The sequence below is a fragment of the Melanostigma gelatinosum genome, assembly GCF_949748355.1.
Source record: "Melanostigma gelatinosum genome assembly, chromosome: 4".
Lineage (NCBI taxonomy): Eukaryota > Metazoa > Chordata > Actinopteri > Perciformes > Zoarcidae > Melanostigma > Melanostigma gelatinosum.
Window position 1 is genome coordinate 13,347,000 of NC_136637.1, and position 68,128 is coordinate 13,415,127.

Below are 68,128 nucleotides of genomic sequence, written 5' to 3' on the forward strand. Positions count from 1 at the left end.
GGGGATAGGTTATCGGGTCCACACTCCAATATAGTAGGTGGCGGTAATGCACCTTTCACTGGATGCCATCCGCCATAAAACAAAAAAAAAGAAGAAGAAGAAGATGAAGAAGAAGAAGAAGATGAAGAAGGCAAGCCGACGGACTCCACAGCTTTACCCCTCCACACCTGCAGGGGGCGATGTAGCATTAAAGGGACGAGTCTCCGGATATGTAACAAGCTGATGAAAACAGCATGTTGCAGGGACCTCGATGTTCTGCAGTGTCATTTTATAGAAATGTCACGATTTGATCATCTCCTGAGATAATCTGCTCGGAACAACCTGACAGTAGTTGTCGGTCTCAAGGTGAGTCTTCTGCACGTGTTGCGTCGTTATGTGCTAACTGAGGAAGCTAAGTTCAGCGAGCTAAACTGCTAACGTGAAACTGTCCATCTGGGCAGGATTTAGTGATATGTAACGCTAACTGTTACCTGTCACTGTTGTGGGCACTTTAGACATCTGTCTGTGGCATCTACATCTACAACCAATCCTCTGCATTTAAGGACTAACGTTAAACGGATAGCTGCATGGAAATGTAGTCTTGACGACCTTGACTTCACCTGTTTACCTTTAATGCAGCAGCGACTATCATTTAGATCACGTGTGTTTGTGTTAGTGGTGGAAGAAGTACTATGATATTTAACTTAAGTAATAGTAGCAATACCACAGGGTAGACATACTTCGTTACTTGTAAATGTCCTGCATTTAAAAAGTTACTGAAGTCAGTTATCATTATGCAGAATGGCCCATTTCAGAAACATATTTGATTCAATCTGAACCTGCAAAATAACTCTGTCAGACAAATGTAGTGGAGTAAAAAGTACAATATTTGCCCCCAAAATGTATTGAAGTAATCGTATAAAGTTCCATAAAATGTAAATACAGTAGTGCAAGTACTCTAAAACTCCTTAAGTACAGTACTTCAGTTTATTTAATTAGTTACTTTCCACCCCTTAAAATTAAATTAAGACCTAGATTATGTACAACATTTAAGTTTAATTTGTAGTTTTAAATATGGTATAAGTAAAGCAAACACATTAAAAATACTACTATAATAGTATTATTAGCTAAATGTACTTCAGTATAAAAGATAAAGGTGTTGATGCTTGTCCACGTTGCATAAAACAGAATATTTCCCTCTGAACTGTAAAGTAGAATAATATGGATCAAGTAGATGTACCTCAGATTTGTATTTAAACACTTGAGTAAGTTTGTTCATGTATTTTCCATTAATATTTTTCATTATTGAATATTTGTCAATTGTTTTCTTGATCGATCTGTTAATTGTATATTTTATAAAATTCCAGAAAATAGAGAAAATGCTCATTACAATTTATCTGAGCTCAAAATGATCAAAGTGTCTTGTTTTGTAGGATTGTTTTGGGCTTTCGTTGACCAAGTCACTTCTGAAAAGCTGGAACCAGAGAATATTTGGCATTTTCACTTAAGGATTTGTAACGTCTCGTAGGTCTGGATCTACCATGGAGCCGATAATGAATCGCATTTGGCCGAGAGTCTTCCAGCGGCTCTACAGAACCGCAGTACTTCCCAGGAGGAACCATTCAGGATGTGCTGAGCAGGCCACTGTTCCTGCCTCCACCAACTCCAAACATATCAAACCCATACTCCTGGTGTCCCGCCTCTACCAGCCCTCAAACCTGCGTGATGTGGGGCAGGACAGCCGGCTGCAAGGAGAGGTGACTTGTAAGAGTCAACGGCTGATGCAGCAGGCCGGCCTCATCCATCCGTCCAATCCCGGTTGTTACTACTACCTTCCTGCCCTCGTCCGCTCCATGGAGAAGCTGGTGAGACTAGTTTGTGTTGTACAATCAAACACATATTAAACAATTATGATTATGGCCGCCAAGTAGTCCTGTTGAATCTGGTTGTGTCATGTCCACAAACGTTGATTTTTCTGACATGAATCTGTGACCCATACAAGTGTATATTGTAGTTGATGTTTCATTTTTAGAATTTGCTGTCTTCCTCTTTTCATCAATACTTTTTTATATTTATTTAAATATTATTTGAGAGGCCTGAACAGATAGAAGTATTTATTATTCATAACAAAAAAGAAAATATCAGAGCATGTAATAACTGCAGTCTCAAATCCACAGGTGAGAGTAATTGACCAAGAGATGCACGGGATCGGTGGGCAGAAGCTGGACATGCCCAGTTTGTGCTCTGCTGATCTCTGGAAGACCAGTGAGCGCTGGGACTTGATGGGAAAGGAGCTGTTCCGTCTGAAAGACCGCCACGGAGCCGACTACTGCTTGGGTCCCACGCATGAGGAGGCCGTGACGACTCTGGTCGCTCACCAGACGACTCTCTCCTACAGACAGCTCCCTCTGCTTCTCTATCAGGTAGCCTTTAATCCTCTTGCCACTAGTGTATTTATTATAATAAGCTGCCATTTTTGTAATCATGATTTATTATAAAAACCAACAGATCACCCGCAAATTCCGAGATGAACCAAAGCCGAAGTATGGTCTGCTTCGAGGGAGGGAGTTCTACATGAAGGACATGTACTCGTTTGATGCGAGTGAAGAAGCGGCTTACCAGACCTATGAATCTGTGTGCCAGGCATACACCGGGCTCTTTGCCCGGCTGGGTCTGCACTGCGTTCAGGTGCAGGCGGACACGGGCAACATCGGCGGTAAACTCTCCCATGAGTTCCAGCTGCCAGCAGACATAGGTGAGGATCGGCTTCTGGTCTGTGAAAACTGCTCCTTCTCTGCTAATGTAGAGACCATGTCATCAGACAGAACTGACTGCCCGCAGTGCAGGACTGGCACACTGGTGGAGTCAAAGGGTATCGAGGTCGGCCACACCTTTTACCTGGGTAAAAAGTACTCCCATATATTCAACGCCACCTTCAGCAATGCACAGAACAAGTCTAGTGTTGCAGAGATGGGCTGCTATGGTCTTGGGGTAACTCGTATTCTCGCGGCAGCCATTGAGGTTTTGTCAACAGAAGAGGGGATTCGCTGGCCCGGCCTTCTCGCTCCTTACCAGGTGTGTGTTTTACCCCCAAAGAAGGGCAGTAAGGTGGATGACGCAGCAGTTTTAGCTGAGGAATTGGTTCACACTTTGGGAGAGACCGGGCCTCATTTGAGAGGTGAAGTTGTTCTTGACGACCGTACACAGATGACCATTGGAAAGAGGCTGAAGGATGCCAACAGACTGGGCTACCCGTATGTTGTTGTAGTAGGACAGGGAGCGCTGGAGGAAACACCCAGGTTTGAGGTGATTTGTCAGGAGACGGGTGAGACAATGTTTCTCAGTAAAGACGAACTGTTAGATCTTCTGGGAAGAGTGAAAACTGTGTGAATAACAACTGAATGTGGAAATACATGTTTTATTTCATGTTTCTGTGTATGATGCAATTAGTGAGGTGGTGGGGGAGGAACAGAAAAGCCTTATATGTTTTTGTCTAAGAGGAGTTTATTTATAAAAACTTAAAATGTACCTGCTGATCGACACTACTGTCACAATAATAGCTTGATAATGAACATTTGGTGATATTAAATTGCATTTGGTTGATGTTGTAATACACAAGAATGATTCAATTTCCTTTTTTACAGTCTTTTATGTTTCCATGTAAATAAAAACATACGAGGTGAGGAGAAATAATCACAATTTACTGTTGGGTTTTGCATCTATAACATACAACTGACCTCTTAGTACAACTCAATGCTGGCATTTTCTAGTGGTGAAATAAGTACTCTGTGGTATTTTGCTAATGTAAAGAACAGTCTATAGATATTGTAAATACTTTACAGGTGAAAATACAGAAAAGTACTATTGTCTTAACATGTACTTACTGACTTTCCACCACTTTCTCATCATGCCCCAATATGACATTACTACATTACATGTACGAGTCCTGCTTTCAAAACGCGGTGTGTAGAAAACGTACAACCAAGTTAAATTATCTCAAAATGCAGATTTGACAAGTTTAAGAGATATATTCAACGGTCAAAGTTATTTTGAACCAACTTCAAATTGTATTGGATGGTGTAGTCTATAATTACAATTTATTATGAATTGTAATTATTCATAATAGGCTATTATATATAATTTCGTGTTTTATGGCAAAAATACTACCTGAAAGTAATTAGTAAATTTAGCTGTTATGTTAATTGGGTGACGTGCAAATTATTTCCTTATACATTCCATCGCAAAGACCAACTACCTTTAATTTGTAGTTACGTTTACTCAAGTGTTGTAGAAAATGTATCACTTTACCATCTCCGACGGTTTAATAATTGATTATTCATCATTTGTTGGTCAGGCGGCGGCGGACCTAATGTATCGGTAGGTACTGTGTTTCCGCACGGATCTTTATTCACGTAGTACCGCCCAAGCACATGTGTAAACAAGAAGTTGGGTAACGTCTAGAAAGGTTAACGTTAACATAGCCGATGTGCTGCTGCTGCTGGTAATCCAATGTCACCGTTTATATAAGATTTATAAACAACAAAATAGCGCTTCAGACATATATTTTGATCCAAAATGGCGTCATCGGAGGCGCAACATGACAGCGATGATGGCATGGACGAGCTCATGGACAAATTCAAGACTCATAATTATAAAAATGCCTTCAGTAAAGAGAACTGGGAGGAGGTAACGTTAACATGTAGAAGCTATCGGTTAGTAACATTTGAAGAAGAGAGATATCGCTACGTAAATGGGCTGTGTCGTTTTGTTGTCGTAAGCCAGTAAGCTAACGTTAAACGCTAACTTCATAGAGATAACGTTGCATTTCCGGTCCATCTATAGAGATTTCTCTGTTTTTGTCTCATTCAGGAGTTTGATAGAATACCTATGTTCATGAAAAAAGCCCCTGAAGAGATAGACCCACTAAAATACCCGGAACTAGCTTGTCTGCAGGCCATTGTACACGATGAAGATGCACCCCCAGAAGGTAGGTGGGTCCCTCAAGCTTCAGTCAAAACTGATTTTGTAGACTTGACTACATGTTAACGATTCGGTTCATATTCTCTTATTCGTTCCCAGAGCAAGCAGCGAGCCTGAAAGATGAGGGGAATGCGTTTTTCAAGGAGAAGAACTACGAGAAGGCCATACTGTCCTACACGGCAGGTCTGAAGAAGAAATGTGGAGACCAGGAGCTCGACACAGTCCTGCTCACCAACCGGGCTGCAGCACACTTTCACCTGGGCAAGGATCTCTTATTCACATGTTGTACAGATACATACGGATATGGGTTGTTGCGCATGAGCCCAATAAGATGGTTTACAAAACATACGTTCAAGCTCTTTATTGTCATATGCACAGCAATTACAGTTCCTCCAACAGTGCTCATGGATTATGTATTCAAAATAAGTCACGTAAGTAAAATACAGGTGACGAGCAGTCATTTCACAGAATACTTTTCCATGTAAAAACATCTGCATGTGTGTCTTTTTTCTTTCTTTTTAAATTCATCCTCATTTCTTTCTGGTTTATATCACTCAGGTAACATGCGCTCTGCGTTGAACGATGCTGGAGCTGCAAAGAAGATTAAACCAGACCACCTCAAAGCCTTGATCAGAGGTATGTAATATTAGCCTGTCTACTCCTAGAATATCTCCATGAATATGGTTACAAATTCTATGATAATGTAACAGCTTAACAGTATATATAGTAATCATAACAAAGCGAAACACTGCATCGAATAATAACCAAAACTCTCCCGTGCGTCTTCCATGTGTTTCTGCAGGTGCTCAGAGTTCTATAGAGCTGCGTAACTTTGCAGAGGCTGTCCAGTGGTGTGACGAGGGGCTCAAGGTTCATCCTGCTGACAAGACGCTGCAGGAGCTGAGAGCAGCAGCAGATAAACACAAGGTATAATACATTCAACATAAATGAGTTCAAGGGATTTTGTGGGGAGGTTTTAAAGGAAGACTGGATTGCATTTGTGACATTTTGTCTGTATTGTCTGTTTGTCTGAAAGTAATTTGAGTTAAACACAAACGTTTTTTTTCGTGCCAGAGAGCAACAGAGAGAGATGCCAGGAAGGCCAAGATCAAAGATAAAAAGCTGCATGCTGAGAAAGAAGCTCTTCTGGCTGCTATAAAGGTAAGCATGCTGTTTAAAACTGAAAATAAACTACCAACGTGCTCTTAGCTAAGCATCAAACCTGTGGGAATGAAATTAAGAATATTTTTCATAATATTGTCAAGCAATCAAATCACTAATTCTATATTCAATAAAAGCCTGTTTTAAAAATGATTATCAGACATATTTTTGTGTGATTTACGCAGGCTCGAGGCATCAAGCTCCTCCATTCTGTGAAGCCTCGTCGGAGCGGTTCAGACAGCGAGGATGAGGATGAAGGCTCCCCGGCAGCGATGTCACAGCTGAACCTGGATTGCCTCAGCTCTCAGGAGGCCACGGGGGCTCAGGTGTTCCTGGACGAGCAGCGCTCTCTGCACTGGCCCGTTCTCTTCCTCTACCCTGAACACCAGCAGACTGATTTCATCTCGGCATTCTCCGAGAAACACCGGTACGCTCCTCTTGTCCTTTTTTGTCTAGTCCTTAATATATGTTGATGTGGTGTATTTCTGTGGGATTCTCCATATGTCAACCTTTCTCCATCTCATTCGACTAAATTAAGTTCAACATTTTAAGTGATTTTAGTTAGAAACACAGCTGCAATTTGTCTGGTTCAGTTTTATAGATCACCTGGCAGTTATGTTTGGAGAAGAACTTCCACCGTGGGACGTGGACAGAAAATACCACCCAAAAGATTTGCAGGTTTGTGTGTTTTGGCTAAATGTTATTGGTAATTTATGACGCATACAGTAGATCTGTGCTTCTGTTCTGCAGCCTTAAACTTATGAAATCGTATTTTTCTTACAAACTGAAGCAGGGCTACATTCACCGATGTATGTTACATAGGGTTGGGCGATAATTCAATATGATCATGTATCCTCTGTCAATGGAATCTTATTGTGATGACATCATACATCGAGATATGTACTGTATATAGATGATAAACAATTAACTTGTCTAAATTGATAATAACAAGCACATACTAACATACATGTTTCATAAGGTCCTAATGGGATTACGCTGTGTTTGTGTGCATGCATGTAAACATAGTCGGTGTATAGCTTTTTTATTTGTACTCTATAATGTCACTTAAAACTGTCATGTTAAAAGTTCTTAAATAAATGATCATTTGTCAAGTGTTTAATTCACACAGTTATTTAATAAATTGAATAGATGGAAGATTTTGGCTATATTGTTACAGTAATATTTTATATTAGGTATTTAAGAATACCTGTCTTCTGATCAGCAATCCAGAGTACAACTGTCAAACAAGAGTTACATTTAATTACCCAAAAAAAGGCTGGTTATATCGACAGATGAAATGACAATCATCAATTGTTAATCCTGATTACCTTTGATCCCTCTTCACTTTCTAGCTGTACTTTGAAGATGAGGAGAAGGAGACACTCTACCAAGTAAACCCAGATACGTCACTTTTAAAAGTGTTGCAGCATAAACGGTACGTCCATTGAGATTAAGTGTTTTTCAAGTGTGATTTCATTTTGATTTACACCACCAAGAATTTTCCATTTTGATTAACTGGCAGGTGTTTATGACTTTCTTGTAATTGATATTTCAACCTGTACCTCCCTTTTGTCTTGATAGGCCTAACGTAGTTCAGTTTTGTGTTGGCTAATGTTTGCGCTTATATGCCCACATAAGTTTGCATATAGTCATTGTAGTTATTGTAATTATTGCTGAGCCTGAAATGGCTCCTCAGTGTTTAATGACATTTGACTATGTGCAACCAATTTTCAATTGGTGTTTCCTCCCTAAGCAAAGGATCTCATGTGAGTCATTATTACACGAGTCACACGGGATCCTTTGCTTCTGTAATCCAGTACGGACGAATGTTCATCTTGGACGATATTATCTGTTGAGGAATGTATTTGTACCATAGATTCTTTATAGTAACTTCCTTGACATGAACTGTTGGCACTCATTTCTTCTATGTTCTCTTAACAGGTGTTTTGTCAAGTCCGGCAGTCCCAGCTTCATCGTTCTGGTTCGGAGTTCGTCATTTTGGAAGCAGTTTTTAACAGGAAAGAAAATACGAGGATTGTAAAAACATTGGCCTTCAAATCTTGAAGCTATTCAACTCCGGTGGACAAAGTTTGCCCTTGCAACAGACACAATGGAAGATATGCATGTGTCTTGTGGTCAAGAGTAGGACACATTGTTTGACATCAAATATCAGTAATAAAAGATTATAAAACAAATGAAATCTCCAAAACTAATCCATGTGGATTCTTTGTGCTTCTGTCTGTAAAATGATAAACTGCAGATTGACCGCCAAAATCAATCAATTCAAGATTAATTAGATAAATGAAACACAAGTATCAAATAATTGATCAGAACACTGATTTGTTTTGTGATATTGGACAATACAAATATATTGAACTAAATTGAACAAGTAATGTAAATGCTTGTAAGTAAACATGAAGAAATGTTGCAACATGTCTCAGTGAGTCAACAAAAGCAATATAATCTCAAATTCTATTTTTATTATCCACCAAGGAAATTAATTTGGGCGTCATTAGAAAACGTTCTCATTCTTCAAAGAAGGATATAAAGTCTCAGTGAGAAGTGGAAGCAAAGGACGTGAAGAAGTTTGACATTTTGCCAATGCAGCCGTCTGTGTGAATGAACCAGCTTTTCTTCATTTATCAAGCTTCTCTGCTACAGTGTGTTCCAGACAACTCTGGGTGAGTGACAGTCACATCCTCTTGACCCTCATATTTGACTGCATTGCTTTATAAAGATGGTTTGTAGCATCTAACAGCATGTCCCAGTCCATCCACTCTGTCACGCAGACAGTATCCTTAAATTGTAATTTTTGGTGCGTATCACAAGTTTGTGAATAAAACTTTGGGGCTTTCGTTCTATCTGAAAAAGATTTGCGGCGTTGGAGCTTCAAACACAGCAAAAACAGGTTCACCTGGTGGCATGCAAAACTTATAGCAGCCCTTCAAGACAGACCAAAGCACTACAATTAATGTAGATGATATTGTGCAATATGTTATGTATGTCATTGAGATACCAAAGGGAGACAATTCAAAATGATCTTTAATCTTCACTGGTAAATCAATTTAGGATTTTGGTTTAACGAAACAAACGGCAGCATGATGTGAGCTGAATGATGTGTCCTTCACAAGACACAACAGACCAATGAGAGGCCACAAAGCTCACTATTACATAGGGATCACTCCTGGATAGTTCACAAAAGCAGGCTGGGCTGGGTATACAGGAGCCATCATTACTGGAGCAGGCTGCATTTGGATTATGGTTTGGTTCTGCACAATGACGACGGCGGGAGTCTTTTGGCGATGTTTTAACTCTCGATGCATCTGACACCAGGAGCACCACTCGCAGAAACAGGAAACGGCAATGTCGTCACAGATGTTCCCCTGCAGAGAACCAAGAAAAAATATGTGAAGTTGTAAATCAACATTGCTTCACTTCTGTTAAACTTGTTGTGTGAAATCCCATGCACATCAACTTTACATGCATCATACCTTGATACCATATCGGTTTCGCATGGCAGCCCTTAGAGCCACGGCTGCAGGAGGCACAAACAGAGGTATGCCACAGGCTGCAAATATGACCGTGCTGAATATGTCACATAATGGGAGACAACTATTCTCTCCAAATCTTCCTGAAACCGTGCAGGCAAGGCATGAGCAGCACCAGAAACCATAGCAACCTAAAAAAACACAAGATACACCAAGTGGTAGAAACTCTAAAGTGACTTGTTAAAGAAGCGCCAACACATGAGACATCAGGCCTTCAATACAAATTTGTCAAAGTTGGGGTATTGAGTCTTACAAGTATTTGCGTCCTCAAAGCAATCAAAGAGCCCACTTTTCCAGGGTACCAAGGGTTGTGCTGCCATTTGTTGTTGGGAAACTTCAGTGACAGGCAGTCAACAATGAACCTGTTAACGCACAGAAATAAGAGGTCAGCAAAAAAATTAACCCCAAACATTACAAATCGCTGACACCTTATATTGTGTATGTTAATGTTTAACCACTAATTGTAATTGGAGCACATATCTGAAAATGTCATCCTTGTGTAACAGACTCGGAATGGCATTGAAGGAGACGACTCAGAGGGTAGTTTTCCAGCATTTATTCGCTGCAGAAGACAACATAAACCACATTAGTTTCTTCCTGGTCTCACTCTCTTTATACATCCGCTCCCTCATCAGTACGAAACACCGTGTGGGGAAGTCGGGACTAACAGCGACATCAAGTGGACAAAACAAACTACATGAGGTGGAATGATTAACAGAAACCGCGAAAATTATAACATTAAACAAAGGAAAATACATACCTGCAGAAGACAACATAAACCACATTAGTTTCTTCCTGTTCTCATTATCTTTATACATCCGCTCCTAAACATGCAAGACAACAGAATTCACACAAAGGAATGCCAAAGTTCTGCGTCGTTACGTTGTGACATAAAAGTAAATGACACCAAAAAGGCTAACTGAAACAGCCAATAAACTTATATTTTCCAGTCAAAACGGCACGTAACAGCTTCATAAGGTCGTCGCCTTAGCAGTTACTAAAGTACGTAACGTAAACAGTTACATTCCCGAAGAAAACAACAAAACAGTGCAACGATATTATTCCACACAACTTACCTTCATCAATACGAAACACGTGGGGAGGTCGGGACTACGTGGTCTTTGGAGGTACAAAAGAGGCGAGACGCCGCTTCCGCAGGAAGCATTAACAAAATAAAATACTAAATAAAAATAGCTCATAAAGATAGAATTCACACATACTCAACAGAATAATAAAGTACATTTTTAACTCTGTCACATCCACCCCCACTGAATTTTAGCGAATATGAGCACTGACTACACAGTACGCACTAAAGAAAACACGACAAAATCGACAAATTACAAAAGGGTCATCATCAAGAAAACCAACATCTAATGCAGTGGTTCTCAAACTGTGCGCGCCCCTCTAGTGGGGCGTGGTGGTATTACAGGTGGGGCGCAGCAGGAAATGCAGAATCTTTTGTTTTTCTTCTTTTTTTAAGCAATTAATAAATACATGGCGAAATGTATGGAAGCCCGTTTCCGCCACTGTGAGGAAAAAATACAGATCCTGTATCATTATAATGAGATACTATCTCAAAATACTGACTTAGCAACTCATAATTATGACTTACTATCTCATAATATTGAGATACGTATCTCATAATAATGAGATACTATCTCATAATTATGACTTACTATCTCATAATATTGGGATACGTATCTCATAATAATGACTTACTATCTCATTATTATGACTTAGTGACTGAGGGCGGGGCATAGCAGAGCAGGGTTACGGTTTAAGAAGGGACCCTGTTAACTGGTGACCTTCAGCCAAACTCAAATGAACTCAACTTGAAACATCTGTGTTCTTGGCTGGTTGAATTCTTAATTTTATGGCTTTGCTTTTCTTGTTGCCTCTGATCAGGCACGTGCACAGACATTTTGGGGGGCAGGTGCTCAAGCAAAAAAAAGGGCACCCATCGCCAAAATTATACATGAAATTAAAATAATGATAAATAAATAAATAACACAGTCGGATATTTTCAACGTATATATTTATTTTTGTTAACGCAACCAATACTAACTCAAATTATCAAATTGAATAAATAAATGAATAATAGGCAAAAACAAGGCCAGACAAAAACAAAGACAAAACAAAGACGGGCTGATGGCTACAATTTCGCTGGTACTTGTGACTTGGTAAAGGTTCATTCATTCAAGGCCATATTGTATAACCAAATAATATGTTAAATAATAAAAAATATTCTAACTTAAAACTCTGCTCTGAATAAATTAAAGGATCTTCACAGGAGCATCCTCCTTGGTGCCATCTCTTGGAAGATTTTTATTACTTCACTGTGATTTATTTCAATGTCTTGCTCAATGGCAAGCAGGAGAAGGTCGGAGAGTCTTTCTTCCCCACAGAGACTCCTGAGCCTGGTCTTTATTATCTTCAGTTTTGAAAAGGATCTTTCCACTGAAGCTGTTGTCACTGGCAGTGTTGCATAGATCCTTACCATCTTCACAAATGTTGGAAAGATGAGCTGGCCAGTGTTCTCTTCAACAATGGCAAGGATTTCTTGCAGGTTCTTCGAGGGAAAGATGGAGTGGAACACCTTTAGCTCTGTCTTCAGCTGGTCCTCATTTTCCTCATAGAAGTCACAAAGAACATGGACAGCTTCCTCTGCCTCTGGGTTTGGGGTGCTTGTCCAGTTGGCACACACTGTTAGAGAGTGGAAGGACCGTATGATTGTACCAGTTGGACTTCCAGTGATGCTCCAATGGAATCTCCTGTTGAGCTCTGCAGTCAGGGTATCAATAAATGTGTAGTACACATTCGACCTGTAGTATGACTCCACAGAGTCAATCTCATCACTCACTTGCGATGCAGTTGTGCTGTGTTGGAAACGCACTGGCACTTTCCGTTTCCTCTCCTGACCAGGCACACCCGTAGGTAAAGGAATGTTGAGAGCCTCTGCCTTCTCTGATGCACCTTGAAATATCTCGGCAAACTTCTCCTCAGACCTCAATGCTTGTATTGTGTGAATTACACCATCAATTAGGTTGTAGGCTGTGGAGTGGTCCAGGCTTTCTTCTTGCAGAGCATTTGATGCAAGAGCAGTGACTTCAAATGCTGGGGTGGTGATTTCCATGCAGAGAATGAATGCGAAGTTAATCGCATTTTTGTACATTTTTGCATCCCCTAGGGCCAGGTCAGGTGGATGTCTTTCGCAGATCTCATTGAGGAGCATCATTATAGCTTCCAGATTTCTCTGAAGGGCCTTCAGTGCTTGTTCCCTGCAAGCCCAACGGGTATCTGACAGCCTCTTCAGCTCCACAATGTGTCCCTCTGGATGCAGTGATTGCTGCAATCTAACTAAAGCAGCATGGCGTTTTGAGGAGCCACTGCAAAAGGCATACAGCTTCTCCACGAGGCTGAAGAAGGTCACAAAGTGCTTATTAGATTTGGAGGCTTCAACCAGGACCAAGTTTAGGCAGTGTGCTTTGCAGTGCACATAGAGGGCCTTCTCATTGAGTGTGCGTATTCTGGCTTGAAGGCCTTTGTACATGCCACTCATGTTGGCTGCTCCATCGTAGCCCTGGCCATACATATTTTTGAGCTCCAGACCATTCCTCTGTAGAAGGGAGACTACAGTATTCTCCAACTCCTGGCCTGTTGTTCTATCAACGTTGCAAACTTCAAGAAACCTTTCCTTTATTTGCTTATGTACATATCGCACTACAAATGACACCTGTTCTTTGTGGGAAACATCAGTGGTCTCATCCACGAGAATCGAGTACATTTCAGCCTCTTGGATTTCTCTTTGGATCTCCCTCCTGACGTAGGTACCCAGTGCTGTGATCAGGTCATTTTGGCTTCTGTTTGACAGCATTGATACCTGGGGCCTTTTCTTGGTGACTTTCACTATTTCAAGATTTTCTGTATGCACCTTCAGCACACTGTCATAGCGGGAAAAAAGATGAACGAGTTCCAGAAAGTTACCACGGAGGGGCGCGTGGGAGGCTTGTGGGCGCCGCGGGCGCCGCGGTTCATGTCGGGGCGAAATTCTCACAAGTACTCAAATAAATGCCCCGTCAGATATCGAAACACATTTGGGGGGAATTGATGACAGAAAAAGTAATTTTTATTTTATTATATTTATAAAAAAATTGGGCACCAGCAGAAAGGGCACTTTTCTCATCCAGGGCAAAAGGGCAGGTGCTTGAGCACCATTAGGGGTCTATCTGTGCACGTGCCTGCCGCCACCGCTGCGAGGGCGAGACAGGAAGCACGGCAAAATATCACAGACAAGTTAAATGCATAAGTGTTGGGGAAATGTATCAGCTAATTTTAATGCCTCATCACCCCAACCAATCAGATGATATGTCTTTAATGTGCTGCTGGCAGTAGACTTCATGAATGCATCATCGAATGAGATCTTATAGAGACAATAATGATCTCAACTCTTTCAGAATAAGTAATAAAAACAAGCCCAAAGAGGATCTAATTGATACGAATTAATATGAGGATATATGTACTGTATGCCCTTATGTATCATGTAGCCTCCTATATATGTGTATATACATGTATGTGTAGATTACCAAATATAACTAGTTTGAATATGTGTGTGTGAGAATCTGTTTATGGGTGGATCAGTATGCATGTGTGTATTATTCATAATCAGACATTCAATCAATTGAAGCAGTGAAAAGAAATAGTGTGTGATTCTCTCTATTCTTATCATGAGTCCACCTTAATCATGTTCTACAATAATGATGTGCTGATGTGCAACACACTTCAGGCTGAGTCGCACAAAGCGCAGAGGCCTGTATTCAGCACTGCTGCGAGACGTCACCAAAGAGGCGTTCAGGAGTCCTTGTCAACACTTTTAAATATGGGGCTGTGTATTCATCTCTTGTACAAAACTGAAACTACACGGCTTTTTTTCATACATTTATCTCGGTTTTTTTTGGACCATTTCTTTTGTCCTCTGCAGTATGAACGCATCTTCTTCCTCGCCCTCGGAGTATTACTGGTCTGAGTGTGACCCTTATAATGATGGATCAGGAGGACCTTCGGCAGGCTTACTTATCCTCTTCATCACGTTCTCCTTTGAATTCACCGTCGGCGTCCCGTCAAACCTCTGGCTCACCTGTCACATCCTCAGGCAAAGGTAAATATGTCCTTCACATTCTGGTGTAATGTTATGTCATCTCTTTTTTGGTCTTCATCCACTTTTACAACATTTTTATTGTCATTTACTGAATCTAAAGGTCAAAGGTTGCCGGCTTCCTTCCTGCAGACTTCTTCCCCCTCCACCTGGCCCTCACCCAGCTGTCCTTCTACCTGGCCGTGCCTCTGTTCTTCGCCAGTCACTTTCTGTGGCAGAGTAACGACGTGATGAACGGGGTGAGTTCCCTGAACTCGATGGTGATCGTCATGAAGCGCTGCTCCTCTGTCTGGTGTGTGTGGAGCGGTACATGGCTGTGGTGCGACCCCTCGACTATCCACGGTAAAACCACACACAAGGTTGAACATACAACCTTTTTTTTTTATTTAGTGTTGTTTTGGGGATGATTGGCGGTTGATAATGTCACTGTAACAACTTGTTGTAATAGCCGTGAACACACAGGATGATATTCCTGAAGACTGGCGGCTTTTATTTCATAACAGCCCACAATTTAGTACATCATTACCCACAACTTTTGTGTCATCAGACCTGGAAATCCCTTTTCCCAGTGACATTATAGTAAGACTATATAGTCTGTCTCGGCCTCTGAAAGTAGTTTAAATGTCCTCTGTGTCTATAAAGGAACTTTGCCTTGCATTCTAACATGTTATATCACGATGACAACCTGAGGATGTGGAGCATCATGTGTGACTCTCTTTTCTCTATTCCCTCCTCCTTCCCTTTCCTCTAGGTTCAAGGCGCCTCAGTATAGATGGGGATGTTTGGGTGTCGTATGGTGCATTTACATCATCGTGAGTTACTTTACTATTGTTGAGCGCTCTGTCGTCATACTGTTCCTGCTGTTCCTCCCCGTTCTCGTCGTAGACACCTTCTGCAGCCTGTCTATTCTCAACGCATTGAAAAGGCCTCCGCCGGGGGACAGAGGGGTAATGGGGAGGAAGAAGGAAGGGGAGGAGGAGGGAGAGACTGGCCAAAAGGGGTCGAGTGGAGTAGGGAAGATGGAGGATGGGAAAAAAGAGCAGAGCCGAATGAAAGAAGGAGGGAGCAAGGAAGAGGGGAAGAAAGTTGGAAGGAACGAGCCGAGTGGAACAGGGCTGATGAATTCCATGAAGAAGAAAGCCTTCGTCACCATTGCCGTCATCCAGGCTGTCCTCGCACTCAACTACCTCCCCTTCATCCTCACCTGGCTCATGAGTGGACGAGTTCCAGCCCGTACCCTGACGTGTCAGTACGTGACCTTGTCTTTAGCCGCTGCATACAGCTGCAGCTACCTGCAGCCTCTGCTCTACCTGCACAGACTGGGCCGGCTGCCGTGCATGATGTCACAAAACCCCTAGTTCAATATCACAAATGGGGTTAGGTGGATTTTTTGGTAGTGGTTTAATTACCATCTTTGCTTTATAGAAGGAGGAACAACTACGCTTATAATGAAAATGTCTGACTTCACCTATTAAATTTGACTTTGTCTTTGTTTGGGGTGATGGTGGAGCTAGGTAGGAGAAACATTGCTGCTATATGTGAATTATAATTATAACATGGATTATTATTCGTAGAAGTAGTATGTATTTCATTAATTCATTCATCTTCTTCCTGTTTTTTCTGTCATATTGTTTTCTTTTCTGTTTACGATGTTTGATCTCTTTTGAAAAGCAATAAAAGTGAATTATCAAAATAATCTATTTACAACTTGCTTTGTGTACAGCTGAGTCTACATGCTATAAACAGTCTACGGAAAAATCAAAGCACAAACACAGTAAGCTACCTGATCCTTTCCGTCAGCTCTAGATGCAGGGACACATTATAAACGCCACCGATACGTAAACGCACCAATAATTTCACACGATATGTTGAATTAAAAGTTACGATCTCAACCGCGTTCTGTTTTGTGTCCGTCACAGTATGCAAAGTCCCAGACTGCATGCTCACTATGGGATGCAAATGAGTGGTGACATGAAAATGATGCCACATGAACTCTATCAACTTTATTTTGACAACTTTCCATACAGCAAGGCAGGTTCCCCTCAGAGAGTTTGCCTAATATGCTGTAACTCGCTAAACATTTGAATGGATATGATGACCAAGCAGGTGGAGTCATTTATCTCCAAGTGCAGATTATTAATGAAGAAGACATTAGAAAATAGAAAATAAATACACTGTGTAGACTAGACACGACGTCTTCGTTCGCAAGGTCAAGATGCTGAAGAATATATATGTATATATGTATTTATATATATATATATATATATATATATATATATATATATATATATATATATATATATATATATATATATATATATACAGTATACTGCCTTTCCCTGAAACCTTGAACTAAGTTTTTCTATAATGCAAATAGGTAAATGTGAGGTTTGCAGATAAGATCTGTTCTAATGGGATTGTTCATATCTTCAGGAGACATTCAGTCTCTGAAAACCAAATCTTACAACAAGAGCCAAATGGATGAAACAGGCACAAACCTAATTGGCTCATACATCAGTTTGTGTGTGTGTGTGTGTGTGTGTGTGTGTGTGTGTGTGTGTGTGTGTGTGTGTGTGTGTGTGTGTGTGTGTGTGTGTGTGTGTGTGTGTGTGTGTGTGTGTGTGTGTGTGTAACAGCAGACTGAACGATGTCCCCCCACAGTGTCCACCTGAGAGACAAGAGCCAGAGGGACACTCTGTTTGCAGTGTGAGCTGACCATCATGTGTCCATGTTACATTGACTCACTGAGAGAGAGTAATGGTTTCAAATTGTTGACATAAAATGCTATAAAGCCAGCAAAGGTGGACTAACAGACTGCAGTACAGTATTATGTCAACAAAAGGCAAAGATTGTTCAGTGTGTTCAATAAAAACTCGTCAATTTTACCAAACCACTGTTTGATTTTCACAAAATGAACTCTTTACAATTAGGCACTTTTCTTCTTTAAAGCAAACAATAAAGTCAGAGGCAAGTAAATATTGTATTATTCTCTTTGTCTCCAATTGTATATATACTTCTATTTGTTTTTCAATGTTTCACACTGTTCCATTTTATTTTTACCTCTATCTGAAGAAATGCAATTATGTCTATGCCCAACATGTATATTATACCACTTCCTTAGTTGTATGTTGTTGCTGTGTACTGGGATTGAGGTTTATGATTTCTGTCTATTTTCTTGATATTAATCATAACACAGACAATACACAACTTAAGTTAAAGTCTACACACCCAAAAGCAAATGGTCCCGAAGCCCACTGCCAGGTGGTCCAGCCAGACAAGTAATCTCAGTGAAGTGACAATTTGGATTATTAATAAGGAAGCCTTCATTTTATGTGGAGCTAAGATACACAGATTTCACTATATTATGTACACCTGTACAATAATAACATCCAATATACAGTTTTGTCATGAAATGTACTTTTATGATTTCTCGAATCATATTTTTTTAGGTGTTTATTAAATTATATTTTCTGAACTGCATTACACTACATTACTTTTGTTCGGTTTACACTGAGCGTCCACACTCGGCCGGAGTTTTAGAACACCGAAAACGGATAAATTTGAAAACCAGACGAGAGACAAGCAGACTAGCAGGCAGGATTTAATTAATGAAGTATACAAAACACTGTTTCGACTTAAGAATATAGGTATTTTTGTATCATTTATGTGGGTACCAGCACACAGAGGGGTAAAAGGAAATGAAAGAGCAGATACATTAGCAAAACAAGCTTTAGGAAGTCAGCACAAGACAGACATTTTACTCAGCAAAGCAGAAGCTAAATCAACAATCAAAAGAAATATTATTAAGGAATGGCAGCACAGTTGGGATGTAGGAGACACAGGAAGACATATTTATGCTGTTCAGAAAGAAGTTGGCAAAGGGAGGCCATCCAGAAGAAGCACCACAGAAGAAAACATATTAACCAGACTGAGGATTGGACAAGGCTGAACAAAACAATGCAACTAATAAATAAACACCCAACAGCACTATGTGAGCACTGCCAAATACCAGAATCTGTAGACTATATCATATGGCATTGCCAGAAATTCTCACTTGAGCGAGACAGGTTGAAGAGGAGGCTGGGAGTGGAGGAACTAAATCTAAAAGATGCATTAACCTTGGGGGCAGGAAACATACTACAATACGTGAAAGAAACAGGATTGAGCAAAATAATTGAAGTCTCTGAATTGGAGAACTCCTTTTTATTTTCTTCTTTTAAAAAAAATTTTGTTTAGTTTTTTTTGGTTTAGTTTTTGTAAGGGGATAGGTTATCGGGTCCACACTCCAATATAGTAGGTGGCGGTAATGCACCTTTCACTGGATGCCATCCGCCATAAAACAAAAAAGAAGAAGAAGAAGAAGAAGAAGAAGAAGAAGATGAAGAAGAAGATGATGAAGAAGAAGAAGAAGAAGAAGAAGAAGAAGAAGAAGAAGAAGAAGAAGAAGAAGAAGAAGAAGAAGAAGAAGAAGAAGAAGAAGAAGAAGAAGAAGAAGAAGAAGAAGAAGAAGAAGAAGACAAGCCGACGGACTCCACCGCTTTACCCCTCCACACCTGCAGGGGGCGAGTCTCCGGATATGTAACAAGCTGATGAAAACAGCATGTTGCAGGGACCTCGATGTTCTGCAGTGTCCTTTTATAGAAATGTCACGATTTGATCATCTCCTGAGATAATCTGCTCGGAACAACCAGACAGTAGTTGTCGGTCTCAAGGTGAGTCTTCTGCACTTGTTGCGTCGTTATGTGCTAACTGAGGAAGCTAAGTTCAGCGAGCTAAACTGCTAACGTGAAACTGTCCATCTGGGCAGGATTTAGTGATATGTAACGCTAACTGTTACCTGTCACTGTTGTGGGCACTTTAGACATCTGTCTGTGGCATCTACAACCAATCCTCTGCATTTAAGGACTAACGTTAAACGGATAGCTGCATGGAAATGTAGTCTTGACGACCTTGACTTCACCTGTTTACCTTTAATGCAGCAGCGACTATCATTTAAATCACGTGTGTTTGTGTCAGTGGTGGAAGAAGTACTCGGATATTTAACTTAATAGTAGCAATACCACAGGGTAGACATACTTCGTTACTTGTAAATGTCCTGCATTTAAAAAGTTACTGAAGTCAGTTATCATTATGCAGAATGGCCCATTTCAGAAACATATTTGATTCAATCTGAACCTGCAAAATAACTCTGTCAGACAAATGTAGTGGAGTAAAAAGTACAGTATTTGCCCCCAAAATGTATTGAAGTAATCGTATAAAGTTCCATAAAATGTAAATACAGTAGTGCAAGTACTCTAAAACTCCTTAAGTACAGTACTTCAGTCTATTTAATTAGTTACTTTCCACCCCTTAAAATTAAATTAAGACCTAGATTATGTACAACATTTAAATTTAATTTGTAGTTTTAAATATGGTATAAGTAAAGCAAACACATTAAAAATACTACTTGTTAGTATTATTAGCTAAATGTACTTCGGTATAAAAGATAAAGGTGTTGATGCTTGTCCACATTGCGTAAAACAGAATATTTCCCTCTGAACTGTAAAGTAGAATAATATGGATCAAGTAGATGTACCTCAGATTTGTATTTAAACACTTGAGTAAGTTTGTTCATGTATTTTCCATTAATATTTTTCATTATTGAATATTTGTCAATTGTTTTCTTGATCGATCTGTTAATTGTATATTTTATAAAATTCCAGAAAATAGAGAAAATGCTCATTACAATTTATCTGAGCTCAAAATGATCAAAGTGTCTTGTTTTGTAGGATTGTTTTGGGCTTTCGTTGACCAAGTCACTTCTGAAAAGCTGGAACCAGAGAATATTTGGCATTTTCACTTAAGGATTTGTCTCGTCTCGTAGGTCTGGATCTACCATGGAGCCGATAACGAATCGCATTTGGCCGAGAGTCTTCCAGCGGCTCTACAGAACCGCAGTACTTCCCAGGAGGAACCATTCAGGATGTGCTGAGCAGGCCACTGTTCCTGCCTCCACCAACTCCAAACATATCAAACCCACACTCCTGGTGTCCCGCCTCTACCAGCCCTCAAACCTGCGTGATGTGGGGCAGGACAGCCGGCTGCAAGGAGAGGTGACTTGCAAGAGTCAACGGCTGATGCAGCAGGCCGGCCTCATCCATCCGTCCAATCCCGGTTGTTACTACTACCTTCCTGCCCTCGTCCGCTCCATGGAGAAGCTGGTGAGACTAGTTTGTGTTATACAATCAAACGCATATTAAACAATTATGATTATGGCCGCCAAGTAGTCCTGTTGAATCTGGTTGTGTCATGTCCACAAACTTTGATTTTTCTGTGACCCATACAAGTGTATATTGTAGTTGATGTTTCATTTTTAGAATTTGCTGTCTTCCTCTTTTCATCAATACTTTTTTATATTTATTTAAATATTATTTGAGAGGCCTGAACAGATAGAAGTATTTATTATTCATAACAAAAAAGAAAATATCAGAGCATGTAATAACTGCAGTCTCAAATCCACAGGTGAGAGTAATTGACCAAGAGATGCACGGGATCGGTGGGCAGAAGCTGGACATGCCCAGTTTGTGCTCTGCTGATCTCTGGAAGACCAGTGAGCGCTGGGACTTGATGGGAAAGGAGCTGTTCCGTCTGAAAGACCGCCACGGAGCCGACTACTGCTTGGGTCCCACGCATGAGGAGGCCGTGACGACTCTGGTCGCTCACCAGACGACTCTCTCCTACAGACAGCTCCCTCTGCTTCTCTATCAGGTAGCCTTTAATCCTCTTGCCACTAGTGTATTTATTATAATAAGCTGCCATTTTTGTAATCATGATTTATTATAAAAACCAACAGATCACCCGCAAATTCCGAGATGAACCAAAGCCGAAGTATGGTCTGCTTCGAGGGAGGGAGTTCTACATGAAGGACATGTACTCGTTTGATGCGAGTGAAGAAGCGGCTTACCAGACCTATGAATCTGTGTGCCAGGCATACACCGGGCTCTTTGCCCGGCTGGGTCTGCACTGCGTTCAGGTGCAGGCGGACACGGGCAACATCGGCGGTAAACTCTCCCATGAGTTCCAGCTGCCAGCAGACATAGGTGAGGATCGGCTTCTGGTCTGTGAAAACTGCTCCTTCTCTGCTAATGTAGAGACCATGTCATCAGACAGAACTGACTGCCCGCAGTGCAAGACTGGCACACTGGTGGAGTCAAAGGGTATCGAGGTCGGCCACACCTTTTACCTGGGTAAAAAGTACTCTCATATATTCAATGCCACCTTCAGCAATGCACAGAACAAGTCTAGTGTTGCAGAGATGGGCTGCTATGGTCTTGGGGTAACTCGTATTCTCGCGGCAGCCATTGAGGTTTTGTCAACAGAAGAGGGGATTCGCTGGCCCGGCCTTCTCGCTCCTTACCAGGTGTGTGTTTTACCCCCAAAGAAGGGCAGTAAGGTGGATGACGCAGCAGTTTTAGCTGAGGAATTGGTTCACACTTTGGGAGAGACCGGGCCTCATTTGAGAGGTGAAGTTGTTCTTGACGACCGTACACAGATGACCATTGGAAAGAGGCTGAAGGATGCCAACAGACTGGGCTACCCGTATGTTGTTGTAGTAGGACAGGGAGCGCTGGAGGAAACACCCAGGTTTGAGGTGATTTGTCAGGAGACGGGTGAGACAATGTTTCTCAGTAAAGACGAACTGTTAGATCTTCTGGGAAGAGTGAAAACTGTGTGAATAACAACTGAATGTGGAAATACATGTTTTATTTCATGTGGGGGAGGAACAGAAAAGCCTTATATGTTTTTGTCTAAGAGGAGTTTATTTATAAAAACTTAAAATGTACCTGCTGATCGACACTACTGTCACAATAATAGCTTGATAATGAACATTTGGTGATATTAAATTGCATTTGGTTGATGTTGTAATACACAAGAATGATTCAATTTCCTTTTTTACAGTCTTTTATGTTTCCATGTAAATAAAAACATACGAGGTGAGGAGAAATAATCACAATTTACTGTTGGGTTTTGCATCTATAACATACAACTGACCTCTTAGTACAACTCAATGCTGGCATTTTCTAGTGGTGAAATAAGTACTCTGTTCTTTACATTAGCAAAATACCACAGTCTATAGATATTGTAAATACTTTACAGGTGAAAATACAGAAAAGTACTATTGTCTTAACATGTACTTACTGACTTTCCACCACTTTCTCATCATGCCCCAATATGACATTACTACATTACATGTACGAGTCCTGCTTTCAAAACGCTGTGTAGAAAACGTACAACCAAGTTAAATTATCTCAAAATGCAGATTTGACAAGTTTAAGAGATATATTCAACGGTCAAAGTTATTTTGAACCAACTTCAAATTGTATTGGATGGTGTAGTCTATAATTACAATTTATTATGAATTGTAATTATTCATAATAGGCTATTATATATAATTTCGTGTTTTATGGCAAAAATACTACCTGAAAGTAATTAGTAAATTTAGCTGTTATGTTAATTGGGTGACGTGCAAATTATTTCCTTATACATTCCATCGCAAAGACCAACTACCTTTAATTTGTAGTTACGTTTACTCAAGTGTTGTAGAAAATGTATCACTTTACCATCTCCGACGGTTTAATAATTGATTATTCATCATTTGTTGGTCAGGCGGCGGCGGACCTAATGTATCGGTAGGTACTGTGTTTCCGCACGGATCTTTATTCACGTAGTACCGCCCAAGCACATGTGTAAACAAGAAGTTGGGTAACGTCTAGAAAGGTTAACGTTAACATAGCCGATGTGCTGCTGCTGCTGGTAATCCAATGTCACCGTTTATATAAGATTTATAAACAACAAAATAGCGCTTCAGACATATATTTTGATCCAAAATGGCGTCATCGGAGGCGCAACATGACAGCGATGATGGCATGGACGAGCTCATGGACAAATTCAAGACTCATAATTATAAAAATGCCTTCAGTAAAGAGAACTGGGAGGAGGTAACGTTAACATGTAGAAGCTATCGGTTAGTAACATTTGAAGAAGAGAGATATCGCTACGTAAATGGGCTGTGTCGTTTTGTTGTCGTAAGCCAGTAAGCTAACGTTAAACGCTAACTTCATAGAGATAACGTTGCATTTCCGGTCCATCTATAGAGATTTCTCTGTTTTTGTCTCATTCAGGAGTTTGATAGAATACCTATGTTCATGAAAAAAGCCCCTGAAGAGATAGACCCACTAAAATACCCGGAACTAGCTTGTCTGCAGGCCATTGTACACGATGAAGATGCACCCCCAGAAGGTAGGTGGGTCCCTCAAGCTTCAGTCAAAACTGATTTTGTAGACTTGACTACATGTTAACGATTCGGTTCATATTCTCTTATTCGTTCCCAGAGCAAGCAGCGAGCCTGAAAGATGAGGGGAATGCGTTTTTCAAGGAGAAGAACTACGAGAAGGCCATACTGTCCTACACGGCAGGTCTGAAGAAGAAATGTGGAGACCAGGAGCTCGACACAGTCCTGCTCACCAACCGGGCTGCAGCACACTTTCACCTGGGCAAGGATCTCTTATTCACATGTTGTACAGATACATACGGATATGGGTTGTTGCGCATGAGCCCAATAAGATGGTTTACAAAACATACGTTCAAGCTCTTTATTGTCATATGCACAGCAATTACAGTTCCTCCAACAGTGCTCATGGATTATGTATTCAAAATAAGTCACGTAAGTAAAATACAGGTGACGAGCAGTCATTTCACAGAATACTTTTCCATGTAAAAACATCTGCATGTGTCTTTTTTCTTTCTTTTTAAATTCATCCTCATTTCTTTCTGGTTTATATCACTCAGGTAACATGCACTCTGCGTTGAACGATGCTGGAGCTGCAAAGAAGATTAAACCAGACCACCTCAAAGCCTTGATCAGAGGTATGTAATATTAGCCTGTCTACTCCTAGAATATCTCCATGAATATGGTTACAAATTCTATGATAATGTAACAGCTTAACAGTATATATAGTAATCATAACAAAGCGAAACACTGCATCGAATAATAACCAAAACTCTCCCGTGCGTCTTCCATGTGTTTCTGCAGGTGCTCAGAGTTCTATAGAGCTGCGTAACTTTGCAGAGGCTGTCCAGTGGTGTGACGAGGGGCTCAAGGTTCATCCTGCTGACAAGACGCTGCAGGAGCTGAGAGCAGCAGCAGATAAACACAAGGTATAATACATTCAACATAAATGAGTTCAAGGGATTTTGTGGGGAGGTTTTAAAGGAAGACTGGATTGCATTTGTGACATTTTGTCTGTATTGTCTGTTTGTCTGAAAGTAATTTGAGTTAAACACAAACGTTTTTTTTCGTGCCAGAGAGCAACAGAGAGAGATGCCAGGAAGGCCAAGATCAAAGATAAAAAGCTGCATGCTGAGAAAGAAGCTCTTCTGGCTGCTATAAAGGTAAGCATGCTGTTTAAAACTGAAAATAAACTACCAACGTGCTCTTAGCTAAGCATCAAACCTGTGGGAATGAAATTAAGAATATTTTTCATAATATTGACAAGCAATCAAATCACTAATTCTATATTCAATAAAAGCCTGTTTTAAAAATGATTATCAGACATATTTTTGTGTGATTTACGCAGGCTCGAGGCATCAAGCTCCTCCATTCTGTGAAGCCTCGTCGGAGCGGTTCAGACAGCGAGGATGAGGATGAAGGCTCCCCGGCAGCGATGTCACAGCTGAACCTGGATTGCCTCAGCTCTCAGGAGGCCACGGGGGCTCAGGTGTTCCTGGACGAGCAGCGCTCTCTGCACTGGCCCGTTCTCTTCCTCTACCCTGAACACCAGCAGACTGATTTCATCTCGGCATTCTCCGAGAAACACCGGTACGCTCCTCTTGTCCTTTTTTGTCTAGTCCTTAATATATGTTGATGTGGTGTATTTCTGTGGGATTCTCCATATGTCAACCTTTCTCCATCTCATTCGACTAAATTAAGTTCAACATTTTAAGTGATTTTAGTTAGAAACACAGCTGCAATTTGTCTGGTTCAGTTTTATAGATCACCTGGCAGTTATGTTTGGAGAAGAACTTCCACCGTGGGACGTGGACAGAAAATACCACCCAAAAGATTTGCAGGTTTGTGTGTTTTGGCTAAATGTTATTGGTAATTTATGACGCATACAGTAGATCTGTGCTTCTGTTCTGCAGCCTTAAACTTATGAAATCGTATTTTTCTTACAAACTGAAGCAGGGCTACATTCACCGATGTATGTTACATAGGGTTGGGCGATAATTCAATATGATCATGTATCCTCTGTCAATGGAATCTTATTGTGATGACATCATACATCGAGATATGTACTGTATATAGATGATAAACAATTAACTTGTCTAAATTGATAATAACAAGCACATACTAACATACATGTTTCATAAGGTCCTAATGGGATTACGCTGTGTTTATGTGCATGCATGTAAACAGTCAGTGTATAGCTTTTTTATTTGTACTCTATAATGTCACTTAAAACTGTCATGTTCAAAGTTCTTAAATAAATGATCATTTGTCAAGTGTTTAATTCACACAGTTATTTAATAAATTGAATAGATGGAAGATTTTGGCTATATTGTTACAGTGATATTTTATATTAGGTATTTAAGAATACCTGTCTTCTGATCAGCAATCCAGAGTACAACTGTCAAACAAGAGTTACATTTAATTACCCAAAAAAAGGCTGGTTATATCGACAGATGAAATGACAATCATCAATTGTTAATCCTGATTACCTTTGATCCCTCTTCACTTTCTAGCTGTACTTTGAAGATGAGGAGAAGGAGACACTCTACCAAGTAAACCCAGAGACGTCACTTTTAAAAGTGTTGCAGCATAAACGGTACGTCCATTGAGATTAAGTGTTTTTCAAGTGTGATTTAATTTTGATTTACACCACCAAGAATTTTCCATTTTGATTAACTGGCAGGTGTTTATGACTTTCTTGTAATTGATATTTCAACCTGTACCTCCCTTTTGTCTTGATAGGCCTAACGTAGTTCAGTTTTGTGTTGGCTAATGTTCGCGCTTATATGCCCACATAAGTTTGCATATAGTCATTGTAGTTATTGTAATTATTACTGAGCCTGAAATGGCTCCTCAGTGTTTAATGACATTTGACTTTGTGCAACCAATTTTCAATTGGTGTTTCCTCCCTAAGCAAAGGATCTCATGTGAGTCATTATTACACGAGTCACACGGGATCCTTTGCTTCTGTAATCCAGTACGGACGAATGTTCATCTTGGACGATATTATCTGTTGAGGAATGTATTTGTACCATAGATTCTTTATAGTAACTTCCTTGACATGAACTGTTGGCACTCATTTCTTGACTCTCTTTCTTCTATGTTCTCTTAACAGGTGTTTTGTCAAGTCCGGCAGTCCCAGCTTCATCGTTCTGGTTCGGAGTTCGTCATTTTGGAAGCAGTTTTTAACAGGAAAGAAAATACGAGGATTGTAAAAACATTGGCCTTCAAATCTTGAAGCTATTCAACTCCAGTGGACAAAGTTTGCCCTTGCAACAGACACAATGGAAGATATGCATGTGTCTTGTGGTCAAGAGTAGGACACATTGTTTGACATCAAATATCAGTAATAAAAGATTATAAAAGAAATGAAATCTCTAAAACTAATCCATGTGGATTCTTTGTGCTTCTGTCTGTAAAATGATAAACTGCAGATTGACAGCCAAAATCAATCAATTCAAGATTAATTAGATAAATGAAACAAGTATCAAATAATTGATCAGAACACTGATTTGTTTTGTGATATTGGACAATACAAATATATTGAACAAGTAATGTAAATGCTTGTAAGTAAACATGAAGAAATGTTGCAACATGTCTCAGTGAGAGTCAACAAAAGCAATATAATCTCAAATTCTATTTTTATTATCCACGAAGGAAATTAATTTGGACGTCATTAGAAAACTCATTCTTCAAAGAAGGATATAAAGTCTAAGTGAGAAGTGGAAGCAAAGGACGTGAAGAAGTTTGACATTTTGCCAATGCAGCTGTCTGTGTGAATGAACCAGCTTTTCTTCATTTATCAAGCTTCTCTGCTACAGTGTGTTACAGACAACTCTGGGTGATTGACAGTCACATCCTCTTGACCCTCATATTTGACTGCATTGCTTTATAAAGATGGTTTGTAGCATCTAACGGCATGTCCCAGTCCATCCACTCTGTCACACAGACAGTATCCTTATATTGTAATTTTTAGTGCGTATCACAAGTTTGTGAATAAAACTTTGGGGCTTTCGTTCTATCTGAAAAAGATTTGCGGCGTTGGAGCTTCAAACACAGCAAAAACAGGTTCACCTGGTGGCATGCAAAACTTATAGCAGCCCTTCAAGACAGACCAAACCACTACAATTAATGTAGATGATATTGTGCAATATGTTATGTATGTCATTGAGATACCAAAGGGAGACAATTCAAAATGATCTTTAATCTTCACTGGTAAATCAATTTAGGATTTTGGTTTAACGAAACAAATGGCAGCATGATCTGAGCTGAATGATGTGTCCTTCACAAGACAACAGACCAATGAGAGGCCACAAAGCTCACTATTACATAGGGATCACTCCTGGATAGTTCACAAAAGCAGGCTGGGCTGGGTATACAGGAGCCATCATTACTGGAGCAGGCTGCATTTGGATTATGGTTTGGTTCTGCACAATGACGACGGCGGGAGTCTTTTGCCGATGTTTTAACTCTCGATGCATCTGACACCAGGAGCACCACTCGCAGAAACAGGAAACGGCAATGTCGTCACAGATGTTCCCCTGCAGAGAACCAAGAAAAAATATGTGAAGTTGTAAATCAACATTGCTTCACTTCTGTTAAACTTGTTGTGTGAAATCCCATGCACATCAACTTTACATGCATCATACCTTGATACCATATCGGTTTCGCATGGCAGCCCTTAGAGCCACGGCTGCAGGAGGCACAAACAGAGGTATGCCACAGGCTGCAAATATGACCGTGCTGAATATGTCACATAATGGGAGACAACTATTCTCTCCAAATCTTCCTGAAACCGTGCAGGCAAGGCATGAGCAGCACCAGAAACCATAGCAACCTAAAAAAACACAAGATACACCAAGTGGTAGAAACCCTAAAGTGACTTGTTAAAGAAGCGCCAACACATGAGACATCAGGCCTTCAATCCAAATTTGTCAAAGTTGGGGTATTGAGTCTTACAAGTATTTGCGTCCTCAAAGCAATCAAAGAGCCCACTTTTCCAGGGTACCAAGGGTTGTGCTGCCATTTGTTGTTGGGAAACTTCAGTGACAGGCAGTCAACAATGAACCTGTTAACGCACAGAAATAAGAGGTCAGCAAAAAAATTAACCCCAAACATTACAAATCGCTGACACCTTATATTGTGTATGTTAATGTTTAACCACTAATTGTAATTGGAGCACATATCTGAAAATGTCATCCTTGTGTAACAGACTCGGAATGGCATTGAAGGAGACGACTCAGAGGGTAGTTTTCCAGCATTTATTCGCTGCAGAAGACAACATAAACCACATTAGTTTCTTCCTGGTCTCACTCTCTTTATACATCCGCTCCCTCATCAGTACGAAACACCGTGTGGGGAAGTCGGGACTAACAGCGACATCAAGTGGACAAAACAAACTACATGAGGTGGAATGATTAACAGAACCCGCGAAAATTATAACATTAAACAAAGGAAAATACATACCTGCAGAAGACAACATAAACCACATTAGTTTCTTCCTGTTCTCATTATCTTTATACATCCGCTCCTAAACATGCAAGACAACAGAATTCACACAAAGGAATGCCAAAATTCTGCGTCGTTACGTTGTGACATAAAAGTAAATGACACCAAAAAGGCTAACTGAAACAGCCAATAAACTTATATTTTCCAGTCAAAACGGCACGTAACAGCTTCATAAGGTCGTTGCCTTAGCAGTTACTAAAGTACGTAACGTAAACAGTTACATTCCCGAAGAAAACAACAAAACAGTGCAACGATATTATTCCACACAACTTACCTTCATCAGTACGAAACACGTGGGGAGGTCGGGACTACGTGGTCTTTGGAGGTACAAAAGAGGCGAGACGCCGCTTCCGCAGGAAGCATTAACAAAATAAAATACTAAATAAAAATAGCTCATAAAGATAGAATTCACACATACTCAACAGAATAATAAAGTACATTTTTAACTCTGTCACATCCACCCCCACTGAATTTTAGCGAATATGAGCACCGACTACACAGTACGCACTAAAGAAAACACGACAAAATCGACAAATTACAAAAGGGTCATCATCAAGAAAACCAACATCTAATGCAGTGGTTCTCAAACTGTGCGCGCCCCTCTAGTGGGGCGTGGTGGTATTACAGGTGGGGCGCAGCAGGAAATGCAGAATCTTTTTTTTTTCTTCTTTTTTTAAGCAATTAATAAATACATGGCGAAATGTATGGAAGCCCGTTTCCGCCACTGTGAGGAAAAAATACAGATCCTGTATCATTATAATGAGATACTATCTCAAAATACTGACTTAGCAACTCATAATTATGACTTACTATCTCATAATATTGAGATACGTATCTCATAATAATGAGATACTATCTCATAATTATGACTTACTATCTCATAATATTGGGATACGTATCTCATAATAATGACTTACTATCTCATTATTATGACTTAGTGACTGAGGGCGGGGCATAGCAGAGCAGGGTTACGGTTTAAGAAGGGACCCTGTTAACTGGTGACCTTCAGCCAAACTCAAATGAACTCAACTTGAAACATCTGTGTTCTTGGCTGGTTGAATTCTTAATTTTATGGCTTTGCTTTTCTTGTTGCCTCTGATCAGGCACGTGCACAGACATTTTGGGGGGCAGGTGCTCAAGCAAAAAAAAGGGCACCCATCGCCAAAATTATACATGAAATTAAAATAATGATAAATAAATAAATAACACAGTCGGATATTTTCAACGTATATATTTATTTTTGTTAACGCAACCAATACTAACTCAAATTATCAAATTGAATAAATAAATGAATAATAGGCAAAAACAAGGCCAGACAAAAACAAAGACAAAACAAAGACGGGCTGATGGCTACAATTTCGCTGGTACTTGTGACTTGGTAAAGGTTCATTCATTCAAGGCCATATTGTATAACCAAATAATATGTTAAATAATAAAAAAATATTCTAACTTAAAACTCTGCTCTGAATAAATTAAAGGATCTTCACAGGAGCATCCTCCTTGGTGCCATCTCTTGGAAGATTTTTATTACTTCACTGTGATTTATTTCAATGTCTTGCTCAATGGCAAGCAGGAGAAGGTCGGAGAGTCTTTCTTCCCCACAGAGACTCCTGAGCCTGGTCTTTATTATCTTCAGTTTTGAAAAGGATCTTTCCACTGAAGCTGTTGTCACTGGCAGTGTTGCATAGATCCTTACCATCTTCACAAATGTTGGAAAGATGAGCTGGCCAGTGTTCTCTTCAACAATGGCAAGGATTTCTTGCAGGTTCTTCGAGGGAAAGATGGAGTGGAACACCTTTAGCTCTGTCTTCAGCTGGTCCTCATTTTCCTCATAGAAGTCACAAAGAACATGGACAGCTTCCTCTGCCTCTGGGTTTGGGGTGCTTGTCCAGTTGGCACACACTGTTAGAGAGTGGAAGGACCGTATGATTGTACCAGTTGGACTTCCAGTGATGCTCCAATGGAATCTCCTGTTGAGCTCTGCAGTCAGGGTATCAATAAATGTGTAGTACACATTCGACCTGTAGTATGACTCCACAGAGTCAATCTCATCACTCACTTGCGATGCAGTTGTGCTGTGTTGGAAACGCACTGGCACTTTCCGTTTCCTCTCCTGACCAGGCACACCAGTAGGTAAAGGAATGTTGAGAGCCTCTGCCTTCTCTGATGCACCTTGAAATATCTCGGCAAACTTCTCCTCAGACCTCAATGCTTGTATTGTGTGAATTACACCATCAATTAGGTTGTAGGCTGTGGAGTGGTCCAGGCTTTCTTCTTGCAGAGCATTTGATGCAAGAGCAGTGACTTCAAATGCTGGGGTGGTGATTTCCATGCAGAGAATGAATGCGAAGTTAATCGCATTTTTGTACATTTTTGCATCCCCTAGGGCCAGGTCAGGTGGATGTCTTTCGCAGATCTCATTGAGGAGCATCATTATAGCTTCCAGATTTCTCTGAAGGGCCTTCAGTGCTTGTTCCCTGCAAGCCCAACGGGTATCTGACAGCCTCTTCAGCTCCACAATGTGTCCCTCTGGATGCAGTGATTGCTGCAATCTAACTAAAGCAGCATGGCGTTTTGAGGAGCCACTGCAAAAGGCATACAGCTTCTCCACGAGGCTGAAGAAGGTCACAAAGTGCTTATTAGATTTGGAGGCTTCAACCAGGACCAAGTTTAGGCAGTGTGCTTTGCAGTGCACATAGAGGGCCTTCTCATTGAGTGTGCGTATTCTGGCTTGAAGGCCTTTGTACATGCCACTCATGTTGGCTGCTCCATCGTAGCCCTGGCCATACATATTTTTGAGCTCCAGACCATTCCTCTGTAGAAGGGAGACTACAGTATTCTCCAACTCCTGGCCTGTTGTTCTATCAACGTTGCAAACTTCAAGAAACCTTTCCTTTATTTGCTTATGTACATATCGCACTACAAATGACACCTGTTCTTTGTGGGAAACATCAGTGGTCTCATCCACGAGAATCGAGTACATTTCAGCCTCTTGGATTTCTCTTTGGATCTCCCTCCTGACGTAGGTACCCAGTGCTGTGATCAGGTCATTTTGGCTTCTGTTTGACAGCATTGATACCTGGGGCCTTTTCTTGGTGACTTTCACTATTTCAAGATTTTCTGTATGCACCTTCAGCACACTGTCATAGCGGGAAAAAAGATGAACGAGTTCCAGAAAGTTACCACGGAGGGGCGCGTGGGAGGCTTGTGGGCGCCGCGGGCGCCGCGGTGCATGTCGGGGCGAAATTCTCACAAGTACTCAAATAAATGCCCCGTCAGATATCGAAACACATTTGGGGGGAATTGATGACAGAAAAAGTAATTTTTATTTTATTATATTTATAAAAAATTGGGCACCAGCAGAAAGGGCACTTTTCTCATCCAGGGCAAAAGGGCAGGTGCTTGAGCACCATTAGGGGTCTATCTGTGCACGTGCCTGCCGCCACCGCTGCGAGGGCGAGACAGGAAGCACGGCAAAATATCACAGACAAGTTAAATGCATAAGTGTTGGGGAAATGTATCAGCTAATTTTAATGCCTCATCACCCCAACCAATCAGATGATATGTCTTTAATGTGCTGCTGGCAGTAGACTTCATGAATGCATCATCGAATGAGATCTTATAGAGACAATAATGATCTCAACTCTTTCAGAATAAGTAATAAAAACAAGCCCAAAGAGGATCTAATTGATACGAATTAATATGAGGATATATGTACTGTATGCCCTTATGTATCATGTAGCCTCCTATATATGTGTATATACATGTATGTGTAGATTACCAAATATAACTAGTTTGAATATGTGTGTGTGAGAATCTGTTTATGGGTGGATCAGTATGCATGTGTGTATTATTCATAATCAGACATTCAATCAATTGAAGCAGTGAAAAGAAATAGTGTGTGATTCTCTCTATTCTTATCATGAGTCCACCTTAATCATGTTCTACAATAATGATGTGCTGATGTGCAACACACTTCAGGCTGAGTCGCACAAAGCGCAGAGGCCTGTATTCAGCACTGCTGCGAGACGTCACCAAAGAGGCGTTCAGGAGTCCTTGTCAACACTTTTAAATATGGGGCTGTGTATTCATCTCTTGTACAAAACTGAAACTACACGGCTTTTTTTCATACATTTATCTCGGTTTTTTTTGGACCATTTCTTTTGTCCTCTGCAGTATGAACGCATCTTCTTCCTCGCCCTCGGAGTATTACTGGTCTGAGTGTGACCCTTATAATGATGGATCAGGAGGACCTTCGGCAGGCTTACTTATCCTCTTCATCACGTTCTCCTTTGAATTCACCGTCGGCGTCCCGTCAAACCTCTGGCTCACCTGTCACATCCTCAGGCAAAGGTAAATATGTCCTTCACATTCTGGTGTAATGTTATGTCATCTCTTTTTTGGTCTTCATCCACTTTTACAACATTTTTATTGTCATTTACTGAATCTAAAGGTCAAAGGTTGCCGGCTTCCTTCCTGCAGACTTCTTCCCCCTCCACCTGGCCCTCACCCAGCTGTCCTTCTACCTGGCCGTGCCTCTGTTCTTCGCCAGTCACTTTCTGTGGCAGAGTAACGACGTGATGAACGGGGTGAGTTCCCTGAACTCGATGGTGATCGTCATGAAGCGCTGCTCCTCTGTCTGGTGTGTGTGGAGCGGTACATGGCTGTGGTGCGACCCCTCGACTATCCACGGTAAAACCACACACAAGGTTGAACATACAACCTTTTTTTTTTATTTAGTGTTGTTTTGGGGATGATTGGCGGTTGATAATGTCACTGTAACAACTTGTTGTAATAGCCGTGAACACACAGGATGATATTCCTGAAGACTGGCGGCTTTTATTTCATAACAGCCCACAATTTAGTACATCATTACCCACAACTTTTGTGTCATCAGACCTGGAAATCCCTTTTCCCAGTGACATTATAGTAAGACTATATAGTCTGTCTCGGCCTCTGAAAGTAGTTTAAATGTCCTCTGTGTCTATAAAGGAACTTTGCCTTGCATTCTAACATGTTATATCACGATGACAACCTGAGGATGTGGAGCATCATGTGTGACTCTCTTTTCTCTATTCCCTCCTCCTTCCCTTTCCTCTAGGTTCAAGGCGCCTCAGTATAGATGGGGATGTTTGGGTGTCGTATGGTGCATTTACATCATCGTGAGTTACTTTACTATTGTTGAGCGCTCTGTCGTCATACTGTTCCTGCTGTTCCTCCCCGTTCTCGTCGTAGACACCTTCTGCAGCCTGTCTATTCTCAACGCATTGAAAAGGCCTCCGCCGGGGGACAGAGGGGTAATGGGGAGGAAGAAGGAAGGGGAGGAGGAGGGAGAGACTGGCCAAAAGGGGTCGAGTGGAGTAGGGAAGATGGAGGATGGGAAAAAAGAGCAGAGCCGAATGAAAGAAGGAGGGAGCAAGGAAGAGGGGAAGAAAGTTGGAAGGAACGAGCCGAGTGGAACAGGGCTGATGAATTCCATGAAGAAGAAAGCCTTCGTCACCATTGCCGTCATCCAGGCTGTCCTCGCACTCAACTACCTCCCCTTCATCCTCACCTGGCTCATGAGTGGACGAGTTCCAGCCCGTACCCTGACGTGTCAGTACGTGACCTTGTCTTTAGCCGCTGCATACAGCTGCAGCTACCTGCAGCCTCTGCTCTACCTGCACAGACTGGGCCGGCTGCCGTGCATGATGTCACAAAACCCCTAGTTCAATATCACAAATGGGGTTAGGTGGATTTTTTGGTAGTGGTTTAATTACCATCTTTGCTTTATAGAAGGAGGAACAACTACGCTTATAATGAAAATGTCTGACTTCACCTATTAAATTTGACTTTGTCTTTGTTTGGGGTGATGGTGGAGCTAGGTAGGAGAAACATTGCTGCTATATGTGAATTATAATTATAACATGGATTATTATTCGTAGAAGTAGTATGTATTTCATTAATTCATTCATCTTCTTCCTGTTTTTTCTGTCATATTGTTTTCTTTTCTGTTTACGATGTTTGATCTCTTTTGAAAAGCAATAAAAGTGAATTATCAAAATAATCTATTTACAACTTGCTTTGTGTACAGCTGAGTCTACATGCTATAAACAGTCTACGGAAAAATCAAAGCACAAACACAGTAAGCTACCTGATCCTTTCCGTCAGCTCTAGATGCAGGGACACATTATAAACGCCACCGATACGTAAACGCACCAATAATTTCACACGATATGTTGAATTAAAAGTTACGATCTCAACCGCGTTCTGTTTTGTGTCCGTCACAGTATGCAAAGTCCCAGACTGCATGCTCACTATGGGATGCAAATGAGTGGTGACATGAAAATGATGCCACATGAACTCTATCAACTTTATTTTGACAACTTTCCATACAGCAAGGCAGGTTCCCCTCAGAGAGTTTGCCTAATATGCTGTAACTCGCTAAACATTTGAATGGATATGATGACCAAGCAGGTGGAGTCATTTATCTCCAAGTGCAGATTATTAATGAAGAAGACATTAGAAAATAGAAAATAAATACACTGTGTAGACTAGACACGACGTCTTCGTTCGCAAGGTCAAGATGCTGAAGAAGCCCAAGTTTGAGTGTAAGTGATGCACGGCTGTAACACGGGCTGTTTTTATTTTCCACCATCAGTGGGAACGCATGATGACGAACAGTTTTGGTCCCAGATGATCGCCTGATTACTAACCATTGAGATCACCTGGTGTTCCCATGCAAGAAAACCATTCTGTTTTCATTGGTTGTGTGGAAGGATGAAGCAGGTTTGCTCACACTGGTTTCCAGGTGAAATCCTGAATGGGCTTTGAGGTGTGATGGATGAAATGTCACGAGGAGAAAATGTGATGTCGTGATCTTCGCAATAGAACATCTTTGATGTGACGAGTCTTGGCCAATCAGCGTTCAGATGTCTACAGTCTTTCAGATACTGATGAGATGATGAGGTCAAAGAGCTTGAGGGAGAGGAGGCTGTGTGTGTGTAGTGCAGCTTGAATGAACTGTCACTGCATTACTGACTTGTGTGGCGTTTTGTTTCGGCCTCGGAGCGTGCGATTTTAGTACATTTTGCATGTTGCACTGATCTAAGATAACTGGCACAAGCGTGTGACAGACAGAGACAGAGACACACACAGACAGAGAGACAGAGACAGACAGACAAAGAAAGAAAGAATAATGTGACGGTCATTGATATGAGAAACTAAGTTACCAGCTTGTATATATTTGAATCTTGTGGGTACCAGGTACAAACCAACATGGCATCTAGTAAATATTCATACGCCTGTTAGGGATGATTGTCACCTGTTTGTCATTATTGTTTATTCGCCCATCGGCACCTTATTAACCAGCACCTAAAATACAATTTTTAACATATTTGTAACTTTGTTTGCTTTATTGATCAGCTTCAGTGTTGTTTAAATCACAATTTAAAAAGATACCAGCACTTCTACTTTATATTCACCAAAACACCAAAGATATGTATTTATACTGTGTATATTCAGTCAGAAAAGCCAAGACAGTCAACTTCATTTTTATTATTTATTTGATTTCAAAAGAATACAAGGCAAATCACTGTCAATCTTCCATCTTGCTGATGTGAACATAATTGACTCAGGTGTTGTGAATGCAGGACTTACTGGTTGTGGATTGTTTCATCAGTGTGGTATTAGTACTTTTACTGCAGTGAATTACTTGTCAGTGATTTTCAGTTTGGGAACTCACTTGGCAAACAGTTAAACAGTGGTTAGGGTTAGGGGCTCCAGATCCTTGACTGGGTCCAAATTCTTGCTCATAGTATGAGCAAGAATTTGGACCCAGTCAAGGATCTGGAGCCAGGGTTAGGAACCACTGTTTGTAACTGTTTGCCAAGTGAGTCCTGTCCAAACTTAAATCACTGACAAGTAATTCACTGCAGTAAAAGTACTAATAGACAATAACAAAAATGGATTGTTTCATCCGTGTGGTATTCGTACTTTTACTGCAGTGAATTACTTGTTTGGGAACTCACTTGGCAAACAGTTAATAAACAGTGGTTAGGGTTAGGGGCTCCAGATCCTTGACTGGGTCCATATTCTTGCTCATGAGCAAGAATTTGGACCCAGTCAAGGATCTGGAGCCAGGGTTAGGAACCACTGTTTGTATAGTAACTGTTTGCCAAGTGAGTCCTGTCCAAACTTAAATCACTGACAAGTAATTCACTGCAGTAAAAGTACCAATAACATACTGATGAAACAATCCACGACGAGTAAATGTCCTGCATTCAAAACCATAGTCAATTTTGCAATCAGCAACATGTAAAAGATGTTGACATGGAGGAGCTACCTTTCAGCACTCTCCTCCAGATTGCCTTCTCAGGCTTTTTTGTTGCAGCGAAACCAGCGAAACCAGCTCCAACAACCGGTTTTGTTGCTGTTCTCCTGCTTTTTCTTTGTGAAGAACGAGCAGCCCCATCTTTTATTTTTGGGTTGAGGTCCTTTGAGCTCCTCCAGGTTGTTATCTCCCTCACATTGCTGCTCTGGTTCGACATTCAGAGCGGGGAGCGGATCGTCTGTGGCCTCGTCTCTCTAATAATAATAATAATGTATTTTATTTGTAACGCACTTTTCATTTTTTTTTTTAAATCTCAGAGTGCCACAGAGCCAGTACATAGTAAAAACATGGTAAAAAGCATAGTTAAAACATAAAAAAACTATAATAAAATATAAACTCACGGTTGGGGCAGGGAGCGGATCGGCTGTGGCCTCGTCTCTCTCAACTGTTGGAGCGGGGAGCGGATCGGCTGTGGCCTCGTCTCTCTAATAATAATAATAATAATGTATTTTATTTGTAACGCACTTTTCATTCTTTTTTTTAAATCTCAGAGTGCCACAGAGCCAGTACATAGTAAAAACATGGTAAAAAGCATAGTTAAAACATAAAGAAAACTATAATAAAATATAAACTCACGGTTGGGGCAGGGAGCGGATCGGCTGTGGCCTCGTCTCTCTCAACTGTTGGAGCGGGGAGCGGATCGGCTGTGGCCTCGTCTCTCTAATAATAATAATAATGTATTTTATTTGTAACGCACTTTTCATTTTTTTTTTTAAATCTCAGAGTGGCACAGAGCCAGTACATAGTAAAAACATGGTAAAAAGCATAGTTAAAACATAAAAAAAACTATAATAAAATAAAAACTCACGGTTGGGGCAGGGAGCGGATCGGCTGTGGCCTCGTCTCTCTCAACTGTTGGAGCGGGGAGCGGATCGGCTGTGGCCTCGTCTCTCTAATAATAATAATAATGTATTTTATTTGTAACGCACTTTTCATTTTTTTTTTTAAATCTCAGAGTGCCACAGAGCCAGTACATAGTAAAAACATGGTAAAAAGCATAGTTAAAACATAAAGAAAACTATAATAAAATATAAACTCACGGTTGGGGCAGGGAGCGGATCGGCTGTGGCCTCGTCTCTCTCAACTGTTGGAGCGGGGAGCGGATCGGCTGTGGCCTCGTCTCTCTAATAATAATAATAATGTATTTTATTTGTAACGCACTTTCATTTTTTTTTTTAAATCTCAGAGTGCCACAGAGCCAGTACATAGTAAAAACATGGTAAAAAGCATAGTTAAAACATAAAGAAAACTATAATAAAATATAAACTCACGGTTGGGGCAGGGAGCGGATCGGCTGTGGCCTCGTCTCTCTCAACTGTTGGAGCGGGGAGCGGATCGGCTGTGGCCTCGTCTCTCTAATAATAATAATAATGTATTTTATTTGTAACGCACTTTTCATTTTTTTTTTTAAATCTCAGAGTGGCACAGAGCCAGTACATAGTAAAAACATGGTAAAAAGCATAGTTAAAACATAAAGAAAACTATAATAAAATATAAACTCACGGTTGGGGCAGGGAGCGGATCGGCTGTGGCCTCGTCTCTCTCAACTGTTGGAGCGGGGAGCGGATCGGCTGTGGCCTCGTCTCTCTAATAATAATAATAATGTATTTTATTTGTAACGCACTTTTCATTTTTTTTTTTAAATCTCAGAGTGGCACAGAGCCAGTACATAGTAAAAACATGGTAAAAAGCATAGTTAAAACATAAAGAAAACTATAATAAAATATAAACTCACGGTTGGGGCAGGGAGCGGATCGGCTGTGGCCTCGTCTCTCTCAACTGTTGGAGCGGGGAGCGGATCGGCTGTGGCCTCGTCTCTCTAATAATAATAATAATGTATTTTATTTGTAACGCACTTTTCATTTTTTTTTTAAATCTCAGAGTGGCACAGAGCCAGTACATAGTAAAAACATGGTAAAAAGCATAGTTAAAACATAAAGAAAACTATAATAAAATAAAAACTCACGGTTGGGGCAGGGAGCGGATCGGCTGTGGCCTCGTCTCTCTCAACTGTTGGAGCGGGGAGCGGATCGGCTGTGGCCTCGTCTCTCTAATAATAATAATAATGTATTTTATTTGTAACGCACTTTTCATTTTTTTTTTTAAATCTCAGAGTGCCACAGAGCCAGTACATAGTAAAAACATGGTAAAAAGCATAGTTAAAACATAAAAAAACTATAATAAAATAAAAACTCACGGTTGGGGCAGCGAGCCTGGGTGTGTGCAGCAGAGCGGGCCTCGGCCCGTATCTTGGGTCGAGCCTCGGTGTCGGAAGCAGGGCGGCTCTCTGCCCGTATCTCTGGTTGACCCTCGGTGTCGGAAGCAGAGCGGCTCTCTGCCCGTATCTCTGGTTGACCCTCGGTGTCGGAAGCAGAGCGGGCCTCGGCCCGTATCTTGGGTCGACCCTCGGTGTCGGAAGCAGGGCGGCTCTCTGCCCGTATCTCTGGTTGACCCTCGGTGTCGGAAGCAGAGCGGGCCTCGGCCCGTATCTCTGGTCGACCCTCGGTGTCGGTAGCAGGGCGGCTCTCGGCCAGTATCTCTGGTTAGTGTCCATGCTGTCTTTAGCAGGCTGTCGAATACTTTGCATGTCTGTAGATGACTGCTTGGTTGTAGAGTTGTTTCTTTGTCAAAGGTTTTTCAGAAGCTAAGTTACCAGCTTGTATATATTTGAATCATGGTGGTACCAGGTGTGCGTGTATGTGATGTCATGGCAACACATGCTGGGATTCCATGAGAGAAACTAAGTTACCAGCTTGTATATATTTGAATCATGGGGGTACCAGGTGTGCTTGATGTGATGTCATGGCAACACATGCTGGGATTCCATGAGAGGTGGTGTCATGCAGCAAGGACTACAAACCAATGTTAGTAAAAGACTACAAAACCCAAAGTAATCAGTCATAACAAAGGTTGAAGCTGAACCATTTAAGCTGATGGTTAGTGAGGGAAAGTAAGAGAGAAACAATGACTGAGGTGTACAGAGACAAACAACTTATTTATGTTGGCAAGGACACAGAGAGCTACAATTTCGATTTAATGTCTCAAAGATAGATTATGTTGTTGCTCTTTCAGTTTTGTACTGCATAGGTTATCAATTGAAGACACCAGAGATATTACTGTTATCCATGAGACGCTCAGTTACAATATAGCTTCCCACCAATAACCAAAAATAGCTTCCCATATAGCTTCCCATAACCAAAAATATATTTATACAGATTTCTCACACTGAACTGTTACCTTTTTCATTTTATAATAACAATTGTATAACTGAGTAAACATGTAGACGATAGAACATACTGTAACATACCTGCATTTATGACAAAGGACAACATGGAAGAATGGGTCATCTTGCGGACAACTGCGCATGCTCTGTCTAGAAAGACAGCATCAAGTTAGTATTAGCTAACGTTAGCTGTATTGGCGACATTTTTACTGGCAATAAAACACATAAAAAACATATAGTTAACTTAATAAAAACATGGCGAATATTATCTAAGACAAATAATATTCAACAAAATAAAGCCAGCTCAACTCTTGCGTACTTTTAAAGTTAGTTAACATTATATTGTCCACGGACATTCACTGACCCGTTACCTTCAGTAAATCCTCCGTCACGTTCAACATTACCCATAGTCCTTTGGGGATATTCAGTGCAGATACACATTTATAACAGCAGGTGGCGGACTTTTCCCATTTAGCGGGATTTAACCTGAACCTCTTCAACTATGTTACACTAGCCTGTAGCGAAAGTTATGGATAAGTTATTAAAAAGACAAAATGAAGACGACAGTGGTGCCATACCCGCCCAAAAAGTCTAAATGTGTGCGCAAGTACAACCCTGACTTTCTTAAGTACGGCTTTGTGAACGGAGGCAACGAGGCAGAGCCGAGGGCTCAGTGTGTGGAATGTGAGCTAATGCTATCAAACGAAGCACTGGAGCCTTCAAAAATAAAGCGACACCAAGCGACGAAACATCCAACGCTCGTGGGAAAGTCTGTTGGGCTTCTTGTTGTGTATGCAGGTTTACATACACATGACAATAAATGTCTTTGTGATCATCACATTGTGTCATCTCATTTATTTGACAAGGGTTTTGCCTGTTCAACTCCGCGAGGAGCCCGGCATCCTCGATCCCCTCCCCTTCCGTTCCTACGGCTTGTTTACGCAAATACGTCACAAAACATGTACGTGTATGGTATCCCAGCATGCCCAAAATCCTCATCTTTGCAAAGAAATCATCGATTTTCTTTCATTTCTTATGGTTTCTCCACAAAAGGAGCCCACACACACACTGTGGGAACGCATGATGACGAACAGTTTTGGTCCCAGATGATCGCCTGATTACTAACCATTGAGATCACCTGGTGTTGCAAGAAAACCATTCTGTTTTCATTGGTTGTGTGGAAGGATGAAGCAGGTTTGCTCACACTGGTTTCCAGGTGAAATCCTGAATGGGCTTTGAGGCGTGATGGATGAAATGTCACGACAGCATCATTGCAGTTTTCACTTCAAACATCCAGTTGCTTAAATTTGCCAGTGTCCTCCTTAACCTTTCGTTAAAAGCTGTTTGTGTTCTGTTGCAGTGGGCAAACTGATGGAGCTCCACGGTGAGGGCGGAGCCACCAGCACTGCAAAGCCAACCGGTGATGACACCGGAGCCAAGGTGGAGAGGGCCGATGGCTATGAGCCTCCCATCCAGGAGACAGTCTAAAACACCTTTAATAAAAAATGTAAATGACCAGGCAGGGTATGCTAAATGCAGCCTCTGCTCCAAGGAGATAAAGTACAGCAACAAGGGCTCACGTGCCCTCGTTCACTGTGATGACCACAGCCAGTGGACGAACAGTCCCACGTTGCTCTCAAGAACCCTGAAGTAATGAGAGGGTTAAGGTGCCAGTACCTTCATTTCAGCGGGTTGCTAATGCAGAGGTGTGTATAGATCACAGCTATTATTTTACTCTTGATAAACTACCTTAGCCAGAGTAGATTATCATTTTCATTTAAATAATTGAACTGGATTGAATGCATATAATACAACAGTGGACGTTAATACGAAGCCGTACAGTAACAGGGTTCAATGAAAACTAGTCACTTTTTTTTGTACAGGCAATGGTTCTCGCTACTCTTGCTATCTGTGTTTTTATGACTAAAACTTTTGAAAATGAGACCTCGGTCTCAATGGATTTTGTCTAAATAAAGGTTAATAATGATTGAAAAAAATAAAAAAGCTAACTAGCCAGCTGTTCAAGTAGAGCTGAAATACTGATTCATCACTGAATAATACATTTGTTTTTTGCTGAAAGTAAATGTCTTACCACTTAATTTTCTTCTCGGAGTACACCAGAATGCTATATTTGAAAGCTCATGTTTGAAATAAAATTCTCCCGGGGAGCATGCCACCACACCCCCGACAGGGTTTCGGGTTCGGGTGCTTGTCACCTTTTTCACCTCTTATGAGTTTGCAGGTATGAATAAAGGAGCCTAAACTGCATAAAATGACTAATTTTGCATTAAGTTTACCTCTAGTTCCCAATATTTGAATCCAGGGGTAACATGTGCTTCTAGTAAGTAAAACATTTTTCTGCAATGAATTGGATAATCTAATGTTGGTGAAGCTAAACTCAACCGGTTGTGTTTTCATTAACTCGAGGTTACAACCATCCTTGGATAAGTTTAAGTTGTGCATTGGTTCTACATGTAGACATTTCTTTATTCATGCATCACAGAAGTTGTCAGTCATCCTGATCTGGTGGCAACATGTTATTCCTTTCAAGGTTCTGACCTTTATTTGAACCTTATTTTATGTAAAAATCCAGGTTATTAAGGTAAAGTAGGAGATATCGTCAAGTAATCGCACTTGAAAAATGTATATTCTAACTGATGGGAGGAAAATAATGAAACCACTAGTTGGTGCAAATGCACAGTTGAAGAATCCAAAACTGCTTATGAATCAACGCTACATTTAGATTACCATCCAGCTTTACATATGTTTGTTATTCTGTGAACACCATTATAAGTTCAGGCATCAAATTAAAAAAAGATCACAATTTGTTGATGAAATACTGCATTCCAGTTCCCGACGGTTCACTTCAGACCTCCACGGCTGAAAACCTCTCCTCTGATCTCATTCCAGTTCTTGTCATCCAACAGTGTGACGTGACACTATCCCAGTACTTGCACATAGTTTTTAGGGACCAGAGCCCGTTTCCCTCTCAAGTCACCCAGGAACCATTCTTCATCAACGGGCTCCAGACCAGTTATAATATCCCCAACCTGAGAAAGAAGAGGGAGTGAGAGATCGATAGAATGGCAGTGCTTTCTAGAGACAGTCTTTGTCTGTGAATTTATTCATAAAAAACAAAATCACTCTACCTGCAGAGAGAGCTCCTCGTCACATTGTGACGGATAGTCAAACATTGCCTTGCCTCTACTTCCAGCAGCAGCCCCACTCTGCTGGTTATTAGGCTGCTGACCTGCTGAAGAAATAACATACTTCATTAATTAATGACAAAGAATGATGCCGGTTTGACAAAACTGTCCCATTTGTTTTAGAGCTGAAACAATGAATTAGTTGACAACCAACAAATGGTTTAAATACTTTTCCCAAGTACAAATACCATGCAATACCCAGTTCAAGCTACTGAACAGTCAGTATTTGGTGCTTTTCTCTGACTAATGAAATGGTAAACTGAATATCTTGGTCAAGCCAAACTAGCAATTTGAGTCAAGAAGCCACCTTCAAGACACTAATCAATTCATTGATACAATAATTGGCAGCTGAATCACTAATAAAGTTGCCTGTCACTTTGAAATGCTGCAGAACAACTTCAGTCAGTGGTGGAAGGAATATTTACATCCTTTACTTAAGTAAAAGTGGCAATGCCACACGGAAAACACTTCACTTAAGGTATGACAAATAGACACAGAGCAGTAAAATGTTGATGTGTAGCGTCGCTGTCCTGTGAGAACCACGTATCTCTAACAAAGTCAAACAAGAAAAACAGCTGTTTTCAGCTTTGAGACGTGCATTTTCCAGCTGACTCTTTTTGAAGAAGTATGGGAATTTTTTCAATCCATAAAGGAACACTTCATTAACAATGACAAATATGCAGATTCAAAAGATACATGGGTTTCACTGGGCAGGGAGGACATGAAAAGCTGTAGTCTGTAAAGTAACTAAAGCTGTCAGACAAATGTAGTGGAGTAATTAAAGTCATTAATTAAATGGAAATACTCTGGTACAGTACTTAAGTAAATGTACTTCAGATTTGTGAAAAGTGTCTTTTTAAAAAGAAAATGCATTTAATTACTTGAAGAATGTGTAACAAAGTAGTTCACCACCACATTTGTAATTTTGAGTAGATTCACATCTTATTTTCCGAAGAGACATAGAATGATTCACCCTCTAAATATGTATCTCTATTGACACTAATGATAAGTTCAATGAGTAGGACTGAGGATGATAATCGTTTTGCATCTTCATACCTGTGCTGCTCTCAACAAAAGCCCTGGGGAACACGTCCTCTGTGCCGTTGAGCCGGCCGCAGCTCCACTCAGCGTCAACATGGCGGCTGATCAGGATCCGGTCGCCCTGTTGAAACGACAGGTCGCCGTCTGAATTCCCATCATAGTCGTACAGAGCCACCCCCCCACTCCACAGCAGGCTGAGACGCCTACAGAGTGAGCAGGACGAGAGGGGAGAGGACATTGTTACACACACACTTACAACATTCAGCTGGAACAAACTTATTTGATCAGATTTTGTTTGTTTTACGGAACACATTGGGTGTGTATGATGTGTCCGTTTACATAAATATGTGTCACCTGAGCAGGTTTGGCCGCTTCAGGGTGCGTACTCTGAGGAGCAACCATGCCTGTGGGAAAAAATGATGAACAAGTTAGTAAAAAGGAAACGCATACCATCCCATCAGGAAACAAAATAGAAAAAGGAGAAATCTGTGGGCACACTTGGGTATTATTAACATATTGATGTGTAACTGACATAATGCAGTGTCTCCTCTGTATTTTTTGTGGAGTTTTACCTGGTGGGGAGTTTACACTCTACACTTTATATAATATATTTAAAGTATGCAATAATTCATTTGTGTAAAACGTGTTACATTTGCATACTCCTGTATTTTTATACAGAGTATAACATTTTATTTTGCAGACTTTACGGCCAACAAATTACATCCATAAATGTAATATTTATATCAATAAGATTCAGTATTTCTCAACCAGAATGTAACTCAAAAGGCAGATAAAACATCTTAAAGTTCACGATGGGAGGTAAAACTTAAATTTATGTCCCTAATTGTTTTCCAGAAAGGGTTCCTGGAAATAACCATGTCGTCTGCTACTAACTATAGGGAAAACAGAGACAAAGTTATGGCAACGTTTTTTCATGAAAAGTTGTTTCTTACATGAAGAAACCTACAGACATTATACTTCAACAGCTAACTGAATAAATAAAATAGGATTGGAAAACTTTGTGAGGATGGATTTCATCTCATGGCTGAGTGTGTTGAGACCTTTTGTAAACAGCTATTTCATGAAATAGAAACAATTCCTGACATGCCACAGAGGGAGGTGCCACACACTGATGCACAAAGTTGCTTTTGTTTCAATAAGAGGCTCAAGAAGATAACATACTGCTGTTGTATTCGGGTTCGGTTTGGTGGCCAAATCGGCACATTGTGAAAAGAGTGAATGAATTTAGTCTCGGCCCTTCCAGGTACTCTTACCGGGCAGTGCTATCCTGATGGACTGTGTCTTCTGCTGACTTGGGGCTGGAGGCAGATCTTCAATGACCTCTACAAAGTTAAGAGGGAAGATACCCGTCGAGGCGGCGATCTGTCCCCGAGCCCAGTCCTGTCCAACCAACGCCTTCAGCTGGATCACGTCGCCCTCAGAGAACGACAGCTCACCGCTGTTCTCCCCCTCAAAGTCGAACCTCGCCACGCATCTCGGACCGCTTTAGTGGAGGCCGCAACATTTTCAGATGTCGGGTTAGTTCATCAGGGTGGTTTGTAAAGGCGAGTGCAAAGAGTTTATCAGGTAAAAAAAACCTTACCTGACTGTTGCAGACGGTGGCCTCGCTTTCCGTTCAGGGAGCGGTTTTGGGGAATTTGACTAGTTGGAGAAATGATAATTCTTTTATTTAGGAAATCCTTAATCATACTAAACATTTAACCAAAGACCGATGCGGCGCAAGAATGGATTTCAATGGTTGAAACTTACAAGTACTTTGACATAATTGGCGGGAAAGAAACCGGAAGATCCCCTACAAGTGCCTCTGTACCACTCGCTGTCCACCTGCTCCACCATGGTCACAACATCTCCTGCTCTCAGACCCAGCTCTCCTGGACCCTCTGTGTGTGCAGAACAAACAGCTGTTCATGGCGTCAAGAACATAATCTGAACACCTTCTGGATGGGAGTGTCCCACCCACCAAATACATAGATCCTCCTCTCCTGCATCACACATGCAGAGTGGCTGAAGGAGAAACAAAAAGGGAGGACGAGACACGGAGAAAATGAAAGGAGCGTCAGCCGGACGTGCTGAGGTGATATTTGGATCGAACCATCTTACCCTGAGCGGGGGGAGGGCGTGTCGCCAGTTACGATCGGCTGGTACCAGATGGAGAGGTTGGGGTCGAAGATATACAGCGAGTCACTGCAGCCGTCGGGCTCCGGGTTCGGACGAGGAAACACGCCTCCGAGCACAAACAGCTCACCGCGAAACATACTGCAGCTGTGGTAGGCCAGAGGAGGAACCTTTCCCTGGGCCTGGAGGAGGTGAGAGAGAGGGAGGAGGACATGAAGGGGGGAGGACAAGCAGCAATAATACACTCAAAAACACACACACACACCTCCACCATGGTCCACTTCCAGCTCTGTGTGTCGAGGATGTGAACGTCGTTGAACCACTTCTTGTTCTTTGAGCCTCCGAATACGAAGATCCGCCTGGAGTCCGGGTCGTACGCGGCCGTGTGGCCGATCCGGGCCTCGGGCGTCGGGCCCTCTGCCAGAGTCTCCGCCGCAAACCAGGACATGTCCTCTGTTGGACGGAGAACACTCACTCTAGACATGGCGCCACCAGGAGAGTAAAACCCCCGTAAACAGTTCTCACTGGAGCCCTTTGTGAATGTTGTTCTGTGACAGACCTGTGCAGAGCTTCCACATGGGGTCTTTGCAGAACTGCATCCTGGATCCCTGCCCTCCAATCAGAATAGCCGTCTGAGCATCGATGGGACACAGAGTCTGACCCCAGCGACCCGACGGGCTGACCAATGGGGCTGCGGGGAAAAAACAAACAGAGAATTGGTGTCTAAATGGTGGCTACGCTAACAGGTTCCCCCGTTTCCAGTCTTTATGCAAAGCTAAGCGTACCCTGGCTCCAGTTTCATATAGGACAGGGATACGAGCGTGGCATTAAACAGCAAATAAGCGTATTTTCCAACGGTGCCACCCAGGTGGCTGCAACCTACAAACACCTGGATGCACCATGGCCTGTCCACGCTTATGTGCACACAAAACACTATTCTGTGAACTCATGTGGGTGACGTGTCTCAGCGTGCCAGCTACGGGACTGAAAGGTGAATAAACGCGACAAAAAAAGTCAACATAAAACACCACTAAAATGGTGTGTCGTGTGCGTGCACACAATTACCGGTCTGTGTGGGAGTCTTGGTCTGCCTACTCTTCGTTCTGGCTGCACTCTGAGGAGGCGTTCTTCCCACAATCCCCTGCGCCTCTCCTGCTCCATTAGCTGTGGAACGGAGTACACAAAGAAATGCTTCACTCCTCCAACGTCGAGCCACCGGAGTGTCTTGCTCACTCACACACACATGCATAAACACTGCTTTCTTTACAGGCTCAACAATCTAAAGCAAATAAACACACACTGTTTGTGTCTCTCTCACCTGTTCCCTTCATCCTTGTTGCATCTGCTCCGGCACTGAACAGCTTCTGGCCCCGCCTGGTTTGACCTCTGGCCTTTCTCACAGGCGTGGTCTTCTCCGCGGTGGCATTGGGACACACATTCTCTTCTTCCCCGCCACGAGCAGTCGTCGTATCCCCGTCGCCGTCTTCCTCCGACACTCGCTCTCTCTTCCTCTTGCCGTTGAGCTCGCGGGCCGCCAGCGGAGCCACGGTGTCCTGGGACGAGTCAACAGACGCGGTGTCATTCATCATTTCGCAAATAGTTAATTGTTTGAAATATGATCCCAAGAGAGAACTGGGAGTTCTCAGGAATCAGTAAAGTATCATTCATCTGTGAGTCCTGCAAAAACAACATGTTGTGGCAACAAGACATTGCCATCAATAGACCAGGGCCCCGTGCCACGTAAGTGGTTCAGCAAAGTCGATCAAATGTCCTATTAGCCAGCCGACATTAACGAGATGATTGATGTCAGGCTATCTCGGCTCCTGAAAGGCTGATCCTCTCAAACAGTCTCGTTAATTCGAACCAGACGATCGGGATCAGGATGATTGCGCGTGCCCGTCCTACGTCAAAAGGGGGAAGCGTCGATCACCGACACCATGATGTTCTAACAGTACAATGTTAAATAAAGTCAAAGAAAGAGCCGCTTTTTACTCCGCTGACGAGCAGGAGATGATCATGAACGCATATGAGGATTTCAAGACTATAATCACGGCAAAATATAACACCGCCACCCAGGCACGTGCACAGACATTTTGGGGGGCAGGTGCTCAAGCAAAAAAAAGGGCACCCATCGCCAAAATTATACATGAAATTAAAATAATGATAAATAAATAAATAACACAGTCGGATATTTTCAACGTATATATTTATTTTTGTTAACGCAACCAATACTAACTCAAATTATCAAATTGAATAAATAAATGAATAATAGGCAAAAACAAGGCCAGACAAAAACAAAGACAAAACAAAGACGGGCTGATGGCTACAATTTCGCTGGTACTTGTGACTTGGTAAAGGTTCATTCATTCAAGGCCATATTGTATAACCAAATAATATGTTAAATAATAAAAAAAATATTCTAACTTAAAACTCTGCTCTGAATAAATTAAAGGATCTTCACAGGAGCATCCTCCTTGGTGCCATCTCTTGGAAGATTTTTATTACTTCACTGTGATTTATTTCAATGTCTTGCTCAATGGCAAGCAGGAGAAGGTCGGAGAGTCTTTCTTCCCCACAGAGACTCCTGAGCCTGGTCTTTATTATCTTCAGTTTTGAAAAGGATCTTTCCACTGAAGCTGTTGTCACTGGCAGTGTTGCATAGATCCTTACCATCTTCACAAATGTTGGAAAGATGAGCTGGCCAGTGTTCTCTTCAACAATGGCAAGGATTTCTTGCAGGTTCTTCGAGGGAAAGATGGAGTGGAACACCTTTAGCTCTGTCTTCAGCTGGTCCTCATTTTCCTCATAGAAGTCACAAAGAACATGGACAGCTTCCTCTGCCTCTGGGTTTGGGGTGCTTGTCCAGTTGGCACACACTGTTAGAGAGTGGAAGGACCGTATGATTGTACCAGTTGGACTTCCAGTGATGCTCCAATGGAATCTCCTGTTGAGCTCTGCAGTCAGGGTATCAATAAATGTGTAGTACACATTCGACCTGTAGTATGACTCCACAGAGTCAATCTCATCACTCACTTGCGATGCAGTTGTGCTGTGTTGGAAACGCACTGGCACTTTCCGTTTCCTCTCCTGACCAGGCACACCAGTAGGTAAAGGAATGTTGAGAGCCTCTGCCTTCTCTGATGCACCTTGAAATATCTCGGCAAACTTCTCCTCAGACCTCAATGCTTGTATTGTGTGAATTACACCATCAATTAGGTTGTAGGCTGTGGAGTGGTCCAGGCTTTCTTCTTGCAGAGCATTTGATGCAAGAGCAGTGACTTCAAATGCTGGGGTGGTGATTTCCATGCAGAGAATGAATGCGAAGTTAATCGCATTTTTGTACATTTTTGCATCCCCTAGGGCCATGTCTTTCGCAGATCTCATTGAGGAGCATCATTATAGCTTCCAGATTTCTCTGAAGGGCCTTCAGTGCTTGTTCCCTGCAAGCCCAACGGGTATCTGACAGCCTCTTCAGCTCCACAATGTGTCCCTCTGGATGCAGTGATTGCTGCAATCTAACTAAAGCAGCATGGCGTTTTGAGGAGCCACTGCAAAAGGCATACAGCTTCTCCACGAGGCTGAATAAGGTCACAAAGTGCTTATTAGATTTGGAGGCTTCAACCAGGACCAAGTTTAGGCAGTGTGCTTTGCAGTGCACATAGAGGGCCTTCTCATTGAGTGTGCGTATTCTGGCTTGAAGGCCTTTGTACATGCCACTCATGTTGGCTGCTCCATCGTAGCCCTGGCCATACATATTTTTGAGCTCTGTAGAAGGGAGACTACAGTATTCTCCAACTCCTGGCCTGTTGTTGTATCAACGTTGCAAACTTCAAGAAACCTTTCCTTTATTTGCTTATGTACATATCGCACTACAAATGACACCTGTTCTTTGTGGGAAACATCAGTGGTCTCATCCACGAGAATCGAGTACATTTCAGCCTCTTGGATTTCTCTTTGGATCTCCCTCCTGACGTAGGTACCCAGTGCTGTGATCAGGTCATTTTGGCTTCTGTTTGACAGCATTGATACCTGGGGCCTTTTCTTGGTGACTTTCACTATTTCAAGATTTTCTGTATGCACCTTCAGCACACTGTCATAGCGGGAAAAAAGATGAACGAGTTCCAGAAAGTTACCACGGTTGTGACTTGAGTTACTTTCATTATCACCTCGAAATGCTAGCCCCTGCCTTGCGAGATACACTGTCAGATCTATTAACCTGGTCAGTATCTCTCTGTTTGTTTGCCTCTCTCGCTCTCTGGCTTCCACTCCCTTTACATCTGATACTTCAAATGAAGTCTGGAGTGCCTTTTGTTTGTAATGGGTCCACCTCACCATGCTTGTCATGTGGACCTCTGTGACAGAGTGCTGCTTAATTTTTTCAAGAGCAGTATTCCATTTTCTGATCCCATTTCTCCATTCCTTTCTGCTTTTATATCTATCTTCAGGTAGAAAAAGCTGACAACTGAAACAATGCATTGAATCAGCACTTGGGGAATACTCCAGCCACACATTTCCAGAAAACCAATGCTTTTGGAATGACCGCCCCTCAGCATTTTTGGGAAAAAACATTTCTGGTTGACAGGGCCCTACACTGCAGCACATAGCAATGTAACTCTCATTGCACCTGATGTGAAATGCTTCAACATGGGATGGATCTGTAGGATATGGCATGGTGGCTATTTTTGAAATTGCATTCTCACTTTCATCAACAGCTCTTTCCTCCATATGCCCTTGCTGTGATGTAAAGGGAGCTGCGGTCACTTCACCCTCTTCTTCACTCATCTCCTCAGGCAAAACTGTTTCTGTTGCTGCCCCTGAACATAACTCAGTCCTACACTCTGTCTGTCCTTCCTCATCTGTGGTGGGCTCATCTGGACCAGGTAGGGTTTCTGATTCTCCCTCATTTGTTTTAATAGTTGATGGCCTGATCCAAGATAAAAGAGAGCTGCTACCCTGAGCTGCTTGCTGCTTTTCCCTGTCCTTCTGTTTTTGTAGTCTCTCTTTTCTTGGCATTATGCTGCAATTTTTTTTAAATGACATAAATCAATGTTGTGCATAATAATCAAGACATTACATATCTCTCTAAAGCTGACAACACAGTACACACCCATGTTTTTACTGTTTTCTGACAGTTGAAGCATGAGCAGCATTACACTAATAATAGCCTATAGCCTACCACAATACCTCACCAGACTGTCATGTAGCTCAACTTAAGACCTACCTTTCTTTTTAATAATTAAAATAATTAATGTCTGCCTGCCTCTCTCCCCTCTCTCTTCATTAAACATGACAAACGTCAGTAAACAACTGGGCAAGGCTTTTAAATCATGGATTTCGTGAGGGGTTTTTTTTGTTTGTTTTTTAGCAAACGTCGGACCAGTTGCGACGTAATGTTTTCAGCGGCGCTAATTGTTGTTGTTAATTTATCACCAAACAACGTCGGGGTATTGCACTGTCATTACCTGTCTGTCTGATGCTCCGGGTCAGAGAAGAAGTTGGCTTCAGCCGTTTAGCCTGACGCTCAGCACTGCACGCGCAGTAGGCAGTAAGTGAAGGAGGAGGAGTGAGGGAGGGAGTGGCGCGTGGGAGGCTTGTGGGCGCCGCGGTGCATGTCGGGGCGAAATTCTCACAAGTACTCAAATAAATGCCCCGTCAGATATCGAAACACATTTGGGGGGAATTGATGACAGAAAAAGTAATTTTTATTTTATTATATTTATAAAAAATTGGGCACCAGCAGAAAGGGCACTTTTCTCATCCAGGGCAAAAGGGCAGGTGCTTGAGCACCATTAGGGGTCTATCTGTGCACGTGCCTGCCTCTGATGCGTTATTGTCCACATTGTGTATTTTCACCTCATGACAACATCACAAACATCTGCCTCATTAATTTGCAGCGCTACAAAGATTTGTCTCGGAAACCAGCTGTATTGTAAACTGCTCCGTAATACATGTCAAAATGCTCCACGGCAGGGGCGGACTGGGGGGAAAAAGTGGCCCGGGAGTTACTGTCAGACCGGCCCACTCAATGCACGGTTTTTGCAGCAGCTCACTCTTTTCTGCAACACCGTCTATGATTTTCTCACTGTCCAGCATCTGCAAAACATCTGTCTGAGTAGCCATCAACATAAAAGCCTCCAGGTGCTGTTGAGAGAGCGAGCTCCTGAGCCTGTTTTTGATATATTTCAGCGTCGAAAAGCTTCGCTCGCATGCTACCTGTGTGACAGAGAGGGTCATCAGGAACCTGTATGCAAGGCCTATGATGTTGTATGAATCTGTCAGGAGGTTGTACTGCTTCAGAACTTGGTAGCAACAGATTGGACAGTCCTTGCAAGATGAGCACTTTTTGTAAACCATCTCTGCCTCATCTTCAGCCTCATCTTCAGCATCCTCCGGCCCGGGTTCTGTTGTCTTGGTTGTGTACTCCTCAAATACTGATGCCTTCAGCCTATCCCATGTCGTGCCAGATGTTTGAGCTCGCTTTGTAACTCGCATAGTCAAATCAACGTAATTAACACAATGACAGCCACAAAGTCATAAGAACCAGTCACATATATTCATATGACAACAAAGCACATCAATCCAGCAGACCTGCAGCGGATCCACGCATTCCACCACACAAGAGCACGAGCCATCAAATATTATTCATAAAAACGTTACTGCAGATGTAAAAAAACAAACGCAGTTTGTCACTTACCAAATTCTTTGTTGACAAAGAATTTAATCCCAGTACATCGTTTCAGTTCCAGTAAGAAGTCCTTCTCGATTCATGGACGCCGTGACAGTCGAGCCGCCCCTGTATTTCGCCGGTCTATGGCGGCCATTCGCACCTCCGCCGGCCCCGCCCCGACCGTCGCCCGGCACGAGCGCACGGCGCAGACCGCGGTAATGGAGAAATGTTTTTAAAAGCACCGTAGTGTCCAGCCGTGCTATGGCGTCCTCATATCGCGAGGAGTAGTATAATGTCAGTCTATACTGTTGATGCAGTTTTCACTGATTATTGACTTTCGATATTAGAGTAAATTGAACGTGTTCTGTGAAGCATATAATATAGTCAGGGCCGGCGATGTCAGAGACCGGCCCAAACCCCTTCGGCCTACCGGGGATTCCCCCGGTATCCCCGATGGCCAGTCCGCCCCTGCTCCACGGTAAACACACAATCTGGTTTACTGAAAAGTTATTGCAATTTTCTTTATTCTATTATTTCAAAAAGCACAGACGGAGGAGTCACAAAATGTTATTTCAATAAAAATTCAACAGACCATTTTGTTACAATTTTGTTGGGGCGGTGGGGCATGAACATTTTTTCTTCCTCCAAAGTGGGGAGCGACAGAAAACGTTTGAGAACCACTGATCTGATGTATCCCATAGGGATGAAGTGGTATGAGAGCAGCTGTTATCCCTCAATCCAGCAACTGGCAACAGGGTGCCTTGTACACCCCACAAGACCCAAACACAAAGTGCAGTGTAGTACAGGCTCATGTCAGATAAGAAAATTAAAACAGTGGAACATTATACCAAAAAAAACAAAAACTTCCAAACTCATCATTGGCATAAGCTACATGCATACGGTTTCAATCAGGAAGCACCAGGAACATAGATTGTCAAACAACTTTAACATTGAACTTCTCCTGAACAACATCCTGCCTGGACATGGTCTGAATGAGCCTGTTCACAGGCTTGACTAAGCGACCAAATCTTGACCTGACCTGTGCATTAGAACGACCACCGATCGTGGGTGAGGTCTGAACATCAGTATGCCAAATGTCAGATGTGTTATCTGTCTGTGTCATAGTGTCAAGAGCAGAGTCTGGCTGCCTCACATGTGTTGAGACACCTCCAACAGTCACAGAGCAAGAATCATAAGTCACAGACTGATCTTGTATGTGGTCTTCAAGTGAAACAGAAGCATCCTGGGGATCAGAAGCAACACTTCTTATGGCAGAAGCGTCTGCCACAGACAAACTTGGTGCAGACAACTGAGTAATCCAATCAATGGTTCTCCTCCCCGAGTCCACAGGTTCCGAATCAGCCAAGGGGCCCTGTCCTTCTTCCACAGTCATAGGTGAGTGTCTGTCACTTTCAGTGTCAAGGCTTTCACTAGTCACACCATGAGGCTCACCCTCTCCCCCAAACAAGGTATCTTCTGCCTCACTCACATCGTCATCTCCTGAAGCCGTGGATCCTGTAACCGGCATGGATGAGGCAAGGTCAGACATTCCACATGTGTCCCCCACAGGGAGGAAATTGGCCAGCATCATCAAGTTCCTGTGTATCACCTTCTCCCGTCCAGTGACTATGTCGCGGAGTCTGTACGTGTGTGTCTCTGTATTCACGTCCATCACAGTGTAGACTGTCGAGTCCCACCTGTCCGCAAGCTTCTTCTTACCCCTCTCCTTCCTGTTGGCCAAGAGCACCCGGTCACCGATCTCGATGTCGGATCCCTTTACTTTCCTGTTGTACAGCTGAGCATGTAGATTCTGCTCCTTTGTAGCATGGACCTGAGCAATAACCATTGCTTCTTTTAGATCATTGGCGAGACTCGCTACATACTTCTCAAAGCTCATCACAGCAGAGTCACGAAGTACAGTACGGAAGAGTACATCAACAGGTAGGCAGGGAATCCGGCCAAACATGAGGTAAAAGGGGGGATAGCATGTTGTCTCATGAGCTGTGCAGTTGTACATGAACGTCATAGGGTTCAGCAAGTAGCCTGTGACCAACACTCCCCTTGACAAACGGCACACGGCTCAGGGCATCAGCCACGATGTTCTGTGGACCTGGAACATACTTGATGTCAAAGTCGTAACTCGCCAAGTTGGCGACCCAGCGTTGCTCACAACAATCTAGCTTCGGCTTTGTCAGGATGTGAGTCAAAGGGTTATTGTCTGTCCAGACTGTGAATGTGTGGCCTTTCAGCCAGTGACTAAACTTTTCGCAGACTGACCATTTCAAGGCCAGAAACTCCAACCGATGAGCTGGATAGTTCTTTTGGGACTGAGACAACGACTTGCTAGCGAAAGCAATGGGCCTGGCTCGTGCTACCCCCTCCTGGATTTGAGACAGAACCGCGCCTATGCCATCCAAGGAGGCATCAGTTGACAGCATGAATGGACGCTTGAAATCGGGATGAGCCAAGACAACACTGTGAACCAGCAAAGTTTTCAGACTCTCAAAAGCCTGTCCCTGTTCCGGGGTCCAGTCAGCCGCGCACAACTTCCTGCTTGACAGTTTGATTTTATGTTTACCTTTTCTTTTCCCACCTTTCAAAAGGTCAAACAGTGGCTTGGCAGTAGCAGAGTATCTGGGCACGAAGTGTTGATAGTAATTTACCATCCCCAAAAAGGATCTTATCCGCTTCTGGGACGGGGTCATGCCATCAGTCTCCATGAGATCAGTGTCTGTCATGTTGGTGATGTTCTCAACCTTACTGGGGTCTGTTGAAACACCATTCTCATCAATAATGTGGCCAAGAAACTTTACAGACCTCCTGAGGAAGAAGCACTTTTTGGGGGCTAGCTTCAGGTTATGGCCACGCAGTGGCGGCTGGTGGAAAATGTTCTAGGTAGGGCCATCCTATCAATTTCAGCAAACATCCCAGTATGATTTAATGCAAACAAATTAAGGTATCAAACACGCATTACTACTTTGCAGTTAAATATTTAACATTTATTCCAACATGAAAAAAAGCAGTAAATAACACTTTGATGAACACGTCAGGACATCATATTTTTGTCACCCTCACAGGGAATTCAGCATATATATATATTCAGTATAATATATATATATATACATATATATATACAGTATAATATATATCATATAATAATATTCAGTATAATATAAAACACACACATACATATATAGATATTTAGATATATACACAGTATATATATATAAAATATAATATAACATGTTTATTTATTGAGATGCCCCTATGGACCTTGTTATAGGAGGTAAAGATCAGGAGAAGTAAACATGAAGTGTAATTATGAATACTGATGTTAAATTAAGCTATGATGAGTTTTCACTGTTCATTTAACATCTCTATTACATGTTGATGCCTCCATGACCAAGTTAAGCAGATGAGACTGAGGACAGCTATGTAGAAGAAAAGATGTTCACTTTGTCTAATATGTAGCTTGACAGAGTTCTCATGTGTGTCCTGGTGTTTCCTTACCTCCTCATCCCTCACTCCCGTAACTGTCCATGCTGGATCTGTACCCGTTGTTTTAAAAAGCTAAATACGTTATTACTTATTAGCATGACTGCATCCAGCTAGCCAAACCTGTCTGGTACAGCTAGTAGTGCAGCTTCGCATGTACTGCTTCCCTTTCCCGCTAGTCTGCTGTCTGATTGTGAGGTCAGGCTGATCTGGGATCAGCTCTTTGGCTGCAGAATCTCACGCTGGCGCTCGCGCTCGCCTGTAGAGACTTCTCCTGACGAGAACGCGCAGCGAGGGGGGCCTGATCGTTCTGGCCCCAAGCTGAATCTATTTGAGGGCGCTGATTGGCTAAATTGTATGTCACTCATTTATATCTTGAATCAGCAATTGGCTAAACTGCTTCATAGACCCGTCTCTTTTGGGCCAAAACGATCAGGCCCCCCAAGCTGCGCGTTCTCAGAGTGTCGTGCACACAGACAGAGAGCACGAGCAGACGAGCACACAGACAGAGAGCACGAGCAGAGAGCACACAGACAGAGAGCACGAGCAGAGAGCACACAGGCTGAGAGGACGAGCAGGAAAAGCATATATTTTGCGCAGATATCATATTTTACACATATTACTGGGTGCATTCCATAGTTCCAACACACAAATATTGACAATTTGTATAATTTATTATGATTATAAAATTATTTTTTTTGTGTGGCTCAAGGTGAGGCCAGACCCCATGGCCCTCTATTGACCAGCCGCCACTGATTACATCTGTTAATTTGTTCCAAGAGGAAACAAAAAGAGGTTATATTGTGGAAATGTCCCAATTAAAATTCCCACATATTGACACCCATTTTCTTGGGTTTTAAAATCCTTCAGAAAGCCGTTCGGGTACACAACATGACACTATGCTATATGTTTAAATCATACAGAATGTATTCACGCGTGAACCTAAAGCAACAACATATATGTTAGTATTTTGGTAATGTGGTAACAGATGCAGACCTCTGCTCTCAGGCTCTGTCACGTAAGCTTATATTCCTGATCCTTCATCTTGAGACCTTTACAACAGTAGTTCACTTTTATTGAGTAAGATAAGCTCTTGGTCTTTAAAAAGAGTGATTCACTTATCAAATCTACCAACTTCCACCATAGAATCCCATGATTATCAATATTGTAGCATTATTTCTACAATGTAGACATTTACCCAGCAAGCTCAGATTCCATGGAGACACAATTCAAAATGATTACAATTGTGTATATCACTATCTCCCACACCCAAGCAAAAATAATCAGCTTTTACAATGAACGTCCACAACATCATCACACCATAGATAATAGATCTGCGCTAAATCAAAGCCACAAGGTTCAGTATGAATTAACCATAACAACGCCTGGTTGGCTCAGAAAACCAGCAGAATTTAGTTTACAGCCATCATTTGAGCAGGAGCCATCATCACTGGAGCAGGAGCCATCATCACTGGAGCAGGCTGCATGTTGACGATGACGGTGTTGTTTTTCTTGCGATATTTCAACTCTCGGTGCATCTGACAATAGGAGCACCACTCACAGAAACAGGAAGTCGCTATGTCCTTACAGAGAGAGCCCTACGGAGATCAAACATATGGATTATGATATTTTTATTGTATTCCTCAGTATTTCATATTTTATATTAATCGTTAAGTCCAGTGGTGTTTAGTTGTAATAAGTCCACAGAGAAAATGACAAACATGTGAATGTCTGTCAAAGTACATTCTTGAAATTCAAGCGTCTAAAGCTCTAAATTAAAATGTATTTTTGTAAGATTGCTTCATTTATGTAGCTTTATATGAGGCTTTCATTCAAACATCACTTTCATACGTTTTGTACCTTGATACCATATTTGTGTCGAATGCCAACCCGTAGAGCCAAGGCTGCAGGAGGCACACACAGAGGTATGCCAAAGGCTGCCGTTATGGCCGGGCTGCACATGTCACATATTGGGAGACAACTGTTCTCTCCTAAGTTTCCTGAGACCGTGCAGGCAAGGCATGGGCAGCAAAAGAAACCATAACAACCTAATACAAATACATACATGTATAGTATAGTCTTCAAGGCTTTATATGATTGAAGGACGTTTTTTTACAAGGTATCCACACATATATGACAGAATTGTGAATAAATATGATTGAAAGTTGTGGTGTTGATTCTTACAAGAACATTTGTCCTCACAACAGCCAAAGAGGTCCGTGTTCCAGTCTGTCAAGGGATATACCATTGCCATTGCCTCTTAGGTGGAGAACAATTAACCTGCGAACACACAGAAATCAAGAAATCCGGTAAAGTCATTTTGAGTTACACTGAACAGAAATGTAATTTTTACAACACATATTTCATACTGAAGAGTTGATAATCTTATTAGACTTCCTATAACTTCATGTACAATGTAAAGAGAATTAGTTTGAAAAACAGTTGTTTAAAATGAATTGCTACTTTTCTGTTTATGTATTAATCAGAGTGACTTTATGAGGGTGCCGCCACAAATCTTTAGTAGTAATATTACTATATGTTTCCGCGTGCACGTTACCTGTAGTAATATACGCGTGCACGTGAAAACGCGCATTTTCATGCATACATTTTTTTCTTCGAATTTGCATATAATGGGTGTGAAAAAATGTACTTTCTGAGCATGCAGCGAATGTATAACTTTTATTTTATTGTTTGTGTGTGTGTGTGTGTGTGTGTGTGTGTGTGTGTGTGTGTGTGTGTGTGTGTGTGTGTGTGTGTGTGTGTGTGTCCGCAAGGGGTGTGACTAGGGCATAGAGGAGTGTGTGTGAGCCTGAAACTTATTTAGGCGTACTCATAGGTACTGTAGATCAGGGGTATTCAACTAAAATTCCAAAAAGGGTCAGATTGAGAAAATCTCCTCAGGCAAAAGTCTGAAACATTACAAAAATATCTAACTCACGCTATTTAGTGCCATATATAAATATATCCAAGAAACCTAGTAGTAGTAACAACGTCTCTGTGTAGTCAAATCAAATAAAGAAAGTACACATCAATTATATTTTAACAATTATTATTCTCACTCTTCAGGTTTATTTTCTGTCTTCATTTCAGATGTGAGTGGATACATTTGTTCAAAAGAGTTGTGCTTTGCCTCGTAGTGCGCTTCATTTGCCTCTTTTATCAATAGTTACGGTTTCTGAAACTGGTTTTAACTGCCTGTGGTAAGAGTCTGTTCATTCCTGCTTATAAATTATATTCTCTCTGAACACGTTTCTCTTTTTGGAGAACGTCATGTGAGATAACTTCTTAGATTAGCGCAATTTCCCTGCTCTTTCTATTTCCTCGTCTCTCCCCCCGTGTGTCACGGGGTGTGTAAACCGCGCTCGATTCAGGAAACAGCATCACCTGAGGTGTTTCATGCACCGCTGAACAAGGGCCGTAACGGCTGAATAACACGCGTCGGTTAAAGTCCAAACTCTCAACTTAATATGTATAACCCCGAATTATCTATCGGTTTTAGGTCCTGGGTCCGGATGCAACAGCGTCTCGGTCTTCCATGCTGTGTAGAGGCACTGGGTGTCTCCCTTAGAGGGGGCGGTGTGTGAAAACTGAACTTTGTTTGCGCGTGCATGAGAGGGTGTGTGTGTGTGGCTTGCAGCCTAAGGCCTAGTCCACACTACTCCAGTTTTACTCCATTTTTGCTACGTTTACACTGAGCAGCCACACTATGCCGGAGTTTTGGGAGTTTTGGAGCACCCTAAACGGAGGAACCTGAAAACTCCGCCGAGGTTGGAGGCATTTGAAAACTCTGGGGTTTTGGTTGAGTGTAGGCGTCGGACACGGATGTCTGTTAGAAAAAATGAGCCCACACCCGTGCTCGCTACTGGATTGGTTATTACCAGCCAGGACGTCTCCGTCCCTGATTCGTCACACTCACTATCACGTTACCCGTACCCGGAAGAAAACAAACAGCCGGCGACCAGCAGCGATTCATTTCAACATGGATAACGAATGGCAAGCCTTGCTTGCTTTGTTGTCTGTACTAGCAGCTATTGTTGAGTTAAATTCGTCATTTTACAATGCTGCTGTTGCCTACAGGCGGAGGAGGCGAGCTATTCTTCGAGCGATGAGCGACAATTCCCGAGTCCAGAGACGCTATCAGCGTACATGGAGCGCCGGTTTTGTGCACGCTGTATTACCTGTTGCATACTAGCAGCTGTTGTGCAGTAAAAGTCTGCATTAATGTGGAGGAAGCAGCTGTTATTCTAGCGATTAGCGAGCTGCGTGACCATCGGCGATCAGCCCCCACGGAGCGGCTGTCTGAAGCTACAGTTAGCAATAAATGCTATTCAGCGCTACAAGTGATAAACAGACAACAACACAGAGGAAACGAGTGAGAGACGAGTGATCGATGCTGATTCGTTTTACTTCTTCCGTTTGGTAGCCTTGAGAGACCTTAGTCTGCAAGTATTTCTTTATGAAGCATGAAAAGATTTACGAAGATATATTATATTCGCTAATGCTAATCGCGGTTAGCATTCCCCCATTGGCGGTAATGTTAAAATTAGCTTAGAAGCTAGCGAGTCGGACCTGTTGCATGATGTTGTGCCCTAAAAGATGGAGCAATTCCCCCATGGCCTAAAGAATTGATAGAGGGCGAAGATGATGTCCCTGTTTTTCTGCTGGGTGACCCAGCTTATCCCCTGATGCCATATCTCATGAAGGAATACCCCAATGGCGGAGCTAACGTTACATTCATCAGCCCCCACGACACAGAGGAAGCGAGTGATCGACGTGTGTTGACCACATTTATGGATCATAATCTAGTAAACATTTCCGTGTAAGTGTTGATTTTAAAGTAAAGTTGATGTGAGAGAGAGAGCGAGAGAGAGAGAGAGAGAGAGAGAGAGAGAGAGAGAGAGAGAGAGAGAGACCCGCAGCGCTGTAACTACGTCTGAAAAATACAACTTTACACGAACTGTGTCTGTTTGAGTTTATAGAGGAAGATTTTAGAGGAAGATATTAAGTATCAAATACAACCTTTCATTATGAAAGACTTTAATACTCTGTCGTATTTTTTTAAACCAAGCAAGCAATCCACTTCCTGTTTACACCGTCACGTGCATGCCCAGTGTACGTTAATGGTCAGTGCTGTCCGCCTTCGAAGGCTGCCGTGTGGATGCAGATCAACTTGAGAATAATGCTGAAACTCGCGTGTGGACGGAGATAGTTTCTATTTGACAACTCTGCATCCATCTAGACACGGAGTCGTATGGACATGGTCTCAGAGCTGTTTGCAATGCAGACATTACATAGAGGTGTTAGGTGAGACACTAGGGGCAGCCGATAGGGACAGACAACACATTACCTCGGAGACGGCTGGACGATTTGCACAAATAGAGATTATAATATAACAATAATTAAAACTATATTATAACTGTTACATTTTGCCATGAAAGGTGCACCCCAAAAATGTGTGAAAGACATAGTTTGACCCTGTGGTAAATGCACCTATTAGCTTTCTTGTCAGGGGTTAGATATGAAAACCAATGCCACTCTCATATTTGTAGACTAAAAACCAAGCCAGCAAGCTGATGAAGTAAAACAAAACCGAAAAGCATAATGGCTCTGGTGTCCGAGGTGTTTTATAACGGTGGACAGAGACTGGTTAGCGGTCTCCACTTGCTTCCACTCTTTATGTTCAGCTAAGCTTTGGCTGTTGTTGTATTTAGAGATTGACCTTCTCATGTAACTCGCAACAATAAAGTTTTACATGATGAATACTCTCTGCCATAATACGTTGTGTACAGAGTTATGATGTTTAATTCTATAGATTTAGATACAGTAATTGTTTTCAAAGGAAGCCTTTTCTTAATCCAAACCCTTAAAGTAACAATGCATATCATCATCAAGTGTTATAATTGCTGATATTATTAGTGTTGGTTGGTCATGGTATGTGGTGACAGTTGCAACATTTATTAAACTTGTATCACACTGAATATAATATAATTAATGAATTAATTCCCTTTCACAATATATTTAGAGTTAGAGTTATTTATTTTGCACAATTCAAACAACAACATTTAAAATAATCAAACATAACAGAAATAAATGAATATCACAGTGCAGGAAGAGACAGAAAGCCAACTTGGCTTATTTGAAGCCTCCACCTCTATCATATTAAAATTTTACAAAATTACAAAGAAAAAATAAAATATGCATAAGACATTACATAACAACAAAACAAAGAAAGAAAGAAAAAAATAATGTAATTGGGTCGAGTGTGAGTGAGCATGTGTGTGCATGTGTAATATAACAGCTAAAACAAGAAAGACATGAACACTAATACATAAACAAACTGTTACAAAACAGCAATCAGATTTTCTTTTAGGCATCTTTTAAAACATTTTAAAGAGGGGCATGTTTTTGTTAGGTGGGAAAAGTCATTCCATAGTTTGGTTCCCTAAATCTTATAACAAATTGACCAACCAGTCAGCAACTTAGGATGATGAAGACGTGCGGGGGTTTATTTGTGTGATTGGAAATGCACACAGGTGTGGGCTCTTCTGTTCATCCAGTATCTGTTGGTCACATAAGCGCGGAAATCTGAATTACAGTCAGTTTAACAGAGAGTCATTCTGTGTTTATGTCAAATAATATTATGTATACACGGTATGATTAAAACAGATGATAAAAAACAAAGACAGGGTAACTTCGCTGCATTACTTATTATTTTAATTGTGCTGTTTGGCTTGCGGTGATCATCATTGATGAATCTTCCAAGTCTCACAGTGTTCTTACTGCCATCAACACTGCATAGTGAAATGATATTTTTTATTACAGCTTAGAAACATTATTAAACAAAGTTGAAGTATATAGAGCATTCATGCAATTGTACTTACCAGTATTCCAACACACTCAAGCAAGAATTCTCCCTGTTCAATGGTTTCGGTGGCAAGTACCCCATAACCTGGTTACAATTCCTAGGAATTATTATTGATGAGAGTTTAAGTTGGAGTAAACATATTGACTGTGTTTGTAGAAAAATAAACAAAACTATTGGAATGATAAGGAGGGTTCGACATCTTGTCTGCTTATTCTTTATTACAGTATCATTTATTCCTATCTTTCATATTGTAATATAGCTTGGGCAAGTACTTTTCCTAAACTCTGCAAAAAATGTTGGTCCTCCAGAAACGCCGCCTCCTCCTCCTTCTCTTCCTCCTCCTCCCCCGCACCCCCAACCTCTCCCTCGTCCCCCACAGGCGAGAGTTCCTCCTCCTCCTACTCCTCACCTGCTCCTCCTGTATGTTGAATTATTTCTTGAAAATGTAATAGTGTAGTATGTTGAAAAAAGCCATGGAAAAAACACTGTCACGATGAGGCTTTGCCTCCTGTGTTTGTGTCTGTCTCTGTGTGTGTGTGTGTGTGTGTGTGTGTGTGCTTTGGGCGTGGCTCTGCCCTGCTCTACTCCCGGCTCCCTCCTGATACTCATCACCCAACAATATTTACCCTGGTTCCACATCATTGTTGATTCAACCTCCTCGGTGTCCTGTTAGTTCTTGGCCGCGCTGTGTAATTGTATTCTGAGTTCTGTTTCCCCTGTTCTCACCTTTGGTTTGCTGAGTCTACAGTTTGGATCACCCTCCCGGTTCCTCAGTCTGTCTGCCCTGCCTGGTTCTCACCCTTGCCCTCTCGTCCTTGGATTTCCCTGCTGTTCCCTGACAAGTTTCCATTTGTATCCATCTCGCATTAAACTCTTTGTTTTCACTTTGTATTCCTTGGTCATGTCTGCTTTTGGGTGCGCCACCACACCCCGTGACAAACACAGTATTCTGAAATGTCATCATAGAGAATGTCGAGATATATCGTATGTCGAAAGTTGTCATGAACAAAGTCATCATATAGTCTCTTGAAAAACCATTATAGCATGTATAGAAATTTCATGAAAAAAGTCATTGTTGAAAAATGTTATAAAGAGTCTTATGTGTTGTGAAAAATATACCAATTTATAGTTTATCATGAAAATATTAATGGTATAGTATTTTTTCTTTAATTGTGCCATTGAAGAATACATCAGAATAAATAAAAAAAATTGTCAAATTTTTTAGCGGAATTTTTTTCAGTGACAATATTACTTTATCCAATATGTCTTTCAAAACAAATGTTTTCTGTTTCAGTTCAGGACTAGTATTAATGACACATTTTATTTTCAATGCCAAAGTTTACTGTCACTGTCCAAGCGCCATAAAAAAAAAGATAAATTTGATGAAGTAATTTGGTTCTAGCACAATACTAAAAGACACTAAGACACTAAATTAGTTCTTTTATATTTTAGAAATTGTAGTGACTTAAGAATGAATGTAAAAGTCATACGAATTATTATACAGGGCTTGACAAGACAAACTAAATAATGCATTGCTCCAAATTTGCAGATATGGTTTTCCACAGCTAAACATTAACAATGCTGTGAAACCTGAATCTATGAAGAAAACGAAACTACATGTTGAGACGAGTATGCCCATCATATTTGAATAACTACATTCACTAACAATGTTTTTTCATCAATCACTTGATCACCATTATATTCCCATACAAGTATCTTCTATAATTCAACAGTATATCATACTATGATGTCACACATGATTGCTCCAGCATGACATTTTGAATTATTTAGGATGCAGTTGTTTTGATAAATCAATAACTTTGTTATGCAGACACCACACTTCTCTTCTTCTAGTAAAGTTACTTTTACAGTATGTCGTTAAGCTTTCATTTAACCGCTAGGATACAGATGTAACATGTTTTACCTGATGGAGCTTGACACCTTCTTGGCGACTCTGAAGCTGTGAATGACTGAAAGAATATGTCATGGGTTACGAGTGGCGTCTTGTGCGTGTTTATACACTAACAAAGCTGCAAAACCGGAATCTATTGATGAGAACAAATGAAAACAAAACCACATGCTCAGAACAGGATGTCTGTTCTGCCCTCAGGACTGGGGAATTGGCGCCCCCTCCTGGGCCCTTTAGGTTGTGTTGTTAATTTGCATTTATTTTGACATGCACTCTGACATGGAACAGGAAGTTCGCCACATGTGGTAGTTTAGGTAGATGTCTCAGAAAATCATCCGCTGCCATCCATCATGTGTTTACGCCTTCGAAAGCATAGTCTGTAAGTATTTGTTTAGCACAGACCACAGAATAGTATTTTAGTAATACTTTCTTCTTAAGTATATTTGTAAAGGTTCATTTTGTATCCGTAGCCAGTTGTGGTTACACTACACGTTTGACTGCTACAGGAGCGTAGGAGATACATAAAGTTCAATTTGTAGTGTGTAATTCATATGCATGTTGCTCATTCTGACTCCCGTATTCATTTGAATGGAGTTTGGCTTACTGCTGAATTGTGTACCATGTTACACACACACACACACACAGAGCAGTACAATGGCCATCCTATTTTGATTACCATCTATTACACCTGTTCATTTGTTCCAAGAGGAAACAAAAAGAGGTTATATTGTGGAACTGTCCCAAAAAGGTTTTGTTTGTTTTTTACTACAGGACAGTTGATATAATGTCATTTGTTATTCTACTGGTCAGTTAAATAAGAGATATTGATGAAGCATAAGTGACAGAGGAAAAAGGTGTTTTGTTTTTTAAATTTCATAGGTGCCAACCAGAATTATCTTCACTGTCATTATTTCTTAACGGAAAGCATTTTAAGAAGTCTTGTACTTTTTAAAAAATATTTTTTTTGGCCATTTTGACTTTATTAGACTGACGGGTTACATAGACTGGAAAGGGTGGAGAGAGATGGAATGATTCACAAGTCAGCCTTGGTGTATGGGGGTCTGCTCTGTCAGGAGAGCTACCTCGGCGCCCCAGAAGACTTGTACTTTGACAAACATGTGACTGTCAAAAAGTAGCCCACAGATTAAAGCAGCACAATAAAGTTATTTAACTTTTGTAATAAATGATGATAAAACAAATGAAATCTCCAAAACTGATCAATGTGGATTCTTTGTGCTTCTGTCTGTAAAATGATAGCAAAAATCAATTAATTCAAGATTAATTAGATAAATGAAACACAAACAAACACAAGTATCAAATAATTGATCAGAACACAGATTATAAAGCCATCTGAAGAACATTTTAGATTTTATTTTGATTTATGATGTTGGACAATACAAATATATTGAACTAAATTGAACAAGTAATGTAAATGCTTGTAAGTAAACATGAAGAAATGTTGCAACATGTCTCAGTGCGAGTCAACAACAAAAGCAATATAATCTCAAATTCTATTTTTATTATCCACGAAGGAAATTAATTTGGACGTCATTAGAAAACGTTCTCATTCTTCAAAGAAGGATATAAAGTCTAAGTGAGAAGTGGAAGCAAAGGACGTG

General features: G+C 41.5%; 4 protein-coding genes across 9 annotated transcripts; all 4 read left to right on the forward strand.

Annotated features, from left to right (window-relative positions):
• Positions 1–211: 211 nt before the first annotated feature.
• LOC306776426 (putative proline--tRNA ligase, mitochondrial) lies at positions 212–3,630 on the forward strand. The gene is made up of 4 exons (XM_079267115.1): positions 212–345; positions 1,508–1,844; positions 2,157–2,402; positions 2,488–3,630. Exons 2-4 carry the CDS (start codon positions 1,521–1,523, stop codon positions 3,367–3,369), a joined length of 1,452 nt encoding a protein of 483 aa, XP_079123241.1. The 5' UTR covers positions 212–345; positions 1,508–1,520; the 3' UTR covers positions 3,370–3,630.
• LOC306776427 (tetratricopeptide repeat protein 4-like) lies at positions 2,660–8,275 on the forward strand. Of its 4 annotated transcripts, none has more exons than XM_079267118.1 (10): positions 2,660–2,734; positions 4,849–4,966; positions 5,059–5,220; positions 5,518–5,595; positions 5,762–5,886; positions 6,034–6,120; positions 6,306–6,547; positions 6,714–6,798; positions 7,473–7,555; positions 8,062–8,275. In XM_079267118.1, exons 2-10 carry the CDS (start codon positions 4,867–4,869, stop codon positions 8,159–8,161), a joined length of 1,062 nt encoding a protein of 353 aa, XP_079123244.1. In that variant the 5' UTR covers positions 2,660–2,734; positions 4,849–4,866; the 3' UTR covers positions 8,162–8,275. The 4 variants fall into 4 exon arrangements, 3 of the variants coding, with proteins under 3 accessions (XP_079123244.1, XP_079123242.1, XP_079123243.1); XR_013771919.1 differs by lacking the exon at positions 2,660–2,734 and adding an exon at positions 4,411–4,665 and having other exon boundaries at positions 6,722–6,798; positions 8,062–8,128; XM_079267116.1 differs by lacking the exon at positions 2,660–2,734 and adding an exon at positions 4,411–4,665.
• A 10,967-nt stretch (positions 8,276–19,242) lies between these two features.
• LOC306776424 (putative proline--tRNA ligase, mitochondrial) lies at positions 19,243–22,781 on the forward strand. The gene is made up of 4 exons (XM_079267113.1): positions 19,243–19,532; positions 20,684–21,020; positions 21,322–21,567; positions 21,653–22,781. The coding sequence occupies exons 2-4, from the start codon at positions 20,697–20,699 to the stop codon at positions 22,532–22,534; spliced, it is 1,452 nt and encodes a 483-aa protein (XP_079123239.1). The 5' UTR covers positions 19,243–19,532; positions 20,684–20,696; the 3' UTR covers positions 22,535–22,781.
• Positions 21,824–27,429, forward strand: LOC306776428 (tetratricopeptide repeat protein 4-like). 3 transcript variants are annotated; one of them, XM_079267121.1, is made up of 10 exons: positions 21,824–21,899; positions 23,982–24,099; positions 24,192–24,353; positions 24,649–24,726; positions 24,893–25,017; positions 25,165–25,251; positions 25,437–25,678; positions 25,845–25,929; positions 26,602–26,684; positions 27,204–27,429. In XM_079267121.1, exons 2-10 carry the CDS (start codon positions 24,000–24,002, stop codon positions 27,301–27,303), a joined length of 1,062 nt encoding a protein of 353 aa, XP_079123247.1. In that variant the 5' UTR covers positions 21,824–21,899; positions 23,982–23,999; the 3' UTR covers positions 27,304–27,429. The 3 variants fall into 3 exon arrangements, with proteins under 3 accessions (XP_079123247.1, XP_079123245.1, XP_079123246.1); XM_079267119.1 differs by lacking the exon at positions 21,824–21,899 and adding an exon at positions 23,544–23,798; XM_079267120.1 differs by lacking the exon at positions 21,824–21,899 and adding an exon at positions 23,801–23,824.
• The last annotated feature ends 40,699 nt before the right edge of the window (positions 27,430–68,128 follow it).

Bases quoted from the DNA above. Each gene is read 5' to 3' on its own strand.
- LOC306776428 (XM_079267119.1), top strand. From the start codon at position 23,688: ATGGCGTCATCGGAGGCGCAACATGACAGCGATGATGGCATGGACGAG. The intron at 24,727-24,892 runs GTATGTAATATT...GTGTTTCTGCAG, and splicing joins CCTCAAAGCCTTGATCAGAG to GTGCTCAGAGTTCTATAGAG. The intron at 25,018-25,164 runs GTATAATACATT...TTTTCGTGCCAG, and splicing joins CAGCAGCAGATAAACACAAG to AGAGCAACAGAGAGAGATGC.
- LOC306776424 (XM_079267113.1), top strand. From the start codon at position 20,697: ATGGAGCCGATAACGAATCGCATTTGGCCGAGAGTCTTCCAGCGGCTC. The intron at 21,021-21,321 runs GTGAGACTAGTT...TCAAATCCACAG, and splicing joins TCCGCTCCATGGAGAAGCTG to GTGAGAGTAATTGACCAAGA. The intron at 21,568-21,652 runs GTAGCCTTTAAT...AAAAACCAACAG, and splicing joins TCCCTCTGCTTCTCTATCAG to ATCACCCGCAAATTCCGAGA.
- LOC306776427 (XM_079267116.1), top strand. From the start codon at position 4,555: ATGGCGTCATCGGAGGCGCAACATGACAGCGATGATGGCATGGACGAG. The intron at 5,596-5,761 runs GTATGTAATATT...GTGTTTCTGCAG, and splicing joins CCTCAAAGCCTTGATCAGAG to GTGCTCAGAGTTCTATAGAG. The intron at 6,799-7,472 runs GTTTGTGTGTTT...TTCACTTTCTAG, and splicing joins ACCACCCAAAAGATTTGCAG to CTGTACTTTGAAGATGAGGA.
- LOC306776426 (XM_079267115.1), top strand. From the start codon at position 1,521: ATGGAGCCGATAATGAATCGCATTTGGCCGAGAGTCTTCCAGCGGCTC. The intron at 1,845-2,156 runs GTGAGACTAGTT...TCAAATCCACAG, and splicing joins TCCGCTCCATGGAGAAGCTG to GTGAGAGTAATTGACCAAGA. The intron at 2,403-2,487 runs GTAGCCTTTAAT...AAAAACCAACAG, and splicing joins TCCCTCTGCTTCTCTATCAG to ATCACCCGCAAATTCCGAGA.